This window comes from Lacerta agilis, chromosome 13 (assembly GCF_009819535.1).
Source record: "Lacerta agilis isolate rLacAgi1 chromosome 13, rLacAgi1.pri, whole genome shotgun sequence".
Taxonomy (NCBI): domain Eukaryota; kingdom Metazoa; phylum Chordata; class Lepidosauria; order Squamata; family Lacertidae; genus Lacerta; species Lacerta agilis.
The window spans coordinates 34,983,102-35,054,469 of NC_046324.1; the positions used below are offsets into that span (position 1 = coordinate 34,983,102).

At 45.0% G+C, this 71,368-nt stretch overlaps 3 protein-coding genes and 1 non-coding gene across 4 annotated transcripts in view; 3 read left to right on the top strand and 1 right to left on the bottom strand.

Moving 5' to 3' along the window:
* Nucleotides 1-6,299: 6,299 nt before the first annotated feature.
* Nucleotides 6,300-45,295, top strand: PRR35 (proline rich 35). Its single transcript, XM_033167717.1, has 3 exons — nucleotides 6,300-6,445; nucleotides 40,412-42,141; nucleotides 44,077-45,295. Exons 1-3 carry the CDS (start codon nucleotides 6,302-6,304, stop codon nucleotides 45,008-45,010), a joined length of 2,808 nt encoding a protein of 935 aa, XP_033023608.1. The 5' UTR covers nucleotides 6,300-6,301; the 3' UTR covers nucleotides 45,011-45,295.
* On the bottom strand, nucleotides 19,883-19,955 carry TRNAK-CUU. Its single transcript has one exon. It is a non-coding gene; the product is annotated as a tRNA-Lys (tRNA).
* A 10,877-nt stretch (nucleotides 45,296-56,172) lies between the features above and the next one.
* Nucleotides 56,173-59,249, top strand: NHLRC4 (NHL repeat containing 4). Its single transcript, XM_033166594.1, has 2 exons — nucleotides 56,173-56,436; nucleotides 57,242-59,249. The coding sequence occupies exon 2, from the start codon at nucleotides 57,251-57,253 to the stop codon at nucleotides 58,349-58,351; it is 1,101 nt and encodes a 366-aa protein (XP_033022485.1). The 5' UTR covers nucleotides 56,173-56,436; nucleotides 57,242-57,250; the 3' UTR covers nucleotides 58,352-59,249.
* A 1,502-nt stretch (nucleotides 59,250-60,751) lies between these two features.
* PIGQ (phosphatidylinositol glycan anchor biosynthesis class Q) overlaps nucleotides 60,752-71,368 on the top strand; it is a 29,455-nt gene continuing 18,838 nt past the window's right edge. The window contains 3 exon segments of the mRNA XM_033166593.1: nucleotides 60,752-60,864; nucleotides 66,832-67,275; nucleotides 67,278-67,531. Coding sequence (XP_033022484.1) covers nucleotides 66,859-67,275; nucleotides 67,278-67,531 — 671 coding nt within the window. The 5' untranslated portion in view covers nucleotides 60,752-60,864; nucleotides 66,832-66,858.

Genomic DNA, 71,368 nt, shown 5'->3' on the forward strand with positions numbered 1-71,368 from the left:
TAGGCCATGCACTCCTTGGAGAAGGGTCGTAGCACAGTGGCAGAGCACGTGATGTCCCTTAGTTCAATCCTCAGCATCTCCAAGTAGGGCTGGGAAGAATGTCCTCTGCCTAAAACCCTGGACGGCCACAGCCAGTCACTGTCAACAGTCCTGAGCTGTGTCTGGTCTGGTTCAGTATATAGCAGCTTCCAATGACATACAGAAGCCCTCATCCCCAGTGCTTCATGAGATTGAAAGAGTTCCCCTCCACACCCCTGAAAGAAGCCCATGCTGGCTTGGTGGGGGGAAACCCAAATGGTCCATTTGTCCAAAATGAAGCTCAAGTCAAATGACTTGGTTTCTTGAAGGTCTAGAATGCCCATACCTTTTAAAAACCTCCACACATCCTTGTCGTGGAATGGATGCCATCCACAACTGAGGGAAATGCGTGGACCCTCTCCAGTTAAAAACGGCAACTAAAAACCTGCAATCTTTTATCGAGTGTCTCTGAGCCTTGTCTTTGTGCCCTGCCTTCAAAGCGGCACATGGCCAGTTGGTCTGGAAATAGAATGCATGACTAGATAAAAAGCCAATTGTAACAAAATGTTGAGGTGTAGACTGTTCCTATTTAGTGCTCCAGTGAATCAACCAGCCCCTCCTCCAGGAAGATACACTTCCACCTCAACTCACTCCTAGTGAAAGGAGACAGCATTTGGTGCTCTCTCTCTCAGTCGTCATTGCCTTGTTTCAGGAGGTTCTCCCTCCCAAGTGGGTTCCCCCTATTTCTTTATTTCAACTTGTGCAAAACTGGAGGTGGATAAAAATGTACACACGAGTGATAAGAGTGTGCAGAAATGCACTACTGTATATTAGGGGGAAATGTGCTTTGCAAAAATGTACATTAGGGAAAATTGCATACGGAAGGTGCATATTAAGAGAAATTAGCAGCAAAATGCTGAAGAATTTTCATTTTCTCTTTAAAAGAAGCCTCCCAGTGTAAATGTTGAAGAACTGATATGAAGATTGGAAAAAGTTTGCTAGTGGTGGCTCATCTTTATTGGGCCAAGGGCTACAACACTGACCCACCGTCAACTCTCCAGGGGCTTCATGGGAAAGTGGGTGTCACCAAGTTGGGGAAGTAGGCGTGGCCAAAGTAGAAAATCAATACCTTTTAGTTTCTTTCTAGCTGAAATCAGTTTCCTTCCGCAAACTCACTCAGTTTGTATTTTCTTCTATTTTTTTTCCAAGTTTTTAAAACTTGATTGTTTCTATTTATTCTTCTTCTTTCCAAGTCAGTTAGTTTGTGTAACTTTTTGTATGCGAGGCTTGTGGAAAGGGTAAGCAAGACTGAGTCGGGGTAGTTTATGCCGCTGTGACCAGTCTTGCTTACAAATGTTAAAACTGGGGTGGGGGCAGCAACTTGTGTCCTTCCAGATGTTCTTGGGCTACAACTCCCATCCTCCTTGACCATTCTGGATGGGGTTGATGGGATCTGAAGTCCAATGGTATCTCAAGGGCCAAAGGTTTGCCCTTCCTGTGTTTTAAAGAACAAGGATCACAAGATTCCAGAAAGTATTTGGGACGTGAGTTCTATTCTGATTTTACCCCTTGTATTTGATTACGGTAGTGTGAGGGAAGAGTGGAATTGCTCTTCTTGGCCACACCCTGCCATGTCCTTTTTATTTATTATTGCTTTTATACCCCACCTTTACTCCAAGCTGGTATATATGGTTCTCCCCTCCGTTTTTTCTCCTCACACAAACCCTGTGTGGTAGGTTAGGCTGAAAAATATTAAGTTGCCCAAGCTTACGCAGCAAGTTTCATGGCTGAGTGGGGATTTGAACCCTGGTCTCCCAGGTCCTAGTCTAGCGCTCTACACTGTTGAATGGGTAATGGCCAGTGCTTTTTTCTGGAGGGGACGCAGGAGTACACATTTTGTGAATCTAAGTTTTTGTGAATCTAAACATTTTGTGAATCTAAGTTTGACCTCATTGAGGGGCAGCATTTCAATATGAGTAGGAAAATGAAAGTACCCATAAACATGTTTTTAGAAGAAGAAAAAAACCACTGGTAATGCTTGCTGTAAGAGGTCTGCTATAAGTAGGGATGAGAAAATCTTTCAGGTTCTCTCAGTGTCTCATTTTTCATTCTCAAGTTCAATGCTCCATATTTCCGCTTCAGTTTGCCAAAAAGAAAAAGTCCCAATAAAAATCCGTCAGCTTTTAACTACAAATTTCCCCTAATCTATGCAATTTGTATGCCTGATTTTGCATTGTATGTGAGCTTTCATGTGATATAAAAGCTACTTCCAAAAATCTAATGGAATATAGTGCAAGTTTAACGCTCTTTTCCGTGTTCTTTGATTCCAGGGGGGGGGGGGAATCTGTTTGGAACCCCATTAACCAAAAAACTTGTGCTAGTAAAGTGCCGAAACCTGAGGCAGTAGATTTGCTTACAGTTCTTTCCTGCCATTTCCAAGGTGACAACAGAACACATCTGGGGAAAGGGTGGGGGAGTAGCAACACTGTCCAAGGAGGTTCATTCTTGTGCCACACCCACCAGTATGCATGACATTTAGCAGGGCATACAAACAGATCATTCAAAAAGGCGCAGTTCCAAAACACACCAGATATTACAAGGTGAAAAGAACATTGGAAAATAGGACAGGAGCACTAGCATTATCAGGAAAATCAACAATTTCCCCTACATTTGAATGCACCCCAAGCTCCCTATGGTTCTGTGAACTGGAGAACCACAGAGAGCAAGGGGCTAACATTAAAGAACTTTTATGCATATACAAAACAACCTGTGAAACCCGGGTACCTGAAAGAGAAATCTCCACTCCACATCTGAGTTCTTGCTCAAAGTGCCTTCACTGATCTAGGAGCAGGGTCTTCTTGGTTGTGGTGGCGACACTGTGGAATACCCCTCCCCAGGGACAGACAGATATGGATTCAGGCACAAAACTATATCTTGTCTCTTCCTTTGGATTAAGTGGAATCTTCAATTCTTGTTCATTCTCATTGTTCTCTTTTTCTCTAAAGTGCAGGGATATCAATGGGCTTTACCGTTTTTGCCTGGATGAATCCCAAACAGGAATTAAGATTTTACCTTCTTGGGCTCCATGATCACTGCAGATGGTGACAGCAGTCACGAAATTAAAAGACGCTTGCTTCTTGGGAGAAAAGCAATGACAAACCTAAACAGCGTCTTAAAAAGCAGAGACATCACCTTGCCGACAAAGGTCTGTATAGTTAATGCTATGGTTTTCCCAGTAGTGATGTATGGAAGTGAGAGCTGGACCATAAAGAAGGCTAATCACCGAAGAATTGATGCTTTTGAATTATGGTGCTGGAGGAGACTCTTGAGAGTCCCATGGACTGGAAGAAGAAGAAGAAGAAGAAGAAGAAGAAGAAGAAGAAGAAGAGGAGGAGGAGGAGGAGGAGGAGGAGGAGGAGGAGGAGGAGGAGGAGGAGGAGATTGGATTTGATATCCCGCTTTATCACTACCCAAAGGAGTCTCAAAGCGGCTAACATTCTCCTTTCTCTTCCTCCCCCACAACAAACACTCTGTGAGGTGAGTGGGGCTGAGAGACTTCAAAGAAGTGTGACTAGCTCAAGGTCACCCAGCAGCTGCATGTGGAGGAGCGGAGACGCGAACCCGGTCCCCCAGATTGCGAGTCTACCACTCTTAACCACTACACCACATTGGCTCTCAAGAAGATCAAACCTATCCATTCTTAAGGAAATCAGCCCTGAGTGCTCACTGGAAGGTCAGATCCTGAAGCTGAGGCTCCAATACTTTGGCCACCTCATGAGAAGAGAAGACTCCCTGGAAAAGACCCTGATGTTGGGAAAGATGGAGGGCACAAGGAGAAGGGGACGACAGAGCACGAAATGGTTGGACAGTGTTCTCAAAGCTACTACCATGAGTTTGACCAAACTGCGGGAGGCAGTGGAAGACAGGAGTGCCTGGTGTACTCTGGTCCATGGGGTCACAAAGAGTCGGACACGACTAAATGACTAAATAACAACAACCGTTTTTGTGTTACTTTATGCTGATTTGCCCATGGGGGCAGGTGGGGCAGAAAGCAAAGATTCCACCAGTAAGTGGAGCCTAGACCAATGACAGGCAGAGCCAATGAAAGCTGGTCTTGTCCCTGTCCATCTTCTCTTCCCTGCTGAGTTCTACAAGAGCAGTGGTGAGACTAAGGAGAAGGGGCAGGAAGTGGACAGGCAGTGCCACCCCCTGGCACTGGAAGCATGGAAGCAAGAATATAACACTAGAACTCATGGACATCCAACGAGGTTGTAAGTTGGGAGATTCAGGACAGATGAAAGGAAGTCCTTCTGCACATGGCGCATGGTTGATCTATGGAACTCACTCCCACAGGGGGCAGTGATGGCCACCAAGTTTGATGGCTTTAAAAGAGAATGAGACAAATTCATGGAGCGTAAGCCTATCAATGGCTACTAGCCATGATGGTTATGCTCACCCTCCAGGAGGGGTTGAGTCCAACTTGCAGTCTTCCTTTTGAGGTATCTGGGTGGCCAATCTGAGAGCATGATGCTGGAGGAGATGGCCTATAGGCCTATTGCAGCAGGTCTCTTCTTGTAGTCTTATGTGATGTCGCCCCCCTCCACTTTTTTTGCCTTCCTCAATTTTTAAAGTGTAATCCGCTTGAGGGCAGAAGCCCCGTCTTTTTGCTTATGGAGTGCCATCGATGGCCCTGCTGGAGAAGAGACTGGCAGACCATTAGTGACCTGTTTCCCAACTCCATATTTAACCAAGCAAACAATGAATGCAATGTGGTGAGATAAGCTGTGCTTATAAATTGTTCTCAATAATACCCTTTTACAGTTATACAACATTCTACCTCTCTCCCCCAGCACTTTGAATCTAGGTGACCTTGGAACAGCCACAGGCTTTCAGCCTAACCTGCCTCACAGGGTTGTTGTGAAGGTAAAATGGAGAGTGGGAATTATGTACGCCACCTTAAGCTCCTTGGAGGAAAGTTGGGACATAAATAGAATAATAATAATAATAATAATAATAATAATAATTATTATTATTATTATTATTTATGGGGGGCGTGATTTCATTGTTTGTTGAAAAAGTTTTGGGATTTTATTTTATTTCAAGAAAAGAACCCACCTTCCCAACTCTAAAGTTGGGAACCCAGTGCATTTAACAATAACTTCCAATTGATCCCCCCCAACACCCCTCCCTACAGGTCACTGACACACGATGAAATTATGGGTCTTACATGTTAAGGAATGTGCAGTGATCACTTACACAGAGGCTGCTTCCAGGCCACGTGTTTATTGAGTGGGAATCCTGATCTGTTCTCAAGGAGGTGAGATGAGTTGCATCGACAGCATTTGTTCTCCAGCGCATTGCCCTCTCATTTTCCTTATCAAAAAAAAGTCCGTGCGGTGGGGGAGGTTTTTTTTTGGAGAAGCAGTGTTGTTGCAAAAAGCACCAGATAAACTTCACTGGTGCATTTTGGATGACAAGGATGTGACTGAATACCACCCTAAAATTTGTGGCAGTCTGTAAGCGCCCATATACTAACTTGCCTATTTCGCGGGGGGTGGGTGTGTGTGCGTGTGTAAATACATAGGCAGGCTGGCAGGCAGGAAGAGCAAGAGTTGAAGATTCCCCATGCAGAATACATGTGTGAGAATATATCTGAAGGAATTGAGATATTATTTCTTTCACTTTACGAGGGGAGGAGAGAGTATGGACCGGTTTGTTTCCTTTGAAAAGTGTGCATGAATAATAATGGGATGAATGGAATCTAGATCTGATTCCTTCTGCTTTCCAAGGGAGGAGGGTAAGGGCTGATGGTTTGTGTTTGCAAAGTGTGTGTGTGTGTGTGTGTTTGCGTCTACCATCCACACGCCAAACCGCCCCTCGAATCCCAGGGAAGCAGAGAGCCCAGTGCAGGTGGATCAAGGCAGACTTCCCTCCACATCCTCCAGGCCTCCAGTGCGACTTGAAAGACTCTGCCAGGAGCCACAGATACAAAAAGAAGCGAATCCAAAAACTTTGGGTCAGGCGGGGATTTTTCTCTTGTGGGGTTTGTGCTGGGAAATTTTCTCCACTTCTCCCATGATTAAAGATTCCCTCCTCTTCCCCCCCCCCGTCTTTTCTCTCTCTCCCCCCCCCCTTTTCTTCCTTCTTTCCTCTTTCTTTCTTTCTCTCTTTCTCTCTCCCTCCCTCCCTCCCCTTTCCCATTTTTGCCATACGAATAGCTGGGAGCTGCCAGGCATGTGACAAAATCTTCCTTATAGGGGCAGGAGTAAACTAAGGCCGTGTGATGGACGCCCTAAGGCCACACTTGCAGACAATATATACCTACCGCACAATCTCAAACGCTTCTCATTTTCACAGAGAGAACATCAGGCAGAGCACAGAGGGAGAGGGGGAGAGAGGCAGCAGAGACAGAAGGTCCTGCTTCAAGGTAAGACACTTTGTGCTGGTTCCCCCCCCCCCTTAAGAAGGAGGTTCCAGGAGGGCTGGAATGGAAGGCAACTTTTAGGAGCAAGTGTACAGTATTTTAAGTTCCAAATTCTATCTGGGTGGGTTTTCTGGGGGAAATCTCTCTTCTAGAAAAGTGTGTGGAACAGATTTTGGAACAATACTGGTCCTCTGCAGAAGTGAGATGAATGGACTTCGCAGAAGGCATAAATACAAAAACTTCCCTCCACCTTCCCTACCTTTTATGTAGTTTCTTAAGTTCTCGTGGCATTATAGAAAAATGTGGGAGATGCAAACAAACAGATCTAACTTTGGGCTCCTTCCTGGCACATCCTCTCAGCAGAGCTTTTCCCGAATGTGCAAAATGTGATTCCTCTTCTTGTAAATTAAGTTGCCTGCTTAAGAAACCTGATTGTCAATCCCTAATGAGATTCCCACCTTTCGAGGCAACCCCATTGTCAGGGCTATTGGTCACATCAAAATACTTTTTCTTTTTTTTCTTTTTACTTTTGCCTAAGTGTGGAATTTTCTGATTCGAGCACTTTTCTCTCTTTAAAAGCTTATTATTAGAGGTATTTGTTTGGGTGAAACTAAAAACTACTGAATTTGCCTGGTTGAGTCATTCTGAGAGCATTCTGCTCATTGCCATACTTGATGCCCAAGTTGTTGGGTGGTTTGCTTTGGCATCTGCTGCTTCGAGTTTCTGACTTTGGTTAGGCTGCACACTTAGCTTAAACATGGCTTCTTCACTCCCCCCCCCTTTAAAAACAGTATTCTCACAGATCCAGAATTGAAAGACTTATTTAGAATACAGGTTGTTTTAGATTCCTGGGTTGCGGTTGTGCATGGAGTTACACGGCTTAAATCCCACTGAAAAGTTAGCAGGATTTCGCTATGTACAGGATTGCAACTTTGGTCTTTAACTGCAGTTATTCCAAAGAGGATCTGCTGGTGCTTTCCTAGTCTGCTGTGTGTATAGGCTAAAAAAATATACATGCAATTAGAATTATAGAATTTTAGAGTTGGAATGGAACTTGGAGGACATCTCATCCAGCCAACTAACTGCTCAGTATTGGACCTTGGGAATATGGCATCTCGTCTAGCTTCTTCTTAGGAATATGCGAGTGGAAAGCTACTTTAAACTGAGTCAAACTATCGGTCTAGCTGGCTCAGTATTGTCTGCACTGACTGGCAGTGGCTCTCCGGGGTTTCAAACAGGGGTGTCAGTCAGCCTTACCTGGAGATGATGCCAGGAATTGAACCTGGGACCTTCAAAGCAGATGCTCTGGCACAAAACTGCAGCCCATCCCTAAATTCCTCCAGCTTAAATACCTCCAGTGATGGAGAATCTGCCACCTCTCCAAGGCAAAGCAACCCCTCTCGGGAGGTTTCTCCTAACATTTAACTGGAATAGGCTTCCTTATTTGCATATATAACATGCACATTTAGTCCTTCAGAGGCCAAATTGTTCCACAGGTGATATCCCAAGGCAGTTTGGGCAGCTTAGTAAACCTCTGCTGCAGCTGCTACAGAGAACACCCTTCCTGGAATTGCTGGCCCACTTAATGCCAAGCCAAACCAAGTCTTAGTGTGAAAAGGGAAAACACACGCATTCACGGACCAAATATCACAGCTGCCGTGGTTTCCCTTCACCCCGGTTGCTTCTGCACTACTCAGGGCTAAGCCATGGTTTGACTTAGTGTTGCATCCCAACCTGGGCTTTTGGTTTGTCTGGACTGAAACTTCAACCTCGATGGATGCTCCCCACGCTGGAACCAAGGGGACTTTGAAGGTAAAGGGAGGCAGTGGCTGTTACGGAATTGGAAGGGGGCTGTGTTTGGAAGGTTCCTGGAGTTGGTGAGCCCCACTCACAGTTCCAGCATGTTGATGGATGACTTTTGCATCACTTTTTATGGCAGCTGGGGGACCCCTGTGTTTTGGTGGGAACTGAGGGAGAAAGAGGCAGAAACTGTTGGGTTTTGAGCAGGAGGGGACGCAGCGCCAGTGCTTTTCTTCTAGAAGAAAAAAAATGTGCCGGTACTGCGTACCCCCCCCCCCCCCCAAGAAAGAAAGCACTGCATAGCACCTTCTTTGCATGCAGAAAGTTTAATCTCTGGCATCAGGTAGGGATGGGAATGCGACTTCCATGGAAACCCTGGAGAGCTGCTGCCTGTCTGTGCCAACAACACTGAGCTAGATGGAGCAGCTGTCTGACTTTGGTATAGAGCAGCTTCCTTTGTTAGCAAAAGACCACAGCTCAGTGGCAGAGAGCATCTGCCTTGCACGGGGAAGGTGCCCGGTTCAGTTCCCCTGCATCTCCAGGTAAGACACGGAATGATGTGCCTTACATGAAACCCCAAAGAGCTGCTGCCAGGCAGTGTGGACAATACTGATGGAGATGGACCCAGTGGTGCAAGGCAGCTTTCTTTGTGCTTGTGGGTATAGGTTTTGCAGAAAGGGAGAAGTCCAGGGATGACTACGAGGGGACCTTTACAAAGGGATTGCAAGCAATGTGCAGGGCTGGCTGTTTGACTCTGATTTCAAGTAAAGATTTTGAGATGTCAGTTTTGGCTCAGGGATGTTGCGTTCTGATCGGCAACAGGGCAAGGAACTTCCCTTCTCTCTCCCCCCCCCCCAATCCTCTGAAGTGATGAGTGTTTTCCCCCTTTATTTTATTTTTCAATAACTTTTTATTGGGTTTCAAAATAAAATAAACGATACAAATAAATAGACCGAGTCTACTCCTATCATTTGTATATAACAAAAAATGCATGCTAGATCTGCAGTAATATCTTAGACATACGCTTTGTTGCTAGTGGTCAATGTACAAGTTCTAGAGATCACCTTTATATATCATTTAGGTGTACCCAGGATGTCTAAAGTGTGTTTGCTTTCTCCCATGGCTCAATGGGGATTGTGTAGCCCCCGACAGGGAGATGGAAGCTTTTCAATTTGTGCAGGGACATCACTGCTGCACACCCTGAGGAATTTCAGCTAAGTCAAATGGTGTGAATATAAGCAGAAACAGGGCCTGTTTACTAATATAGTCGGTTGGGAAGACGTAGAGCCAGACAAGGATCACTGTTAGCCCATGATACAACCTGCTAGCCTCTATCACTGAATGGAACCTCCATGTGCAAGTGAAGTCTACCACGGAATGCCAGTTTCTTGAGGACAACAGCTAGGGAGGACGGTTGATATTGCCACCATGCTCTGCTTGTGGGCTTCTCAGAGAGGCTTCTGATTGGCTACTGTGGGAGTAGGATGCTGAATAGGCCTTTGCTCCAACCCAGCAGGTGTTCACCTTGCTCCTGCCCTTTCGTCAGGAGAAACATCATGAATCCAGCAAAGCTCTAGTGAAGCAATTCTGCTCCCCCTTTCTCTGCTTCTTCAGCCTGGGAGAATGAATTCTGAATTCTGGAGCCCTGCCGCATGAAGGCCACGTAACCTTTCTCCTTTTGCAGCGTTCCCCTGCAACCTCTCGCTTTCTCGCTGCTGTTTTACACCCGCACAAACCCCTGGTTCAGTTTTTGTCTATAAGCACAGGAGGGAATTGCACCGTGAACAGTTATCTCACGGCTATGAACCGAGTGATGGGTATGGCAAAATCTCTGGGAATCCCTGATTTTACAGGAAAACGAAGTGTCTGCACGATAGCCTACCAATGAACCTGCCGTGGTGCCAGCTTCGGTTTCGGTTATTTGAGAAATGTCATTTAAGGAATTTAATTAAGCAAGCAGCTTGGTTTTTAGACCCAGTGGAAAGGCAGCACGTGTGGGGTAAAGGAAAGAAGTACTACTAAGAACTCTTGACGGATTTCAGGGAGACAATGTCCTCTTTTGGCGCTTCTCCCGCCTGCTTAGTGTGCGGTTGCTTCCTGCTTGCAGAAATCAGCCTTTTGCAGTTTCTGTTGCCGCTGTTCAGTATTTCAGAGTGCTGGCAATGTGTCCCATGTTGCTGTACAAATAGAAGTCATATCCAAATCCAGTTTAGGCAGGCAAGTTTGCAAAGGAGATGCTGTACCACTGAGCTGCAGCCCTCCCCTTGGAGCGATTGCAAAGACCCAGCTTGGTTAGTGGGAAGGCAGGTGAGAGGTACAATGGCATTATTAGGATGGTAGGTGGAATACTATTCCGGGTACCAGAAGCAGTTGAAACATTAGTTTAGGGCTGTGTTTGCCCACCAGATAACACAGAGGTACTTGTTGAGACTGGTATTTGTCTGCTGCTGCTGTTTGTTTGTTTGTTTATTAAAAAGCTGTAACCACCAGAGTCCAGTTGCAGCGTTTGATGCTTATAATCCATAGTTCCACGAAACGATCTACGAACGTCCCCCATTTCCAATGGCAGAATTTCCTGCTTAGAATCCACGGCAATCTTAAATGCTCTAGGAATATCTGGGTCCCAGGGAATCTGGGTCTGTTCTGGTGACAAGTGGGCGATGTATAATCACACATCACATCAGTGCTCTTAGCAGCATAACCTTTTCCACGAAACCATTTGAGCCTACCCGGGCGTGGAGAGATTAAAACACTTAGCATATGCAGGCACAAGCAATCAAGCATCTTAAAACAAAACAAAATGGAACAGTACAAGGGCATCTACCGTCTTATGAACCTAAACAAAACCTCTCTTAGCATTTTCATAAAGGAATATGTCTGTGCGTAGCTTGTTCTTTCCAGTGGCTCAGAGTTCGGGTTGTTGCTGCTTATTTATTTGTGGTGAGGTGCAAATAAGAGGAACACACCATTGTTTCTTACCCGCAAACCCTTTGCTCTGTTCAGAGATGATGCATCCAGGTATGTTGCTAATAATTATAATTTAAATACTGCTGCATCCATGTAGATGGAGCCTTACGGAATTTCACAGGTTAAAAAAAAAGGTCTCTGCTCTCAGGAGCTTGCAGTCTAAAACAGTGAGGAATGCAAAGGAGGGAGAAAGAGACAAAGGGAGGGAGGCAAGAGAGTGGGCAAGGGCAGTTTCATGCGCACAACGCTTGATTCCAGTTGAGAAAGGGGGAGAAATTTGTTTCAGTTCACATTTATAGGTAAATCTACCTAATTCGCATTTTCCAAAGCAACATGCAAACTGAGGTTCACCCTTCTTAGAATTTTGCAATGCAGTTCTCCAGCCAAATAGTACCGGTATATGCATTTTTGAACACAATAACTTAAGTCTGCATAAAAATGCCTATGCTAGTGGAAAATAACCTAGGTAAATTATTATTATTATTATTATTATTATTATTATTATTATTATTATTATTATTTCTAACCCACCTTTTTCCCTGATGGGACTTAACGTGTTAACAGATAAAAATAAGAGCTGCAAAAAATAGAAAAATCTATCATTGAAAAACAATTAAACATGTAAACAATTAAACACTGATAGAATCAAAACACCATATATATATATAATCCTCCACAAAGAGGTTTTGGGAAAACAGGAGAGAGAAGTGTGGATAACAGGAATTGTAGTCCAAAACATTTGGAGGGCAGCTTGTTGGTGAAGACTGCCCTAAAATCCTTGTACTTTGCATACAGTATCTATGAGATATGTATTCCATATTTTAGATTTTCCTCTCGTGGCCACTTGCAGTAAAAATTACTCATCCTTTGTTTATTGGGAGATGTGCTGAATTTATGGGACGTGTAGAAGCAAACTTTGAGCCAGTGTGTTTTTAACAAAGCAAAACAAAAGCACACCTAACCCTTCTAATGAGCAGCTGATTACGGTAATTTGAAATAAAAGGCTTATTTGGTTCTGTTGATTACTGGCTCCATTACCGTCAACTGGTATCACGCCTTCAAACCGTGAACCCGGTGACCCCTTCCCAGTGAAAGCGGAGTTAAACGGGGCTGCTGTGAAACATGGGAAATATTGTAGGCTGAGGTTTGCACAACTGAAAAATGGAAACTCTTAAGCTCCTTGCTCCCAGCAGCCCTGTGAAATATGGGCATGCTCTGTGGACAGAGGGAGTCACAGAAAGTTGAATGTCAGCTGGAAAAGAAAAACAGAAAACCAAAGGACAGGTGGAGAATGATTTCCATGACAGCTTATAAGCAGTGCTTTTTTTTTTCTTAAAAAATGTTTAGTGGCACTTTTACTTTATCGTTCAAATCAGGGAAAATAAATACAGTAAATGGACAAAAGTACAAAGATTCACAAAATGTTTAGGGAGTATACCCCAAGAAGAAAAGCACTGCTTATAAGTATCCCAGAACATGTATTTGGCTGGAATCCGGATTAGGAGCACTACTCCTAATGTGCAGCCATCAGATGGGGACTGCAGCATTGAGAAAGTGGTACTTAACCCTCCCCCCGCCATGCCATTTCCCAGATGAAAACCCGCCCCCTCCTGCCCCAAACATCTCTGCAGAGCAAAACATAGAGGGGACCCATTTTTACCCCTCTCCCAATCCCAACCCCTCCTTCACAGTTGCTAGTGGCAGTAAGAGAGTTCAAATCTGCAGGAAATCCTGTCTGCGAGAAATCCTGGCTATGACCCATACCACCTCGACACAGGCAGATCCTAGTGCAAAGAATTGCTGCTCTTTCTCAGTGAGGTGTTAAGGTGGATCTTCCATGGCTGTTCCACAATTCTGGTGATATTGTGGTGTTCTTTCTACCTTCTCTGTCTTTTTGGTATATTCACCTTGCGGCACTACATCCACAGCAGTGGGCTGTGATGGTGCAGCTGCTGGGAGTGCAGAAGGGGAAGGCCCAATTCAGCCAACTGGCCATTTGGAGAGAGCAGAGAATCCTGAGCGATCCTTAATTTTTTTTTTTTTAAAAAAACCCCAATTCTTTATTTATCACTGGGTGCTTTATTCATTTGAAGCACTATTTCTCGCTGCTCCCCAGGAAATGCCGAAAAGCAAAAAGAGAAGTATGGGTTTCTCCAGATGACCTGTTTTGTAGAGCATTCATCCTCATTTGACTATGTGTGCTCTTTATAAAGCATTCATCCTGCAGGGAGGGGATGTGGCAATGGACATTCATCACGCAGCTGTCCAGATTTGCTTGTGTGGTGGTTAGCTGTCTTCCTGTTAATTGTTTGTTCATCCCACACTGTTCAGTGCATTCCCCACCCCCACCCCCACCCCCGGATCATTTTCCAGCAACAAACATCACTGTGGGGATTTATTTGAAGTGCATTTGTTGTGTTAGTCTTGTGTTAAATAGCAACAGAGCGTTTTAATCCACTTGAACTGCTCCAGACTGGATTTCCAGGATGCGATAGAATCCTCGCCACAAAATGCAGGCAATCTGGAGGCGACCTAAGCACTTATTCTGTTTTGGATCAAAAGTATAGATTGGAATTGCCTAATTAGGGGAGGCGGGGAATGTTGCTAAAAAGCATGGTGGCTGCAAAAAGATTTCCCGTGGATGGAGCAATGATGAGGAAAGGTTGCAGCATCTGGGACGTCCTTGTTGTTTAGTCGTGTCCAACTCTTCACGACCCCATGGACCAGAGCATGCCAGGCCCTCCTGTCTTCCACTGCCTCCCGCAGTTTGGTCAAACTCATGTTGGCAGCTTCGAGAACACTGTCCAACCATCTGGTCTTCTGTCGTCCCCTTCTCCTTCTGCCCTCCATCTTTCCCAACATCAGGGTCTTTTCCAGGGAGTCTTCTCTTCTCATGAGGTGGCCATAGTATTGGAGCCTCAGCTTCAGGATCTGTCCTTCAAGTCAGCACTCAGGGCTGATTTCCTTAAGAATGGATAGTTTTAGAGAAAAGGCAAGTCAGAGGTGCCAGGCTAGAAGTTTATAAAATGATGCATAACATGGAGATAGGGGATACAGTGGAACCTCGGGTTACGTACTATCCTCCTTATGAACGCTTCAGGTAATGAGCTCCATTAACCCGGAAGTAGGTGCTCCTGGTAGCGAACTTTGCCCCGGAATGGGAGTGGAAGTCGCGTGCTGGCGGCGCTGCGGCAGTGGGAGGCCCCATTAGCGAAAGCGCACCTCAGGTTAAGAACGGCTTTGGGTTAAGAACGGACCTCTGGAATGAATTAAGTTCATAACTGGAGGTAGCACTGTAGAGGAAAGATTTTTTTTTCTCCCTCTCTCGTAACACTAGAACTTGTGGGCACGTGAAAGTAAGGGCTTCTACACGTGACACGTAGATACACTATGCAACTCCCTCCTTCTCCACCAACTTGGATGGCTTTAAAAGAGGATTGGACAAATTCACGGAGGTAAAGGCTATCCATGGCTACCATCCCATGATAGCTAAGCTCTGCCTCCACAGTTGGAGGAAATGCTTCTGAATTCCAGTTGCTGGAAACCACAGAAGCAGAGAGTCCTCTTGTGTTTAGGTTCTGCTTGCAGGTTTTGGATAGGCATCTGGTTGGCCCATGTGAGAATGGGATGCTGGACCAGCTGGGCCATTGGCCTGATCCAGCAACACTCTTCTTATGTCCTCATTGCCGCATTGCCCACCATTATTTTTTTTTAAAGTGTTATAGTGCTATAACATTCTTTTCTTTTCTTTTTTACAAGTTAAAAATAAATTTTATTGAGATAATCTTAAAAATATAGTCCAAAGTATAGTCAAATAATCATACACACATTGATACATTGTTACAGATGAAATTAAGAAATTACAAAAAAACCCACAAAAACAGAAAAAGGTTGTTGTTGTTGTTCAGTCGTTCAGTCGTGTCCGACTCTTCGTGACCCCATGGACCAGAGCACGCCAGGCACGCCTATCCTCCACTGCCTCCCGCAGTTTGGCCAAAAACTCATGTTAGTAGCAGAAAAAGGTTACAGAAGTGCAAAAGAGAAATCACAAAAATACAAAAGCAAAAGTAGGTTACACTACTTCATCACACAGCTCACATCCATTTACCCAGACTAGAAATAAGATAGAAATAAAAGTAAAAGCTACAAATTAAAAGACTTCCTAAAGTTCTACTTCGTGTTCCTTACTTATACTTATGTCAATGCTGTTTTATACATATATTTCCTCAAAAAAAAATTCTTATTTATAACTATATTTACCTTGTTCCTGTGCGTGAGTCACTCCAGACAGACCACCAGTGCTATACACATTCTTTTAGGATGCTTCCAGGTTGGTGTTTATTGTGGGCCCAGTCCTTCTCATGCATTCCAGCTCCGTAGAAAACAGAACCACACCCTATTGCTAGCAACCTGCTTGCATTAACTCAGTGACCCATTTATTGGAAGCATCCTTAAGCAATATTTTTATTTTTATTTTTTAATTTTTGAAAAGAATAACCAGAAAAGAATTTTTTAATAGTAATTAGAAGCTTGGTTAAGAAAACCAAGAGGGCAATAAAAATGGAGCCCACAGCAAAGGTTGTAGTGCGGGGATCATCAGTGTGGATGGCATGCAATGCGCCCAAAGAAATCTTCCTTGGTGCCCACTTGGTGCCCATTAGACTTCAGAGAACACAGTCATGTGACATGGCACCGGTGATAGCTGGTGCCCATTGGGACATGTAGGGCAGAAGGCAGGGGGATCGGGGGGAGGGATCTGCTTTGCATTCAGAAGGTCTCAAGTTCAATACCTGGCATCTCCAGTTAGAACAGGTGTCATGGAGGAAAATCTGGCTTAATGCAAAGCAGGATTATCAGTATCGAAGTTGGCACACGATGCAGAGAGAGATCCGGGGGGGGGGGCTTAGGGAGGAGAGTGTGGTCATGGAGTTGTGGGCGAATGCCTGAACATGGCCGATGTGGGTGGCTTATGGGTGGGTGGAGATCCCAAATTACGGTCTGAATTTAGTAGAAGTTCCGTCACATCCTTTAACAGGGTGCTGCCGAAAAGCATATACTGTCTCCGCCAAGAAGAGTAGTGGAGAGGGTTGACAAAATGATGAGAAAGTCGAAGTGTGACGCTAGAGTTGAGGTCTTCAAAATGGTTCCTGGAGGCACCACAATGCCCTCAGTCACCCCCTTGGCTCCCACCAAGCCACTCTACCCATTCACAGTTTTTCGAGTTGTTTGGCTTGTTTATACTGGTTGCCTTTTGAGGGGCGATTCTTGTTCTTTGCCTGTGTGTTCTTTGTTTGGTGGGAGTGTTTTGCCTGTTGTGGGCGCGCATTGCTGCCGTTTCTTTCATGAAATGGGTAGTTTGTTTACTTACTTACTTACTGCTTGCATTTATACTGATTGCAGGGAAGACTGTGGTATCTTTATACGGCTTATTTACGCATATAGGCAACCTGAGCATACGATGGAGGGGTTCAGAGCATCAGTACCCTAAGAGGGTCTTGTTTCTCCCATAGCTGCATCCTCGGATTCAAACGGAGATCAACCCATTGCTCTGCCTCTCTAGCTTTTCAGCTAAACGCATAACAATACTGTCTTTCTGCCGAGGTATCCGAGGCACGGTTTGCAATGTTAAAATATTAATACAAACAAACAGTACAAAATATTCTTCACTAGCCCCCCTGGCCTGGGCTTCTCCTCTCCTGCCTTCCCCCAGGGTGTGCAAGTCTTGGGTAGCCCCAGGTAGGTATGGGTGAATCTGTCATTTTCAATTTCTCTTTGTTTCTCGCTTTCCCCATCTTCAGCTCAGTTCTCCATGTTTCCATATCGGTTTGCATTAAACAATAATAAAAAGCCTTCCTAAAAATTCATCACCATTTGAGCATGAATTTATCATTATACGCATATTTTTATATGCAGTTTTGCCTTCTATGCAAGTTTTCACCAGCTCTTTCCCCCAGTATAATGCATTTTCATGAACAGGTGCATTGTTATGCAGGCTATACCTAATAGATTCATTTTTTAAAATATATATATATATTTTTACGAACAATGCAAATACACAGAGAAGAATGTTACATGGAAAAGGAAGTGATTAATTAATCATTCACCAAAAAGAAAACCCGTGGTTTGAAACCGAAGAAAATAATGAATAAGGTCTTACATCTCCCTCAAACTTTTCATTCCAAGAGGGTATAAAAATTGCCAATTTCTCTACAAAGTATGTGCATGCTTGTACATGTTCTGTGGCAGGATAACTTGCGCTCCTGCGAGGTAAGCCAGGCTGGGAGGTCTTGACTGGCCCAAACTCATCCAGTGAGCTGCATAGCTGAGTGGGGATTTGAACTCTAGCCTCTCAAGTCCCAATCTAACCACTATACCACATTATGAACTATTTTTCTCCCCCATTCCTAGCCCCAGAGAAGTGGACTCAGGGGTGCCCCAAGATTTTTTTCAGACCTTTGATGGATCCTCCAGGACCTGGTGGGTATTTATTCATTCATTCATTCAATTTAGCAAGATTTATGTACTGCTTTCTTATAATGGTGTGAAATAGACATCAAAAAATCATAAAACAGCCTTTAAAACAACAGACATAATAAAATCCTCAAACTTTACATAAAATCAAGGAATTTTAAAAACGAATGTAGGTGATGAAATTTCTGGGGAGTCTTGCCTAAACAAATATTTTTTTCTAGCTGGTGCAAAAAACAGCAGTACAACAAAAGAGCCCGCTTAATATTAATTGGCAGGGGGTTTCAGAGAGTAGGTGCCGACACCCTAATTGATTGATTTATTGCAAGTGGCAGAACAAACATGGTGTGAAACTGACAAAACCTTCAGACCAGGTTATGAGCTTCCCTCTGAGCACACGGGTTGCATTTTTACCCCAATGTCCAGAATGGAGTTCAGTCCAGCAAATCTGATCAGCATTCACTGCTGTTGTTGCTTTCAGTTCGCAAATAATTTGCACATTTGCATTCTGTTTCACCGAATCACTGAATTGTAGAGTTGGAAGGCACCCCGAGGACCATCTAGTCCAACCCCCTGCACTGCAGGAACATTTTGTGCAACATAGGGCTTGAACCCACAACTCTGAGATTTCGTGCCCTATCTCCGGAGCTATGCATCTGTAAATGAATGGGGTGGAATAACGTAACGACAATGTAACTTAAGTCATTGATTCTGTGAACCGCAAAATTTAATCGCAGTGGACCCTGAGACAAAGCAAGTAGCTTTTGGCGGAAGACAAACTGCAGTGGAACGGGGACGTTGGTGCATGCGGAAAATCCAGGGTGGGGTGGAAAGCAATGCCTTCTCCCATCCCTAGGTGTGACTCTGTCCTTGGCTGGCATTATCCCTCCTTGCATGAAACAGATCTGTGGAGCGAACCCATGGTCCACCTCTCCCCGAGACGGATGATAGCAGGCGAGGTACGAGTACAAGGAAACCAGCACAGCTGTGTGGCTTTCGGAGCTGCATGATCGATTGCCTCTGTTCAGCATCTTCCCCTTCTCTGGATCCTCACATACATTTTTCATGTTTGCCCCTCCTGGGCAAAGGCTGTCTGTCTAAGAATTTTTTTAAAAAATAAAAAAATAAAAAGAGAATCAACCATCAACCAAAGTGTACTTTGTTTCTCTGGGCCCTGGAGGTTGTTTTAGTTAAAGGGGCCAATCTATAAATTCCAAGCTGGGAATTGTTTTGCTATATATACGAACAAAGAAGTCACATCACCACCACCCCCTGCGTGTGTGTTTTAAAAGCTTCTTCTGGTCGGCCTGGGGCTACAGGCTGCTTTATAAATCGGGAGCAGGAGGGCCATATTAATATAATATCACAGAGACAGGTGCAAGGAGAGCACGAAGCAGTAAAGGAGTGGCCCACGGGTGGCCTGATCCTGCTGCAATTGTCAGTTCTTTCCTAATTTCAAAGGGCTGAAAATCCACGCGAGGTTTTGAATCGCCTTGGAGATTTCTTTCTTGCCACTTTTTTTTTTTTAAGTGAACCGTAGGATCAGGCTTTAATGCAGAAATGGAAGAAGAGGCATTTGTGATGCAAATGAACATTCTGACCAACATTGATGTGTGTCTCTCTCCCCCCCCCGCCACCCCCAAAAGCAGGTGAAGTAGCTCAAAATGACTCTCTTTACTAATTCTAGGACTTGGGCTCAAATGAGACATGATGCTAAACAATTGTGCTAATAGCTTTCTACAAAGTAAATAACAGGTTCAGGGACCCTGATTTGGACTGAGAGCCTGATGTTTGTGGGTTTTTTAACTGTTTGGTCCCTGTTGCTGCCCAAACCCATCCCTCCTTTCTTGCCATTTGCATGGGGGGAGATTCTCACTGGAGCAAATGGGATATTCCCCCCCCCATGTAAATAGCAACCTCAGGGGGACCGATCCAGACTGTAGTGAGAGGCAAATGATTCTTGTTCCCCCCCCTTGGCAATATCATTATTAAAAGCTGTTTGTGCAACCGCTAATGATGTCAATGACATCTTTATTCTGAACGCAGATTGCATCCAGGTTCCCTGTTTGTTGAGCATCCATCCTGGTTTGTCAGCGCAGAGTTGGTGGGGAGGTCAGACGACATTGGCTATTTATCATGGAATTGTAGAATTGGAAGGGACCACGAGGGTCATCTAGTCCAACCCCCTGCAATGCAGGAATCTTTCACCCAATGTGGGGCTTGAACCCACGAACCTGAGATTAAGAGTCTCATGCTCTACCAACTGAGCTAATTGAGCATTTGTCCTGATTTTTTTGCTGGGAGGTGATAATTACCTTGTGCCAAGCAAGCATTTACCCCAGGCTTTACAGTGTTTCTCTCCATCACTTTCCTTACTGCAAGAAGTCCATTGCTTTTCAGTTTTTGTTTTTCTGGAATCAGGTTTGTTGTGCAGGAGTGTCAAATCCACTTTAATTGTGCAACTGAAATTTGCCTGTACCCATTAGAATAGAGACAGACTGGAAACACCCACAAATGCTGTGACCCGAGAGAAAGCCGCTGCTTGAGAAAGAACCATGGCTCAGTGGCCTTGATCCCTGACCTCTCCAGGTAGGGCTGGGAAAGATTCACTGTCTGAAATGCTGGGGAGCAGCTGCCAGTCAGGGTAAACAATATTGAGCTACTGCAGGGTTTGGCTTTATTTCCTATGCAACAGCAAAAAAAAGCATGACTATAGATCACCAGCAATTCACAGGGACATACGGAAAGATACTTTTATTTGAATGCGAAATATTTGGGTGCATTTGAATGAGGCTGGGACTGTACTCGGAGAAGCAGGTCAGGAAGGCGTTTGCTATTTTCATTATGTTCATTAAAAAGACAATACTGAGCCAATACCAATGGCCTGGCTCATTATAAGGCAGCTTCCGATGACCCTGTGCTTAGTCATCTCTGGTGTCTAGCCATACGCTGAGGTTCCCTTTTGAGTCCTTTCCAACTCTACAATTCTGTGGTACCGAGTGGTGTAGGACAAGCACAGTGCAATAAAAATGAAAATTGTGTAAAATTACTGTACAACTATAACTCAGAATTCAGTTACGGTGCCTGCTGGATTAGTCTTCCTTAGACACTTAAGTTCAACAGGGAGGGGGCTTGTCTGTTCTCAGCTGGAAAGGAGTTCCATAAAATTGGACCCAAGTAGTGAGTGCATAGCTCCCCACAGATGCAAAAGCTGAGCATCTGAGCCAGGGGTGACCACCTGAAGACCTCAGTGATCAGGGAGGGTTATAAGGGATCAGGCAGTCCTTGAGGTATCCTGGGCCCAAGTGGTTCAGGGCATTTAAAATCGACAGAAGCACCTGCACCCTGGGCATTGGCTGTGCCGGTTGGGGCTAAAGGGAGTTGGAGTCCATGAACATATGGAGGGCCACAGCTTCCCCTGCCCTTGATTTATTCCTTCTCCTGGCCCCACTCTTCCTCCGCCCCTCCCTGGTTTTATTCCAAACAGCAGCCGTCAGGGTGAGTTCACCTTTTCCCTAGCCCCAAAAGCCCCTTGCAGGGTGAGCCAGGCTGGCAAGGCCCGTCAGTTACATCAGAGCTTGGCCATTACGGAGCCTTCGGAACAGAACATGTCTCCTATCAAAGCACAAAGGGCAAAAACCAGAGGAGAGAGAAGCAGGCAGGACGCCCTGACCTTTCAGCCGGGAGGAGAGAGAGGAATAAAACTTTCAAGCTACCTGTTGTTGTTTTTTAAAAAAATAATAATAACGTGCGGAGCAAGTTTTCTGTTATCATCTTATCAAAGGACAGCTTCCCCTTGGAGACCGCAGGCCTCTCTGAACTGCGAGCCGTGGTGATGAGTTATGAATTAACCTGACATTGCTCCAAATAGAGGCAGCTGCCAAACGCAAGATTAAATATATAAGGCCATTAAGAAACGGGCAGGGGGAGCGGAAGGCAGGAGGGTAATCAAGCCTGGGAACTGGTAGAAAGGAATGGCGCCCAAGGGCGGTGCAGTATTGCGGGGAGATAAGGATATCTCTGGGGCAGCTTGTGGAACAGCTAAAGAAGAGTCACGGGAGCCGCTCATCGTTTCGTTCCAAATGGCCTGGAGTGAACCAAGGAGCCAGCAGTCAATGCGCACACCCCAAACAAGGATGGGCTTCTATCCTGAACAGAGTGCGCCATGTGATCTTGGGAACATAGGAAGCTGGCTTATCCTGAGTCAGACCCTTGGCTCATCTAGCTCAGTATTGTAGACACTGGCCGGCAGCAGCTCTCCAGGGTTCCAGACATGTACCAGGACATGGTGGGAATGGAACCAGGGACCTTCTGCAGGCAAAGCAGATGGCCTGCTCCTTGGCTATGTCTCAACACAGTTTGAAAGCACAATCTTTCAGTGATGTTGGTGGTTTCAAACTTTGTTGGCAGGTGTGCAGATGGGTGCAGATTGTGAACTGAGCTCATTCGCACTCAGGACTTATCCACACTTAACTTTTGCCCTGAGCTTTCAAGGCATAGGTGCATGCTTCCCATGGTCCATTCAGGTTTTCAATGCTCTGATTCAGCAGTAAAGAGTGAATTTTCATGGGGAAAGTGTGTGTGGGGGGGGAGCACATAGACATGAGCCTGGAAAGTCCAGACCTGTGCTTCGCAGTGCAGATGAAAGGTAATTGCAGACGAGCCTTTCCTGAACTAAAAGGCAGGTGCCTTTGTCAATTCTGATGTCTTTGAATTTTAAGAACATGGGAAGAGTCAGCTGGATGAGGCCAGTGGCCCATCTAGTCCCACATCCTGTTCTCACAGTGGCCAACCAGATGCCTGTGGAAGTTGGTTGCAAAAATCCATCTATTTGGAGGATGCATATGAATGCATATGGATTTCAATGCAAACTTCTTCTTTTTTAAGTTTTCAAGGTGATGGGGAAATTGGTCAAGCTGAAGAATGGGAAAATAAGAAAATGAGAGAAACCAAAACTGGCAGATTTGTTCATCGTTACCATCCAAAACTGACCGGGGCCTACATGCGGTTACAAGGTTATACACAGGAATCTGCCATGTACCAAGTCAGACCATTAGTCCATCTAGCTTAATATTGTGCACACTGACTGGCAGCAGCTGTCCAGGGTTGTGGATGGTAGTTTCTCCCAGTCCCACCTGGAGATGCCAGGGATTGAACCTGTGACCTTCTGCATGCAAAGCAGATGCTCTGCCACTGACAATCTCCCCTCAGTGTGCAGCTAGATGGTTTTACATTCTGGATTGGGGGGACATGAACTCTTTAGATGGTAATGTGTACTACTTCACTTACTTAAAAATGTGGCGAGAAGCTTCTGCTGTATTTGGGGGACCTCCTGTTCATTCTGGTTTCTGGGTGCCCTGACATCTGCCCATAAGTCATACCCTGGTGGGACCACACTGACTGCCCCAAAGATAGCCTCTCTGTCATTACCAATCTTTCTCTGAAAGACATGGCTTCAGAAGAGTGTTGGGATATACTGAGCTGTGCATAGGAGCAGATGGGTGTGGTACTTTGTGTAAACTGAGAATGTGTTCCTAGCTTGTTCCACCCACCCCATGTCCTATGCACTAGGCATATCTTGTAGCAGTGAGTTCCACAAGTTGATTTTTGCTGTGTTAAGAAGTATTTCCTAGACAGGCTGCTTTTTGTTATCAAGTGGACAGGGATAGCTTGAAGGGTTGTATCCAATTCTAGTCCTTCTCAGAGCTGACTCACTATGGGCCAGGTTCATCAATTTCAATGGGTCTATTCATGAGTCTGACCAAACTGCGGGAGGCAGTGGAAGACAGGAGTGCCTGGCGTGCTTTGGTCCATGGGGTCACAAAGAGTCGGACACGACTAAACGACTAAACAACAACAACAATTCTGAGCAGGACTTAGCCCTCAAAAATCTCCTGGTTTTTTCACAAGACCTTAAACGGGGGAGAGGCAGGCCCTTGAAATTCTGAGGTCTGTGATTAAAAATAATAATAAATCACATGTTTCGGCAACAAGATCTCTTGGCACAGGTTCCCACCATGCATAACTTGAGTCTTGAAGGGTTGAGGAATGTAAATACTGATTGTTTCAGAGAGATAAGCACCTTGACCTTGGAGGAAAAAGCTGCCCTGGGGAAGGACAGGAAAAATACTTCTTGAAATGACAGGGAGATTAGCATGGCTTCCCATCAGAAATCAATGAGAAGTAGATGTACCTAATCAAGGAGAAAGGGATTGGGGGGGGGGGGTTAGTGCTGGCTTGGTGCTACAACATCCTGGACACTCACTGTTCTCCTATTGGCAGGATGGAAGAAGGGCCATCGCAGCTCAGTGGTAGAGCACCTGCTTTGCATACAAAAGGTCCCAGGTTCAATCCCTGGCATCTCCAGGTACAGCTGGAGAAAGTAGAGTCAGTCTGAAATCATGGAGAGCTGCTGGCAGTCAGTGTAGACAATACTGAGCTAGCATTTTCCTAAAAAAAAATAGCAAGCTGCCTTATACCACATCAGACCCTTGGTCCATCTAGTTCAGAATTGTATGACAATTCTTTGTCACTGAGCTACAGCCATTTCCCAGCCCCCTGTAGACAATCCAGGAGCAGATGAACAAATACAAGTTCAAGGTCATTTCCAGGTGACAGCTTCCCAGGTGGATTGATGTGTCCATGGGTCAGATCTACCTGTTTCCCATGAGCTGCCCTTCACAACAACCACCTTTTTTAATGACCTCTTTGGTCAAGCCCATTTCTGGGCAGGCAGTGAACAATACTTCCGCTTGCAGCACTTCTAGTCCTGATGGCGTTTCCTGGCTGCTGCCTCGCTTTGTTTCTTCCTTGGGCATCCTTTCATGCAAGCTGTTCCGAGGGAGGTAAGTCTCGGCAAGAGCTCCTTCCCGGACTGCACAGAAGCCACTCACTTTGCCAAGCTGTTGCCATCCGGACAGCCACCTGTGCAGGCTTAAGCTGTGCCATCTGGGAGGGTGAAGGTCAGTGGGAAATGCCTCCCCTTCCTTACGATGCCGACTGAAAGGCCCTTGACAGCTCCTAAGCCCTTGTGGATGGCTTTGGAAAAAAGCCCAAAGCAAATTCATAGACTTTTAGAAACAGATGAAGACAGGAGGTCATAGAATCACAGAATTACAGAGTTTTAGAGTTGGAAGGGACCTCCAAGAGTCATCTAGTCCCACCCCCTGCAATACAGGAATCTCAGCTGAAAGCATCCGTGACAGATGGTCACCCAACCAGCCTTTTTGCTCAGGGTAGGATTGCCAGATCCAGTGTAGGATTCCCCCCAGCGTAGGGTCTCATAATGCCAGGGTGCAAATCTATCATGCGAATACCACATACAGTTTGGGTCGCCTCACCTCAAAAAGGTTATTGTAGAGTCAGAAAAGGGCTGATCAATGAGGTGGAGCAACTTCCCTATAATGAAAAGTTTGCAGAGCTTGGGGTTTTTTTTAATTTAGAGAGAAGGAAAGTAGGTGACATGACAGAAGTTCATAAATGGATGCATGGCATAGAGAAATGGATAGAGAAATAACTTTTCTCTGCCTCTCATGGCACTAGACCTCATGGACTTATTCAAACAGAGCATAAACTGTGGAACTCACTTCCCAGTTTCTGCTTTGATGCCGGAATGTCCCACTTTTCCTTAGGACATCCCTATTTTCATCAGAGAAATGTTGGAGGATATGGAGTTGTGCGACCCCCTAAGCCAAAGAGATAAGTAACATTTAGAAGACATTTTTTCTTTATTTTTTTCTGTGTATTTGTGTTTTTATTGTTTCTTTTTGTAATTTGCAAAATAAATTTAATAAAGATTGTTTTAAAAAAAAGACATCTAAAGGCAGCCCTGAAGGTACAGGGATTTTTTTAAATGTTTAATGTTTTATTATGTTTTTATATATGTTGGAAGCCACCCAGGGTGATTAGGGCAACCCAGTCAGATGGCTGGGGTATAAATGCAGCAGCAACAACAACAACAACAACAACAACAACAACAACAACAACAACAACTGAATAGGCTGTCCCTATTTTCATTGAAGAAATGTTGGAGGCTATGATCATCAGGGGCAAGTGGGGAACCACCAGAAGTGCCTCCATCATAGAATCTCAGCAATTGAACATAGAGAATCACAAGGTCCTTTGGGCCAAATTTGCTTAGGGCTTTGTGAATTATCACAAGACTCTTGAACCTGGCCTGGCAGCAAAAGGACGTAGGGCAGAGCTATTGATGGGTGAGGCCTGGAGGAGAGTTTCAAGAGTCATGCTGGAGTTCTCCACCCGCTGCTTTTAGGTGTTGTATGCAGCAATTTAGATGTTGTCACGGCTGATCTGGAGCCTAAGCCGAGGAGCCCAGCAACTTGCCCAGTCAACTTCAAACCAGCCTGGCTGGCAGTACTTGCCTACTCTTCTCCTCCCCTCCTGCCAGCTGGGTTTGTGTGCACTGATCCTGCTCGTTCTGTGCCTGTTGAGGTGCTTGGCTGGGTTTGACCTGCTTTCGATGAGCCAGGGTTTGTCTTTGCTGAGACCTCACCCCCCTCACTGCCTGCTGTGTCCTCCTCCTCCTCCTCCCCACTCTAAATCTTGCCAGGGCCACTGCAAATCACAAACAAGCCTGGAGGGCAAATGGGTGGAAATGGGTGCTGGCTGGGGAGGAAGAAGAGGGCAGAGCAGTTGGCTGTGCTGTTTTCCGCAACCTGGGCTTGGATGCCATTCTGCCCACAGCCGTATCAGTGTGACGGAAGGATTGCTCTCTGAGACACTTCTACCTGGCTCACCTGCTCAGGTGAGTGCAATGGAAAGGGAAGGAGCCACCAGCCCACCCTGCTCCACCTGTAACTTTTGAAAGTGGGAGCTTACAGCCCAGAGGAGCTGCCAGCAAGTTGGATTTCAGACTCATCCTTAACTGTAAGGCATGACAATTGGCTTTCTTTCCCTCCTTCTGTCCTTCCCTCACCCTCCAGGAGTTGGCAGGTGAAAATGCTGGGTGGGGGTCTATTTGAAAATATGCCAGCAGGGCCCTTGTTACAGAGGCAACACAACAAAGACTGACCATCCCTTCGTGGTAGAGCATCTGCTTCACATGCAGAAGGTTCCCAGGTTTGATTACCTGACGTTTACAGGTAGAGCTAGGGAAGACCTTAGGTCTGAAACCCTGGGGACCTGCTGCTAGTTTGTGTAGACAATACTGGGCTAGATGGGCACCTTCCTGTGTTTATGGTTTCCTTTTGCTTTTTTATTTTCGGGTTCAGCTCCTGTGCCCGCAAGAGAGGCTGTGAGATTCATCAGGCGAAGCTCACCACCATTGGTCACTTGATCTCCATCCCAGGAAAAAAAAAAAGCTGAACCCACTTAAAACCTGCACATCAGAAGACTTTGAAAGGCACAGGGTTCCCCTAAGCACAGTTTGGGAGCTTGAAGTCACTTGGGCATGGTGGCAACATACAAATGAGAGTCTGGAAGGGGTGTGTGGCTGGGAGAGGGCTTCAATAGACGACAAAGCTCTGGGACCTTCTGTAGGAGAGGAAATGAAGATCAGGAGTGGTTTTTTTAAACTCTGCTCCACCATAGTCTCATTCAGGCTGCATTCAGGTGGTAATTTATTCCGTTTCTCTGACATTGTTAATTTCCTATTCCTATTTGAGATTTCACACGATGCAGAAGCCACTTCTGGGAATGTAGCGGAATATAGTCTGGTGGGAATGTAGCAGAATATAGTTTAGTGCTCCTTTCCATGTTAATTGGTTCTATCTGCAACCACATTAACCCAGAAATTAGGGGGAATCACGTGCAAAATTTTGGGCAGCATATTGGCATAAAGTTCTTTTCTGCTATTTTCATGGGGGAATCATGAGAGAACAGCAGCACATGTTGTAGAAAAGGTGGGGGAGTAGCAACATTGTCCAATGACCTTCATTGTTCACAACACACCCACTGGTAGCAATGAAATTTAGCACAACATACAGCTACCATATAGCTGTATCAAATAATGGGAGCCAACCCTTGTGTGTTCAGTGGCTATTTGTAAGGATAGTACATTTATGCTGAGTTTTGCTGGTTCATGCTCCTCTTATGCTGGTTTATTATGTGTTTTGCTCTTTACTTTTGGATTGGCTGCGAGTGCCTAGCACTGCCCAGGAATTTGTAGAAACCAAGAAAAAAGAAAGAAAAAAAGAGGCGTTTCTCTTAAATGGATAGTGTAATTAGTGAGCCACACCAAGAAATCAGGCAAAGCCATACCAAAGTTGGATTTTGGTCTGCCATCTTGATTCAAAATGGCGCCTGGAACATAAATGAAGATGGCTGCCCCCATCTTGGGAACCCTTGTGCAGAGTATGGTGATGATAGATTGAGAGGCAGGTGAACCTATGACAAAAAAATGGGGAAATCATCTCAAAGTCACGTTTCAGTCCAGCATCTTGCATCAAAATGATGTCTGACATACAAACATTGTTGAAGACCACTGCCCCCACCTCAGGTACCCTCATGTGGAGCTTGATGATGATATACTGAGTGGTGTCCTAACTCATACTTAAAAGATCACACCAAAGTTGTGTTTTGGTCTGCCATCTTGATTCAAAATGGCTGCTAGTGTCCAAATGTTGACAACGACCACTGACCCCAGTTTGGGAGCCCTTGTGTCAAGTTTTGTGACGGCATCTTGAGAGGTGGCAAAACCTTTAGAGAACAGATGTACAGGCAGGCAGGCAGGCAGCCTACTTTCCAGAATATATAGTTGATTCCTTTGTTCTTACGCTGGTCGCTGTGACAGTTTTAATACATGTGCTGCTATTTATTTATGGATTTTATGATTTTGTAAGCCACCCAGAGGACTTTTTGTTGAATTGGTATAGAAAAGTTGTTAACAACGAACAGCGGCGGTAATAAAACAATAGTAGTTGTTTCTGTTTGGGCATTTGGGGAAGATCCAGACTGTATCAACAGGAGCGCCACAAGTATTTCCCCAATTACAATGCCTTGTTCCATACAACTGAATGGAGTGAATGAGGGTGATCCTATTGATTTCACACAATGCCCCAGAGTGATGCTGCTTCAGTGTCATTGTGAGAAATTGAAATGGTGGCCAGAGCTAGGCTCCTGGTGCTACTCAGAGCTGACAATAAGTAAATAAAGGGCCAGTTTAACCAGTGGGGATTGGCAGCTATCCCGGGATCCCAGATGCTGACACCAGCCCTTGATTTTATTAATTATCCTGAAGCCCTTGGAAGGGGAAAGTCTGTAGCTGAGTTGCAGCACACCTGTTTTACATGCAGAAGATCCCTGGTTCCATCTTCATCAACTCCAGGCTGGGCCAGGGAAAAGTCCCTTCTTGAAACCCATGCAGAGCTGCTGCCAGTCAGTGTAGGTGATACTGAGCTGCGTGCACCAATGGTCAGACTCAGTATAAGGCAGCTTGCTATGGGCTGTATCCAATAGGAGTCCTGCTCAGAGGAGACCCGTTGAAATGAATGGGCATGGTGAACGTTGTTCCGGTCATGTCAATGGGTCTACTTTGAGTAGGACTTGGTTGGCTTGCTACAACCCAATGTTCCTAAGCCACCTGTGTGGTTGACTGGGTTGGTCCTGCTCCAGGTTTGGTGCATCTGAAGGAGCTGTCCTCCCTGACCTAATAGCTGCCAGCCGCTTCCTGGAGATTTTAACTCCTGGCCGTTTAGAGATTCTGGCACACGGGAAGGTCAGCTGTGGTCCTTCTGCTTGAATACACCCCCTAATGAGCTGTCCAATTGTTTTAGCTGATCATTTGCTCCTAGGCGAGCTTTCAACAGAAAGTTCCTTTCTGAGATGCTCCCCCTGCCCCTCCCTGGGTGATTTCCATGAGATGGGGAAAAGAGCAACCTTTTCATTCATCTGGAAGCGGGCGTGTTTATATAATCTCGTTTGTTTGTTTGTTTTATACTGAGTGTGCACCCCAGAGTTGCTGCAATCAACGGGCCTCGTGCCATTGATTGCAGCCGGAAGCCGGTGGCACACTTTGACCCAACCGCTTACTCAGGAGCGTGTGCTGATGTTGCCATGGGGATAAAGTTGTAAATGTATATTCCCTGGTGCGAGGGATCCTCATCCATGTTGGATGGAAGGACCTATCATTTTTGGTCTTCTCAGTTTCTCATTAGTCCAATCTTGAACTCTCCCTGGGCCATAAACACCCTCTTTTGGCCACAACCCACCTCCCTAGGCCACACACCTCACAGACCCTCTGCCCTTGAATTCCAGGAATGCCTCTCTCTTGTCTGGATGAAGGAGAGTAAGAAGAGTGTGTAGAAATACCCTACTGCACAGAGGTAACATTTACATTCATTGCTCCATCCACTTTTTATTTATTTATTTTTTTGCCTCTGACCCTACTGGCATGTGGCCCTTAAAGGTTGCTGAGAAAGGAATGCGGCCCTCAGGTTGAAAAGCATTCCCACCCATGTTTTAAGGCAAGCGACAATCTCGCAGGACCAAACATTTAAGTCATTTATAAATACATTTAAAGAATTAAATATTGATAAGTAAGGTTCGTTGCTGCAGAATTAAAACTGGAGCCCCACATTGAACTCTTGTTCTTATTTATTCATTTGCCTCTGCTGTTGATAGGATTTGGGGTGCGTAGATTTACATGTTTAATATTTTGATCACACATGATATACTTAAATATGTATTTTATCTCAGTGTGTCTATTTCACAATGTATTTTTTTTTAATCCTAAAACACACATTTCCAACATTTTTGGTTGCATTCTTTGCTCAGAACTGTTATCACGAAATTTGGAGAGAAGTGCAAAGTCTGAAAGGCATCTACATTCTGATTCACACATTCATAGAATCATAGAAATGTAGAATTGGAAGGAACCAAAGAGTCATTTAGCGGCCAAAGATGGGAGACCATGGAAAGTAGGAGGAGTGTCCATTTTCAGGCCAGCGCATTGGCCCTTTAAGAATCTAGATGCTCCACAAGGGGGCGGAGCCTGAGAGGCTCAGTCTGCTGTCAGAGCAAGTGGCTTACTTGGAGCTCTCCATGGTTCTGCAAGTCCTAACTAGTCTTACTCTGTGGGCTCCTTCACTGGATCAGAACGCGACACTGCAATTCACATTGCCCTGATTATTTGCCATGCTGCTGGGAGATATTTTGAGTGAACAACCGTCTCCCAACCTCATTGCTTGATGGGTAGGAAATGGGTAAATCTGTTCAATTTGATTTCTTTCAGTTTCATGTTTTCCAGTCTTAAATTCAGTTCTCAGTATTTTTCCATAACAATTGGTGATTTTTTAAAAAGTCCTCATGAAAATTCATCAGCGAATATACACATTTAAATGCAAAATTTGAAAAAACGCAAATTTTGATGGGTGGCTGCCTTTCACTTTGCATTTTGTAAAGTGCAAAACCAGGTAGCCTCACCTTTAAGTGCAAACTGAATTAAATTTCTCCCCGCAAATCTCTATTTGTGGGTTCATCACCTCTTTCATTTTCATGTCAAAAGTGAAAGGTTCAAGCAGAGGATGGGAAAAGCAGGCTGGTTTTCCCCCAGCTGAAACACCACAGACATAAACACCGATCAATACCAGCCATTTATCCCAATGACTTGTGGGATTATTGGCTCCCAGGCCTTCCTTGGCTATTAGCAAAAGCTTTGCCCTTGCTGTTTTTTGTAGCCTGGGGTAGAAACAGATCAAGCTTTTAAGTGTTTATTGTGGAAAGCAGTGAAGAGTTAATGGTCTTAACAAAGTGCTGGTTATTAACAAAGCATGGAAATGAGCGGGGGACTGGAGGCATAGCTTGTCCTGTGGTGGTGGTTCAATTAGGGTTTCTTACCTGCCTTTCACCATGAGGTCACAGGATGGTCATAAAACCATCACACACACACACACACACACAGAGAGAGAGAGAGAGCGCTAAAACAATTTAATTGACTCTGTATACCGCTCTTCATTCGAAGATCACAGGGAGGTTCACAGCATAAAAAATACAGGATAAAAACACAAAATACATAAACCAAAACAATACCCTGCCTCCCACAACCAGCATTTACAACCAGAAGAATAGGCTGGGTTCTAGTAATGTGCACCTTGGGTGTCAAAGGCCAGGATAAAAAAGTACACCTTCAGCACACAGCAAAAGCAGTACAATGACAGTGCCAGGTGCACTTTTGTGGGGAGGGAATTGCACAGCTTAGGGGCTGCCACAGAGAAGGCCGTCTTCTGGGCCACCCCCACCTAGGTGTGGTAGGGGGGAAGGAGGAGAAAAACAGCTCTGACTGAAATTCCACTACCACACAATTCTTTAAGCTGCAGAAGACTTGTATTCTATGGTACAGTGGGGTGATTTTAGAATACTCTGGATTTAATACTCTTGGAGGAAGATGGTGTGTGTTTATTGTATTATTGTGTTGTGCTGAACCCCACCCTTAAGCCTGCATCCTTCTCCATGATGATGAGATGTTTTTCTGTTTAAATTGGTGAGCTTTTTTTAAAAAAAGAATGCTCCCATACATATAAATTAGCACATGTCATTTTTAGGCAGAGGAGCACCTTCTTTTTTAGCACATGCAACTTTTATGGAAAGCTGTGTCCACTTTTGGAGGGTGGTGATGCTTTCCCCCCTTTTTTTGGTGATGCAGAAGTGCCCACTCCACATGCATTATGTACTGGGGCGTGCTTTTGTGAGGAACAGAATTAGCGTGCCAACTTCTCACTGAGCTTTTTGTACAGTTGTTAGTTAAAGAAGTTTCCTTACTATGTGCTGATGGCTTAAATCAGCACTGGTGGTTGGTAGTTGATGACTATTAGATGCCCCTCACCTGCTTTGTTCAGGCTGGAGAGAGACTGTTTGGCCTTTTGGAAAGAAGGCCTGTGGAAAGATAAAGTTTGTATCTTTGCAAATGGCTGACGAGAAGGGCCCGGAAGGAGGTAGGGAAGCTTTGGGGTAGCTTTGAGGGGGGACTGACTTCTACTGCCTGCTGAATCCGGCATGCCCCAACCCCATGCTCCACTTAAGCAGCTTTTACAAAAGCACCCACAAGCTTCTAGGGACCACCTCTCCTTAAGGTCCTCAAATAATAACTTTTTGGAGGTCCCGAGCCACAAGGATGCTAGGTTGGCTTCAACTAGGGCCAGGGCCTTCTCAGTACTGGCCCCGACTTGGTGGAACGGTCTATCACAAGAGACCTGGGCCCTGCGGGATTTGGCATCTTTCCGCAGGGACTGCAAGATGGAGCTGTTCCTCCTGGCCTTTGGGTTAGTTTCAGTTTAACCCTGATGTTTCATTCTTTTGGTGTGATTGGTGGGCTACTTAAAAATGAGGCTGCAGTCTAAATTAAATTTTAAATTGTATTTTAATCTGTATTTTAATGAATTGTTTTATGTTTTTGTTGTGATTTTATTGGTGTTAGCCGCCCTGAGCCTGGGGAAGGGCGGGGTATAAATAAAACATTACTATTATTATTATTATTATTATTATTATTATTATTATTATTATTAAAATTTAAAAAATCTGGAAGGCTTCGAAGGAAACAAATAGCATTAATGATTGGTTTCAGTGGTTGAGGAATAAACCCTTAAATCTTTGGCCCATCTCTGCAGTGCTTCCCATCAGTGAGCTAAAGATCCTGCTTGAATTGTTGGTGTTGCGAGTTCAGCATCTTTGCTGCCGCCACCCCTGCCTCCACAGCTGTCTGATCTCATTACTGCACTTTCCCTCTCAGTCCCTGGGGGTGGCCGTTTCAGTTTCGCAAGAACTAGAACATCCCAAGTGAAGTTGGTCACCTGGAGAAGGGTAATGGTAACAAATACCTGGAACTGACAGCTTCCCTTGTGGGTAGTCTATGAGTCCATTTCACCTCATCCCTTTTCCTGATGCAGAGATAGGGCAATGTGAGCCTGGGTAGGGTTGCGGTGCTCAAACATGGCAAACCAGAACACAGACATGAGAATCTGCAAAACAGTCCCGATCTCATGTCATGTTTTCCATCCAACGTTTATGAGCTAGAAATAAAGGACACACTTGTAAACCCACCAAACACATTCTCTAGGTCACTGCGCCTCACTCTTAGGTCCCAAACAGATGCAACTACTCATTCTTCAATTTATTATGTTTTAAAAAAATTAAAAAGAGTAGCTTTGGGAAATCCTGATCCATTTAGAACTGGGAACATTTGATGTGTTGCTGGTCTGCGAGGTTAACTGTCAGAAATGCACTTTGGAATCATCTCTTTGCTTGGTTTGGGGGGAATGAAGTGCATTGGTGATACTTTATTTTTGCTTCTGTGGTCTGTTTCGTTTTCTATTATTATTATTATTATTATTATTATTATTATTATTATTATTATTATTTTATCCTCACAACAACCATGTGAGGTAGGCTAGGCTGAGAGGCAGTGTCTGGCCCAAGGTCACCCAGTGAGTTTCATGGGTAAGTGGGGATTGGAACTCTGGTCTCTTAGGTCCTTGTGATATTGTTTTATTTCCTTTCCTTTTACATTTTTATGATTCATTGTGGTTTTAATGCTACTGGGCGCTGCCCAGGAATCCTTGAGTGGAAGGTGGATTTCGGATGTCTCAGTTAAACAGGCATCTTCCAAGCAGTTGATTTGGGGTTTCATAAAATGGAGCAAATTGTTACTCAGTTTATTAATCCACTAAGAAACAAGATGGGGATAAGTCCTTGTGGAGTTTTCTGTCCTGGGTGCTGAAGTGCTGAAGCTCAGACTTAAAATATGAAATACATACATGAATTGGTTTTGGGGGAAGCGCTCTGACCAAAGCATTCGCTGCTCTGACCATTCGCTGCTCTGACCAAAGCAATGTCTGCCCCATTTCCTACAGCTCAGGCTTGATGCCTGCCTCCTTGATTGACAAAAGCGACTCTGATTATCTTGGGATGGTGTTGTAACAGCCTCTGCCAGCTTCCAAGTGGGTTGGATTTCAACTCCTATCAGCTGGCCTGGTGAAGAGTGCTTTATAACCATACATTGTGCAAAAGCTGTGGGGCAGATTCTGAACCTTATAAAAGAAGATAATTTTCACCCCTTGAGAAGCAGCTGCCTCAGCTGAAGCACTAGTGACGCCTGGTGGCCAAGTGAGGCTGCACACTACCCAGATTCCTGCAGAACAGGTTTCCCCCGGAGACATACATCCCCTTCAGCTATTTCTGCCTAATAGCTACAGAACCTTCCCTTTTGCACGGGTTGCAGGCGTACCTTTCTAGCTGCCAGGAATATCAGCACTCTTGGAACACATTTTCTGCTGTCTAACAACCTTTGCTGGATTAGCAGATTTCAGAGGGGTCGCCATGTCACTCTGTTGCAGAGAGAACAATAAAAGGGAGGCTGAGATGAGCACGGATGCTGGCCCCTGCTGAGCTAGACCACTGGTCCACCTAGCTCAGTACTGTCCACACTGAATGGCAGCAGCTCTCCGGGGTTTCATGCAGGGTTCCCTCCCAAGAGATGCCTGGGGTTGAACCCGGGACCTTCTGCAAGCAAAGCAGGTGTTCTATCACTGAGCCACACCCCTTCCTCCACGGTGCTCCAACCCCCTACCCTGCGCTCCAATTTCTGAAGGTTGAGTTTCTGAATCTCAACTTCCCCCCGCCCACTGGTTTTGTCAGAGCATACACAAATCCTGATTTCTAAATGTACATTTGAATGAAGTTGTGTTTTAAGTTCTATTTGAATTTATCATGACCTTTGTCACTCCCCTCCCTCAGTTGCTGCCCCATGTAGAATTTTAGATTGCAACCCCTTCGGGCAGGGAATTGTCTTCTTGTGCTATGGGGAACCTCCAATCCACAGGCCTCATTGGGTCTGCCAGGTCTCCCTGTTTGGCCCACAAGGAAAAGCTACACCCACCTCCTTCTACAGTTGGCATCATGTATGACATCAGGTCTGGGGTAGATGAAGGCGTGGCTTCGTCAAAAGGGGGTTTGCAGGCGCTACTGATCAGGCGGTCAGTGGTGCCTGCAAAGCGCTTTGCAGGCTCCAACAATCTGCTTACAGAGTAGGACTTGCAGGGATGGCTTGACACATTTTGAAGTACGTGAAGTAATACATATTATCATCTAAAGCAGACGTGGGGAACTGCAGGCCCAGGGTCAAATGCAGCCCTTCAAGCCTCTGTATGTGGCCTTGGGACCTCTCCCCAGGCCACACATCCCATCTCCCTCGGCCATAACCTTCACTCACCCTGCTTCAGACTCCAGCTGTTTTTGCCTGGCTGGGATGTGTCCCTTAAGCTCTGATTGTGCCTCTTGCTTGTCTGGATGGAGGATAGTGAGGGGTGTGTGGCACTATGTGCATAAACCAGCCTACTGTACAGGTAACGTTTGCATTGATTTCCCCTCCCACTTTTGCCTCTGGCATGTGGCCCTTGGAAGGTTGCTAAGGAGGGAATGAGACCCTCGGGCTGATAGAGATTCCTTACCCTGTACCCCATGAGACCATTTGAAGTAATAGACATTGCCATCTCTCTCTCTCTCTCTCTCTCTCTCTCTCTCTCTCTGTGTGTGTGTGTGAGAGAGAGAGAGAGAGAGAGAGAGAGACTATTAAATCCAGAGTTTCAAATTACCTAACTGCACCAGTGTTCTCAGGTAGAGATGGATGAAACTCACTGTTTCAGTTTCTCCCAGTTTCTCATTTTCCTAATAAAAGTTCGATTCTTTATATTTCCACATCAGTTTTCAGATTTTTTTTTTTTAAAAAATGAAAATTCATCAGCTTTTTAGCCTAATATACACTTCCCTCCCCCCAAGCGATTTACCCTAATATCAGGCACTTTTGTATGTTATTTTTTACTAACATCTACATTTGAACACACACTTTATGTGCATTTTTGTATGCATTACTTGGTTGGAGAACTGCCTTGCAAAATTCAGAGATGTTTGAATTTCAAAGGATGGCTGCATTCCGTTTCAAGTACTGAAATAAGTTTGCCTTTAAATGCAAACAGAACCAAATGTCTCCTCCATCCTTATACTCAGACCAGCTGGGCTTGAGTGTCCAATGTTCCAGAAAATACAATCCCCTCTTTTGCTGCTTCGTTCCTTATTTCCTTCCTCCTCCCCTTTTGGTTTCTCTGTTCTCGGGTGCTCTTGTTCCTTTGCTTCCACACACTAGCCCCCCCCCCAAAAAAACCTCTCTCCACTTTGCTTGGCCTTCCTTGCTCCCTGCCCTGTGTCTAGCTCCTTTTCTCAAGGCTTCTCGTGGCAAAGGGATCCGGCAATTCCCATGCACAGGTGCAAAATCTCTTGACGTGGCGCTGGCCCCCGGGCAAATCCCCATAATGCTGTGTCTCCTCAGCCCAGCGGAAATAACGCGTTGTGGCAGGTAGTGGAATTCAACAGACCAAGAATATCTGCTAGTGCGGGAAAGGCTCTGCCAAGCAGGCTTCCAAACACCTGTCTCTCAGAGCCCCAGAGCCTTGTTCCCAAAGCTACAGGTAGCAGTAGAAAGACCCCTGCAGACAGCAAGCCTGCCCAAATGCCCCTGGCCCCTCCCTTGTTCATCTTCACTCAGTGCTCCCAGTCTATGTGATCAAAGTGACACTCTCCGATGTGCAAACCCTCCAAAGTTTTGCAAGTGAAAAATCAAGACACCAGGGGTCAGGATTGGGGCTAGGGGTCACTCCCCAGAACCTCCCTGTTGCAGCTTGCTAAAATGGTTCTACTTAAGATAAAGGTAAAGGGACCCCTGACCATTAGGTCCAATCGCAGACGACTCTGGGGTTGCGGCGCTCATCTCGCTTTATTGGCCAAGGGAGCCAGCATACAGCTTCCGGGTCATGTGGCCAGCATGACTAAGCCGCTTCTGGCAAACCACAGCAGCGCACAGAAACGCCGCTTGCCTTCTCACCACGGCGGTACCTATTTATCTACTTGCACTTTGACGTGCTTTCTAACTGCTAGTTGGCAGGAGCAGGGACCGAGCAACAGGAGCTCACCCTGTCGCGGGGATTCAAACCGCCGACCTTCTGATCGGCAAGCCCTAGGCTCTGTGGTTTAACCCACAGCGCCACCCGTGTCCTACTTTGTACTACAATGTACTATGCATCAATTTACTCTGCAAAACCTTGTCCAACGATGAGAGGCCACAGATAGCCTTGAAAAGAGGCTGTGAACTATTACTGAGAGTTCAAAATCAGCCTAGGCAGCACACTACCCCATGAATGTGTAGAAACTAGCCTACTGTATAAAGGTAACATTTATATTGATTGCACCACCCGTTTTAGTGGGCTTCAGGCTGAAAAATCAGTCCCATGCTTCTTTTAGGGAAAGCTGCAATTTCTGGCGACCAAACTTGAGGAGATCTATCATCTCCCCGCTTTCTGTTTTGGGGTTGTTGTTTTTTTGTAAATAGCAACTGGGGTGGGGTGGATTCAGATTAGGACCACAGCACTGATGGAAGAAGGCATTTAACAATTTCCCTCCAGTGCCACTTTCCCAATATAACTTCCCTTCCCAAACAGCTGCTTGCCCATTAGGAAAAGTTGTGTTGGTGCCTGCAAGTTTTTCCAAAACAGATTTTTTTAAAAAACCTTGCAGCTTTTTAGTCAGAGGTACAGACAGAAGGGCAAATTTTAACTCCCCACAAACCCAGAATGGCAGCTCAAATTTCTCTCATATACACATCCAAACACACAAATAATTTCATCTGCTATGCGCTAATAACATTCTCCTACTTTTAGAGAGGGGCAAATGTGCCAATTTTGGTTTCTTTCAAGCTCTCCCTCCCTATCCTTCTCTCTTTCACACACTGTATAATAAAAACACAATGCTGTCCACGTTTTCACATCAGTTTGCAGGGGGGTTTTTTACGGCATGAAAATTCATCAGCATCTTACTCAGATCTCTCACAACATGCATGAGTTTGTATGCAATTCTTCCCAAATATGCACATTCTTGCAAAGCATCCCCCCTCCCATTTTTGCTGGTTATTCTCAATAAGTGCATTTTAATGCATATTTTACCCACGAAAGTGCATTTTTGTACACGCTGTGTGGCTGGAGAACTGCATTGCAAAGTTCAGTAAAGTGTGAATTTCGAAAGGTGGCTGTGCTTTGGTTTTCATATTATTTCAGAAAATATCAATCGGACCTTCAGAGGACAACTAAATCTAATTTATTCCCCTACCTTACAAGACTGTTATAAGGGTAACAGGCAGCGAATACGAAGCGCTTCAAACATTTCAGTTTAGCATAGAAGGGAGAGGACAGTGGCAGTGTGCCAAAATGGAGCAAGCAGCCCCAGTCAATGCTAACTACGATTCATTAGAAGTCTCTCCAGGCGCAGTTCCTCTCTGATAAGTATGGCTCTGCTGGTTGAGACCAAAGGCTGATCTAGTCCAATATTCTGTTCTCTCCATGGTGGTTGTGCTTCAGCACAAATTCCTGCTGCCTCCCCCCCTTTCTTGCCAGGGAGAGTGCACTGAGGGACTTTTCAGTCTAGCACAGAAGGGGAACAGCAGAAGTGTGCCAAAACTGAATAACCAGTCCTGGTCTGCCTGTGAATATTTCTGAGGCTGCCTCAGGCACATGAAGAGCAAATGTTTCTGAGCATCTGACCTGCAAACTGTGTTTGCAGAGGAGAGAGGAGTCCAGTTTCCCAGCTACGATTTCAGGCTGTGCATGAATCAATCTCTGAGGAACAGGAAATAGGACTGAGTTGGATATGGCTCTCTCTCTCTCTCTCTCTCTCTCTCTCTCTCTCTCTATATATATATATATATATATATATATATATATATATATCTTTTTAAATGAAATAAATAAGAAAAGTGAGGTGATGTGATGCCACTGTACTCCGTACACACAGATGTCATATCATGCACCTTTTAAAGTGAAACATTACTGGGGTGTGTGAGATGACAGGAACACAGGAAGGTGTCTTATACAGAGTCAGACCATTGGTCCATCTAGGTCAGTTTTGTCTACACAGACTGGCAGTGGCTCTCCGGGGTTTCATACTGGGAACATTCCCAGCCCTACTGGGAGATGCTGGGGACTGGACCTGGACCTTCTGTGTGCAATACAAATGTTCTGCTGCTGAGCTAAAGCCCATATTTTCCAGTGAGGCACAATATGAATGCCTACTTTTGCAGTACAGAGTCTATTAATGCATCTTTTTTCCAGTTTTTCAAATTTCATTTATACTTTTCAAGTTTATACATTTCACTAATTTTGCAATCATTTTAACATTTCAAAACTTAACTTCCTTCCCACTCTTTCTGTGGTTCCTTAAATTTATTTATTTATTTATTTATTTATTTATTTATTTATTTATTTATTTAAATCTTTATTGAGGATTGTAACATTCATACATTAAAAACAATGCACAACAAAACAAACCTCACACACACACACATAACCATAATACATCAAAAAGAAATTTGAACAAAACAAATCATACATATTCATTCATTGAATCATGCTATCTATTAATAAAATATCAAAATTCACTACTTAAATAAATAAATCATAACCGATCCAAGTTAATCATAAATCATAATACCTAGTTGTAAACTTGATTTAGGCTTCCGCCTGCCCTCCTCCCTTAAATTTATTTTTAATATCCACTGCATATCCAAATTAACTTAATTTGCTCATTTATTCACCTACTTCAAATATATACTCTTATAAAACTGCAGGTTATTACAATAATCGTGCCAATGATCTTATCCGTTTACAATTTATCTGTAAATATTCAATAAACCAATAAATTCAATAATTGTATTTTAATGCATCTTTGTGCTCTCTCTCTTTCCAGATTGTGCTGTGGTTCCAGCAAGGTGAGCTGTCGGGAGTGGATGCCTCGAGCCCCACACCCCGTAACTTGACATTCAGGTCGTCGGGGGCAGCCATGTCGAAGGAAGAAGCGGGCTGTAAGCTGGCCTCGGTCTACAAGCACAAAGAACGCAAACCCAAGAAGCCCCACTACATCCCCAGGCCATGGGGGAAGCCCTATAACTACAAGTGCTTCCAGTGCCCTTTCACCTGCATGGAGAAATCTCACCTTTACAACCACATGAAGTACAGCCTGTGCAAAAACTCCCTCTCGCTGCTCATCGAGTCGGACTGGCCCTATAAGAAGGGCAACCTCCTCCACCCAGATCTCCGACTCCTGCATGCCACAGAGGCTTCGCGGACTCGCGGGAGGCCTGATGAGCCCGAGGTGCGTGCCTCGGGGGCCACTGGAACCACAAACCACAAGCAGGCAGCGGACAGGGAGAGCGGCGGAGACAAACTTGCAGGCACTGAAGACGTGGCCTCGGAAAGGATGAGTGATGAAACCAACCAGTTCCAAGAGGAGGAGGAAGAGGAAGAGGAGGAGCTGTCCGGGCTGCTGCAGGACATGGACTCCGGGGAGAAGAAGGAGAAGGCGAAAGAGGTCAGCCCTGCTGGGGAGGACTCAGCAGAGCCTGACATGAACACCTTGCTCTTCCGGTTTAAAAATAAGAGGGATAAGCCTTGCAAAGACCCCACGCCGGACTTCATCATCACGGATGTCTTCTCCTTGAAGAAGCATGTGGTGAAGGGGAAAGAGCCACCTTCCCCTCTGGAGTTAGAAGCCAAACCAAAGCATTGCAAAATACCCAAAAAGTGCCCCGGGGCTGGCGGGGTCCTGATGGAACAATGGAAGCTAGTAGCCAATGGGCAAAGGAGAGGTGCCAGTGAGGTCCCAACCTTGTCTCCCGATGGCAACATCATTCCCTGTTACCCTCCTCCAGCATACGGTGAATACCATGAACCCCAGAGCCTCAACCTCTCTTTGCTGGGGATCAACTATCCATTGAACCCCAACCTCTTCTCTTATCTCAGCCCTTCTGTGACCAGCAGCACCACACCACACTCCCACCTGACCCAGCTGCCTTTCCTGGCCTCCACTGCCCAGCTGATGCACCCCCATTCTGCTCATTTCCAGCCCCTGCAGAACCCTGAGAGGTCGGCCTTCCTGCCCCGCTTCTACTACCCGCTCCTCTTTGAGCATTCTTTTGGTTCAGCGGAAAACAAGATGGCCGCCACCAAGCCTGAGGCCCAGCAACAACCCGCAGCCGCCATGCCCGCTCCTCCCCAGGCCAAAACCCCCACAGAGCCCCCAAAAGCTGGCCTGCTGAAGGTGCCAGTGCTGAAGACTGGCCATCCTTGGGTGAAAGGGTTTCGGGAAGAGCCACCTCCTCCTGAAACAAGCCACAAAGCGTTGCTGCTCCAAGCTGAAGAGGAGAAATGGCTGCTCCGCGAGAAGGAGAGCGGTTCTTTCCTGGGTGTCAACAGCCTGTGCAGAAAGCCAGTCCCTGATGCCTACCGGAGCATCGCGGGTTTAAAAGAGGGAGCCGCCCTTCTCCCCAATAGCGTCAGGAAGGCAGAACTATCCACGGCCACTTGCTTGGATAGTGGAGGGAACAACCACAGCAACCTGAAGAGGAAATTTGCAGGGAACAGCCTTGATTTTGTAGGCGCTGATGTACTGACTCCTGCAAAAGTCACATACCAAGCCAGGTATAATGTGCTACGTGGCCTCCATCCCTAATACATGCTTCGTAATTTATCCTGTGTGGCAGGAATGGGGAATCTCAGACTCAGGGGCCAAATGCAGCCCACCAAGCCTCTCTATATGGCTCTGGGGATTTTCCCCAATCACACACCCTCTCTCCAGGCCACACTCCTCAGCAGCCCTGCTTCAGACCATTCCTTGAGCCTTTTTGCCTGGCTGGGATGTTTCCTTGAATTCTGATTGCACAGATGGAGGAGAGGCAGGGGGTGTGTATATGTAAAAGTAGCCCACTGTGCAAAGATAACATTCACTTCCATTGCTCCACTCACTTTTATCTCTGGCCGCAAATGGGCATGTGGCCTCTGGAAAGTTGCTTGGAAGTGAATGTGGCCCCTGAGCTGAATTAGGTTCCCATTCCTGCTCTATAGCAATTTTTCTTTTCTTTTTTTAAAATGAATTTTCCTCAATATGTATACATACAAATACAAAGTGGGGAATGAGATTAGGGTTACATCCAGGGTTATCAAACTAGGGACCTCTATTTTAACAGGCTGCTGCAGAGTCCGGGCCAGTACAGAGTGATGGGCACACAGACCAGAGACTTGTTAAAGGAAAGCTTAGAGTTGTTTGGAACACATGATGCAGTCAGACCATTTTGGCCATTCAAGCTATTGCTGCCTACTCTGTTTTGCAGTGGGCAACCATGTATCCACCCACCCACCAGGCACACTGGTTACTTCCAGACAGCCTGTTCCTTGAGCATTCATCTCGATTTGTTTGCACAGGGTCTGATGGGATGTTAGATGGCACCAGCTATTTATTGAGCATTCATCTCAATTTATTTCTGAGGATGTTAGATGAAGTTGAGCCATTTTTATCTCCCTGCTGTCCGGTACATTTTTCTGTCACTTTCCTTATCACAAAAAGTCTGTGGGCATGTCTTCGGGCTGCTGTGGTATTTGGCTAGGAATCAATCACATACTGTCAAATGAAGGTGATGCCAGTTGCTTGGGAGCTCTTGCAGAACAAACCCACTTCCCCGAAGATTACAATAAGGAAAGTGGGTGGGAAGCTGCACTGGTAGGTGTGGGGTGACACTTGCTTTGATGCAATGTAATCTAATCTCCCTGCACACAAATCAGAAAGATTGCTCGTTAAATAGCCAACATCGTGTAATCTTATATGATGTTCCTCTTGCTGCCCTTATCAGAAAAGTTCATTGCAATGGTGGTGGTAGGGTTGTTGAAGAATACATGAAAATGAATGGCTGCAGTGCCCTGTGGTTAAGCCACTGTACAAAACAACATCTGCTACTAGGGAGCTGTCATTGAAAAATATTACCAAAGTGGTATCTGGCATCAAGGAAGTTATCTAAGAAACCTAATGCTTCTCCTATATGTTGGAGAGGGTGAAGTTTGGTCAGTACATACCTCCACATGTGGTAGGATTGCCCCAGGTGCAAGAGTTTGGGATGGTGGTGTGCCAGGATACCAATGTGATTCCTGGTCAATGGATACATTGACCAATGCTGGTCAACACTGGACCAACATCCATCTCCAACACCGTATTTCTGGATAGAAATTTAGACATTAATCATAAAGAGCTGTTGAGTCCATTTACTCTCAGTTGCAGAAGCAATTGTAGCTCAGAATTTGAAGACACTTCAGAATGTAAATATTGTACAAAAAAATGGCAATGGTACAAAAAAATGTGCTCTTTCAGAGAAAATCAATTTAAATTTTGCAACGTGAATTTGTTGATGTGACTGATTCCCACCCAAGAATAGTTACAATCTGGAAGCACCCCTTGCAAACTCATTCAACCAAACCAGAGAGGTCTTATTTTACTTTAGATGTTGTTCTGTTTTTTTTGCCCTGCTTCATTAACAGTTCTCTTCCACCCTGTCTGTTTTTTTGTTTTTTTTGTCCCTCTACCTTTAGCAGTTTAAGAGCTGCCCCTATGCAACCCTCAAAGTCTCTGGATCATTGGCACGTAGAACTCCATGCCTGCCCACCTGAAGACCAGGAAAAGATTGGCGGCTCTGACATTTTATCCCCCATAATTACACCTTCGGACCACCTACTTTTCAAGCCAAGCAAAGCAGAAGCTGTAACTGTTGACCCGAGAGACCCAGAGGCAACAACAGTGCTCATTGGTGACTTGTCCAAAACTTTAGAGGAGTATCAGGATGTGGAGAAGAAGCTCTCAGACCTGGCCAAAGAGGACAGCCCAGCGCAGAAGCAGCTAAGGGACCAGCTAATCAAAATCCGGCAGGAATTGTTCCATATCCACCAAGCACTGGAGAAGGCAGCCAAGCCCAGCGAGGGCCCTTTGGATCTCTCGGTGAAAAGGTCCTCAAGAGGTTTGGAGAAAGGATACCAGGACAAGAAGGAACCCAAGGATGCGCTTGGTGTTGGGAAGGTCTATGACAAGGATCCAGGTTCCATCAATAGATGCTTGGTGGTGGGTGAAGCTAGCGAAGAGGATGAGGCATCTGATCGTCTTGTTGAGACAGAGAACAAAACCATTGACCTGTTGATCAAAATGAGTCGTTCAGAGGCTCTCCGGAGAAGCTCCTCTTCAGACACCCACCTGGGAGCCGTAATCAAAGCCGAGGTGCTCCCACTCACTGTCCCACTAGAACTCAGGCACGTGATGGAGCCCTATTACAGCCGTACCACCAAGTGTGAGGCAGACTCCAGTGTCCTGCTGTGCACAGATGGGAGACCCAACCCCAACCAAGGCCCACCACTTCCTGTGACCGAAGACATCCCGGCAATGGGGTGTCGAGCCATCCCACGCTCCCTGTCATGTGGTCTGCCAAATGAGACAGACAGGGTGTGCATCCACAGTCCTATAAACACAGACCCGTGATCCTCTCTGTTTGCACTTGCCCAGAGTGCTTCGACATATCCCCTGCCCACAAAACTCCCTTTCCACACTCTTCCTGCAAACTCCAACAAACAGTCAAAAAAGGCTTTGAGGTCTGGAAGGTGCCCTACCCATCACAATGGCCTCTTGAACTTTGTGACATGAAATCCAGGTGGATCATATAGCATCCCCTTTTCAGATATTTATGAAATGGAGCTGCATTTGAAAAGTCCCATCCACACCTGTACGTCCTCCTCTCATTATGTCCCCAATCTGCAGACCTGGAGATGGTTGGGGAGCAAATTGTATCAACGCCTTTTGAAAGGACATGTGTAAGAAGGGGATCTGCCCATTTCCTTCCTTATCAGCTAAGCAAGATACATTTTCTGATAAGGCTAGCTTCCAGATTACCTGTTTATTAAGCAGTCATATGGATTGGGTTCCACAGAGTTTGTAGAGAGCTTAGATGACATTGCATCAGGCAAATGTTACCCCACACTTTTCAGGTAATATCCCCATCACTTGTCTTGTTGCAAAAGGTCTGGGTTTTTATGGGGGGCAGCTTTGTTGTGCAAGAGTGCCATGTCATCTGTTAAGTGTGCAACCTGAATTTGCCAGTATGCGGTTAAATTCCACCCAAAATAGTGACAGTTTCTGGAAGCTCCCATGGTCTCTTTTGAAGATGGATTAAAGAGGCTGATGGATCTCATCCCCTAAGAAATCAGCATCATTGAGCACCCAAAAAGTAAAAATGAGGCAGAACCACTGCAGGACTTTCAGACAAATTGTGGATTAGCTATGTAGTCCACTATTATACCATTTTAAACAGTCAAGGCTTCCCCCAAATAATCATAGGAAGTGTAGTTTCTTAAAGTTCCGGAGAGTTTTTAGGAGACCCCTATCCCCCTCACAGAGCTACAACTCCCATAGTTCCTTGGGAAGAGGGATTGACTGTTAAACCACTCTGGGAAATGTAACCCTGTGAAGGGAATAGGGATCTCTTGGCAATTCTCAGCACCCTTAACAACCTACAGTTTCCAGGAATCTTTGGGGGGAAGCTGTGACTGTTTAACGTGGTACAGCACTGCTTTGTGTGTACTTACTTACTGGTTTAGTACTGGAAAATGTTGGGGAAGCACAATTCTTTCCTTCATGTCAATTTTAAAAGCTTCCCTTTCCTGACAATATTCAGATAAGTGGTTATCTTTCTACACCACAGCTTCAATTGTTAAACTGGTTTAAACATCATTCCATGTCCTGTCCCTGTAGTTTTACGATAGGGGTTACACGGGAATGGGAAATTTGTGTTCCTCCAATGTTGTTGGACACCAGCTCTCATCAACCCCAGCCAGCATGGCTGATGGGTAGGGATGATGGAAAGGGTAGCCCAAAAATATCCGGAGAGTTATAGATTCAGCATCCCTGAACTTTAGCTCCAATAGAATTCACACCAAGCAACACTTTCCAAGGATTCTTTGCTGGAAACCAAGCCACTGAAACTGGTATAGAACTGACACAAGCTTGGAGTTTAGACAGGGCGCAAGGAAGCAAAGGATCCCATCGCAATTCCCCGGCCCTCCCATCTGCTTAAAGAAGTGACAGTGTTCAAAATTACCGCTTGTCTTTATGCAGTCCTATGACAGGGATGGGGGATGGGGGCTTGTGGCCTTCCATTGTTATTAGAATCATAAGAGTTGGAAGGGACTCCCAAGGGTCATCGAGTCCAACCCCCTGCAATGCATCCATGACATATGGCCATCCAACCTCTGCTTAAAAACCTCCAATGAAGGAGAATCCACAACCTCCTGAAGGAGTCCAGGACTCTGATTGTTGGGGGTCCAGCAACAACTGGAAGGTCACAGCTTTTCTATCTCTGCACAGTGCACTGGGAGATGGCAGCATTTTGAGATTTCATGAGGGAAGGGAGTTTTCTCGGCCTAGCGGCCTATGGTTCTGAGGAGGCAGTAAACACCTGAAGATCAGCATAGTGTCTTATTCCTTAAAGGATTCTGTACACATTGCAGTTATTCTACCCACAGAAGAATATGAATAAAAAAATTAAAAAATTGTCCAGTAGCACCATTGAGACCAACTAAGTTTGTTCTGGGTATAAGTTTTTGTGTGCATGCACAAGAAAGCTTATACCCAGAACAAACTTAGTTGGACTCTGTAAGGTGCTACTGGACAATTTTTTAATTTTTTTATTTATTTCAACTGCGGCAGACCAACACGGCTACCTACCTGAATACAGAAGAATATGAGTTTACTATAATGTGTAAGTTTGCCGGAAGTGTTGTTTACATCACTAGAATGGCAGAAGCTGTTTGGTAGTTTTACTTTTGTTTCTTTTCTTTAAAACAAACAACCAAAAAACCATACTTACACAACACAGGCTAACGATGTGGTTCAATTGTCAGCAGAGACTGTTATGGAACAGAACTGTATTCAAGGCTGTATCCACAGTAGATATTTCCAGATGACCTGTTTATTGAATATTCATCCTGATTTGTTTACAGGGAGGTTAGATGACATTGTAACAAAAGCAAGTATCATTTCATACTTTCTGGTCACTTTCCTTATTACACATAAGTTTGATTCTTTGAGGAAGCAGGTTTGTTGCGCCTGAGCTCCCAATCAGCTATAATGGCACATCCTGAATATGCTGGCATGTGATTGAATCCCACCCTAAAATAGCAACAGTCTGGATGCACTCTGCTTTCAACTGCATTCAAGGTAGGCAACAGGGATGGATTTGTTGTTGTTGTTCTTTTGTTTCTAGAGAGCTGGAAGCAGCATGAGGGAGATGACATTATGCACATCATATCAGGGATACACAAATACACAAAAAGTGGCCTTACATCAAGCTGGACCATTATCCCATCTGACCAAGCACTATCTGCTTTGATTGACAGCAGCTCTCCAAGATCTCAGTCCATTGTCTTTTCGAGACGTGTCAAAGTAATGAATTTAATGAATTTATGTTTCGCTGCCTTCACCATTCAAAGATTCACCAAGCCAGCTTAACATTCATCAGAACCATAAATACAGTATGGTAAAGGCAGGCACTAAAAATAAAAATGCTTTTGCTGCACCACAGAAGCAGGAAGGTCAGGGAAAACTCACAGATAAAACTCAAAAGCCTCATCGTCAAATTAACCATGGGAAAAGGTTACTTACTACTTGTGGCTTCCAGGGACTGAACCTGCTGACTTCCATATGCCAAGCAGACGCTTTGCTACAGGGCTGTGTCCTCCACTTCTGGGCACGAAAAATGATGTTTGCAGGTTTTGGAGAGTGATAAAAACATGTGCACCATGGGCAACTTTCTCAAACAGCTTTCAACTCCTAGCTCCATGGTGGCTACACAGAACCTCTGGACTCTGGAGTCAGTGGTAGTATACCACTGAATGCCCACTGTGAGGGAGCAATAACTATTAAGTCCTGCTTTTAGGTTTTCCAGAGGCATTTGGTTGTCCACTGTAAGACATGGATGCTGGACAATAGGAACCATTCTTCCATTACAGCAGGGCTCTGTGTGTGTGTGTGTGTGTGTCCCCAACCATTTGTTAGGAATGCCTTTCCAAAGGCAGGACCTGCTATATTCTCTTACCTAATGCACAGGAATAAGGGATTGCAACTGCAGGAAAGGGGGTCAAGCTGAGCCCAAAATTGTGTGCTAAATGTTATCACATGGACCAGGGTTGGGGAACCTGTGGCCAGCTTCCAGCATCCTGGGTGTAGTCCAGGAATGAGAAGCTACATCCAGCCTGTGGGCTAGATCCTTAGGTCTACAGACACAGAGGCTAAATTTGACAGGCAGGTAGGGTTGCCCACCTGCCAATCACCTGGTGTCAAAATGACACCGGGTAACCTATTTTTGATGGTGTGCTTTGCAAAAAAAAAAAGCACTCCCCAATCAGATGATAGCTGGTGCTTCAGAAACGCTTGCAAGGGGCTTTGCAGGCACTTGTTCATCCAAGCTGAACCTTTACCTACTTCACAGCAGACATAATATGTGACATCAGGTGCAGGCCAAATGAACGTGGTTTGGCCGAAACAGCCTTGCGGGCTACATGGGAAGGCTTGATGATGCTCAAAGGCTGGAGGTCCCTCACCCAATTGCCCTCCAACAAAATCTGGAAGCTGACAGTATATGACATAGGCCTCATCTGCACTTTACATTTAAAGCAGGACCACTTCCCTCTAATAATCCCGGGAACTGTAGTTTGTTAAAGGTGCTGAGAGTTGTTAGGCGATTCCATATCCCCTCAAAGAGCTACAATTCCCATTGTTTATTGGGAAAGTGCTCTACTAGCGATGTTAATGTAGGAGGACATTTCCGCAATTTGAAAAGCTAAGCTGTGAACATCCAAATGCTGGGGTGAGAGGAGGCACACCCAGAGTTTGCCACAACGTTGTCTTGTTTGCCCACACTTCCTATCACAGCATCCACCACCACCACAATCACCCATGAAATGCAATAGTCACTCAAACACCAATGCCGGGGCAACACCCCACTGCACTTCGTGCATCAGTCAATGGCAAAACACTGGTGAATAAATGATACATGCTATATTTATTTATTTATAGTGTATGGTGCTGTGGGGAGGGATGTCACTGGGGTGGGGGGTGGGGTGGGATAAAGAGTATTACGTGTTATTTATTGTCCACAGGTCTAAAGAATGTAAAAAAAAAAATTAAATTAAATTTTAAAAAATGAGTGGAAGTGAATAGCCTGATCTCTTTGCAAGGTTATTACTGCTTTTGTTGCAGAGGCAGCCTCTGCAATGAAGTAACATGGATCATTCCCTCTCCTTCTGATGTTTATGTCTTGCTTGGGTTGCCTAAACAGCATCACTCAAGAGAGAGGTATTAGCAGCCTATATATATAATTTATTTAGAGCGTTTGTACCCAGCTTGTACCTGAACAGCTTAGAACCAGTCAATTAAAACAAGATGGGCAGTCACTGTCTGCAGATTTCCCACCTGAACAGCATGACATAAACCGGGGGGGGGGGGGAGAGAGAGAGAGAGAGAGAGAGAGAGAGAGAGAGAGAGAGAGAGAGAGAGAGAACCTGGGCACCAATTCTTAAAAGTTCAGTAGTAGTCCTTGTAATGAGAAGTTCAAGTGTGACTGATGGAACTGGTCTCTGTTACTTAAGGGGGAACCCTGAAAACAGCTGAATGAAGACCAGGTGTGACTAGTGGGCACAAAATTGCTAACTGACTGTTCAGGGAGAATGGACAACTGGGGAATGGAATGGAGTCTCCCGAAAGAGAATTGGCTGGGTGGAACCCTGATCGAGCGCACCTTCCAATAGCTCCCACTTGCACTCCCAACACACTGAAATGTTTGGACGTTCCCTCACTACAGTAGCCATTTAGCTGTTAAAGCTTTGGTAATAGACTTGTCTAATATTTGGCTAAGCCTGATTATTAGAAACACATTCTCATCCAACTGCTAAGCCCTGCAGAACACTGGCTAAGATTGATTTCACTGTCTTAGTTGGTCTCTAAGGTGCTACTGGAAGTAATTTTTTTATTCTGTTTCGACTACGGCAGACCAACACAGCTTGTTGTTCAGTCATGTCCGACTCTTCGTGACCCCATGGACCAGAGCACGCCAGGCACGCCTATCTTTCACTGCCTCCTGCAGTTTGGCCAAACACAGCTACCTACCTGTAACTATTTCCTAAAGTGGTGATGGCAATCGCCTCTTTTCTCTGAATCATTGGCCTTTCGTTGGTTTACTGCAAAGAGCCTGGATTCACTCCAAGTCCAAATAGCAGCAGCACCTGACTGATCCACTGATCATTGTCTTAAGATCACATGGTGCTTAAAGGTGATAATCGGGCCAGAAAATCTACCTTGCCCTGACTGCATGTGACTAGTAAGGCTACACATGCTGCATTTGTCGGATCTCGTTCTTTTGTTGTTCTTGAAGGGCATAAGCACGTTACATGTGGGATGGAGAACCTCAGGTTTGGGGCCAGCTGAGACCCTCCAGGTCTCTCTGTCTGGTCCTCAGGACTCTCACTCTTCCTGCTTTGAGTATTTTTGCCCAGGTGGTGTCCTTGAACCCTGTTGATGCCTCTTCCTACTGAACAAAAGTAGCAGAGTGGGGGGCATGGTTCAGCTTTCCCTCCTTGGCCACAATCTTGGCGAAAAAAGTATCCTCCTGTCACAGAAATTAAAAACATCCCATTAGATCTGATGGCAGTCCCCCCCCCCCAACACTAATTGAAGCACAGGGCAGTGGGGGCAGGAGAGGATTTTTATCAAGATGGTGGTTGGGAATGCTTAAGCCCCCCCCCACCTTGGCCAGCACACTGTGGCGTTGATGATAACAAAGTCAGACCCCTGAAGAGAAGAGAAGAAGAAGTGTTTGGATTTGATATCCCGCTTTTCACTACCCGAAGGAGTCTCAAAGCGGCTAACATTCTCCTTTCCCTTCCTCCCCCACAACAAACACTCTGTGAGGTGAGTGGGGCTGAGAGACTTCAAAGAAGTGAGACTAGCCCAAGGTCACCCAGCAGCTGCATGTGGAGGAGCGGAGACACGAACCCGGTTCCCCAGATTACGAGTCCCCCGCTCTTAACCACTACACCACACTGGCTCTCCCTGGTCCATCTCAGTACTGTTGACAGTGACTGGCAGCAGCTCTCCAGGGTTTCAGAGAAGGAACATTCCCAGCCCTACCTGGAGATGCCAGGGGTTGAACCTGGGAAGTTTTGCATGCAAAGCAGATGTTCTGCTCTATTGCCTCCATGCAATTCATGGCAGGGCAAATACCCCCCTTGGCTTTAAAAAATAATAATCGCTCTATAAGGTGGCCATCAACAAATGGTGAAATTGATCACACAATGGCGTTTGCAGAATACACACACAAAAAGAATCTGGAGGAGAGGCCCACAGGCTCCAACACAAGACAACTTTACCAAGGTCACCAGGTAAGTAAGAAGACATGGAACAGCAAAGCACCTCCATGCCTTTACTCCTTGCTCTTAACTAGTAGCAATAGTAATACTGATATGAATACTAAGAAAAAAAGGTTTTCTGAGAACAGCAACAACATAGCTGCCGGGCAAATGAAACAATGGAGAAGGAAGAACCTTTCCTGCTTATGAACTGGAGGAGAGAGTGTGGAGCGAGGCAATCAGATTTCAAGTTCAAAAAGCAAAAGTGTTTACCTTTGTGATTAGATAATTGGATAGGAGTTGAGCGACTTGCAAGACTTATCGTGGCTCAGATCACACCCTGAGGACACCCAGCTTGCTCCAGTGCCAGCCACATTACATGGTTATTTGGTCAACCTAAGGAAATCTGATAGTCAGCCATTACTTCTCGTTTATGGTACAGCACAGCTGATAGGCATCTGAGTTGGTCTCAGGTGAACGAAGAAAGCTTGCCTTGTCCCAGTCTCCCATACCAACAAGAGCACCTGTCTCATGTTTGCATTTGGGGTCTCTGGGGTGGACAAATGGGTCAAATGAGAAGGGCAAAGGCAGAAGAAAACCTTGGGCTCCCCCAGACCATTGTTTATTGAGCATTCATCCTGAACTGCTTGCTCAAAGTTTATGTGGAGGTTATACAATGTCTGTTCTTTATTCAGCATTTGTTCTGATCCATTGGGGGCGGGTTATAAGACAAGGAGTGTGCATCCTGAATTTGTGTAGAGGTTATACATCTTTCCATCAATTTACTTGTTATTCCACACTTTCTTCAGCACTTTCCTAACCACAAAACAACCTTTTAAAAGTGGATTTGTTGCAACAGAGTGCTTTAATCCACTTTAATTTCACAAACCTAAATTTACAGTATGTGACTGAATCCCTCTCACAAAAAAACTGATTATCTGGAGGCACCCCAGAGTAGGTGCAGGAGGGAGGAAAAAACCAAAGCTGGATTAACCTCTCTCCCCCCCCCTTGAGATATACAGGGACGCGGGTGGCGCTGTGGGTCAAACCACAGAGCCTAGAGCTTGCTGATCAGAAGGTCAGTGGTTCGAATCCCCGCAATGGGGTGAGGTCCCGTTGCTTGGTCCCTGCTCCTGTCAACCTAGCAGTTCGAAAGCACACCCAAAAGTGCAAGTAGATAAATAGGTACTGCTCCAGCAGGAAGGTAAATGGCATTTCTGTGCGCTGCTCTGGTTTCGCCAGAAGGGGCTTAGTCATGCTGGCCACATGACCCGGAAGCTGTACGCCAGCTCCCTCAGCCAGTAAAGTGAGATGAGCGCTTCAACCCCAGAGTCATCTGCGACTGGACCTAACAGTCAGGGGTCCCTTTACCTTTACCTTGAGATACAGAACTCATTTTTTTTTTTACACTTCTCTCCTACACTTCTTCCAAGCAGCTTAAGGTGCCATACATGGTTCTCACCACCACCACCCATTTTATCTTCACAGCAACCTCATAAGGTAGGTTTAATCTGGCCAAAGTCACCTAGGAAGCTTGATGGCTGCATGGGGATATGAACCACCCTGGCTGTTGGGATGAAAGATGTTCTCTAGGCTGTATACAAAGTACTGTATACATTTAAAGCCTGTTTGAAGTACATTCTTTGCCTCAAAGAGATGGTGGGCCATTTGCTGGACAGGGGTCCCCAGCCCTGAGTAAACATTACTGAAGACTCATGGCCACAGGGGTGGGACAAAGGTGGATAATATTGCACTATAATACGTGCAGTGCAAAACATCCATATTAATTCTGCTCCCGGCTGGTTGTGAAGTCATGCCTCAAGCAGTGCTAACAGAATCTAGTTTGGAAACAATCCTGTTCCTAAAATGTCAGGATTTTTATTTTTATTTTTGAACCACCACAAAGCCCTATGATGCTCAAATGAGGGAGAACTGAAAAATCTATTTAAAAATGATTTAGGAAAATCACTCATAAATTTATTCCACTTTTTAAAAATAATCCATTCTTTGCTCCATGGATTACCCTGTGATGACTATTCCAAATACCATTCCTCAGATAGTGATAGGCTTTCTCCTTATCTCCAAATTAAATGCATTAATGCATAACCTAATTTATGTCTACCCTCTTTGTATATCCCCATTTTGCTTTGTGCTGGATTTCTCATTTTAAAATATGCATTGCAATGAAGGTGTGCAAGTTCCCTTACCAACACCCCCATCCAGCACTCAATACTGTACACTCAATAGTTTTTACATTACATTCTCTCATTTATTAGTTGGACTGATGGATCCTTCTAGTGGTCATCATTGAAACTGCAACAAAACCTTTGCTGGATTTAGAAATTAAGAGGTGCTTCCAGGCCTGTGTTTATAATGGAATGATGTTTCTCAAGCACATATTCTCTTCTCCTTTCCACATCCACATGACCTCAGTGACATAAAAGTGTCAGCCTTCTCCCCACCCCATTTAATCCAGATTTACCCTTAGTCATGCTGGCCACATGACCTGGAAGCTGTACGCCAGCTCCCTCGGCCAGTAAAGCGAGATGAGCGCCACAACCCCAGAGTCGTCCGCAACTGGACCTAATGGTCAGGGGTCCCTTTACCTTTTTATATAAACAGTTTAAAACATCAACAGTGCATACATAAAATCAATTCATATCCAATACCTACTGGGACAATTCATATTCCACATTTAAATGCAAATGAGTATTGCTTTAAAATGTGGCAAGCATTTGGGTGCCCTCTTGCTCACTTGCCTGAGAGGGACGCTGAATTTCAGCTCCGTCCTGCCCTGCCCTGAAGGCACCACAGGAGCTTTTCCATACACCTCCTTCATTCTCCATGCCTCAGCTTCTCAGGGCCGTCTCGTCATAGGGGCTGGGTGGCGTGGTGCACCAGGGCGCCAGGCCCCCCAGGGGCGCCCCCGCGAGCCCGCCGGCATACCGGGTGCCCCCTCCCCAACCCGCGCCCGCCCCCATGGGCGGACGGGCAGGTGCTCGCTCGCCGGCGGGCGAGCTACAAGCCGGCTGCCCTGCGGAGCCCCAGCTGGAGCACTGGGAAGGGCGCGCAAAGCCCCGCGCCGCTCCAGCGCCACGCCCCTCATCCCCCGCGAGCCCACCTCCCTCCCGCTCTGGCCGCCCCTCGGGGGATGAGGGGCATGGTGCTGGAGCGGCGCGGGGCTATGCGCGCCCTTCCCAGTGCTCCAGCTGGGGCTCCGGAGGGCGGCCTGCTTGCAGCGCCACGCCCCTCATCCCCCGCTCGCCCACCCCCCTCCCGAGGGGCAGCCAGAGCGGGAGGGAGGTGGGCGGAGAGGTGGCCCACCGGGGGCGCCGAGGGATCGTCGCACCAGGGCGGCCGATCCCTTTAAGACGGCCCTGGCTCCCATCTTGGATGGCTTTAAAAGCAGATTAGGAAAATTCATGTAGAATAAGGCTATCAGTGGCTACTAGCCCAATGGCTGTGTCTCCTTCTGCTCTCAAAGGCAATATAGACTAGGGTCCAGATGGCCTGGGTTCAAAGCTCCAACACAGCAACAACAAAGCTCACTGGGTGATCGGATGGCAATCATTTCTCTCTCAGCCTAAGCAACCTCACAAGGCTGTTGTGAGAGTGAAGCTGGCACAAAAATATAATTAAAAAATGGATTCGCACACACCCTGCCTTACAGGCGGTAGATAAGAAATGGAGGTGACAGTGGACCATTTTGTGCTTCCCACTGGAGGCAAGGAGAGCCTAAGCACGAACAAACCCATGGCTGAGGTGTCGCTAGAGGCTTGGGGGTGGCTTTCAAACATGCCTTGACAGGCCTTCAGCCTCAGAAAGGTGAATGGGTGCCAGAGGCCTAGTTCGTATGTTTGTTTATCTCAGCGTTTAAAGCAACAAAAGGTCAGAGTCCGTTGCCGTGGGAGATGCTTTTTTTTTTTAAGCCTCCCACAGCCTTCCCACTGTCCAGCTGAGACAGGCCTATTTACTTGTCAACTTCAGTTATTTAATTCATTTCACCACTGTTGAAGAAATAGGCCCAACTCAAAACGTGCAGACCCAGCAACTCGGGGGATGCTGAACTGAGAGGAAAGGAGATGCATTTGCAACTCTTGCTTGAGCAAAATGCACATTGGGTCATGGTGGGTGGCTTCCGGGTTCCAGCGAGATCTCCTAGACCTCTTGCAAGATCTTACCAGAAGCCAGAAGCCACAGCCCCACAACAAAGTAAGGCTTTGGTTGCAAGGCAGAGGCAGCACCTTCCTGTTTTGCCTTAGGCGGCAAAACAGGATGGGCTGCCCCTGGGCTCTTGTCTATTTTAACTTGAGCGCCTTTGTGTTTACCCTGGCAAAACAATCCTATTGACACAAGCATTGAGCAGCAAATTCCTGTCACTAACAACAGAGCCCTGGGAAACTTATCTCAGTGGTATATTTGAAGGGAAACAAGATAATGCTCTAGGTCTCTCTATAGAGCAGTTTGCAAACCAGGGGGAAAAGAGAACAGCCCGGGCAACTTTGATCACAGGTAAGTAGTCCTAAACTTTCTTCCCTGCTTCAGCAAAGAGCTGATTATTTACTATTTGAGTCTGTAGTCCGGCAGTTTGGGCTAATGGTCCAGGCACCTGAGTGACAGATAATACACTGCACTGCTTAGCAAGTCCATCACCCCAGGATTGCTCAAAACTGTTTTCCCCAGAGTAGAAGTACCATAGCTCAAAAGGTGGTATTAGACAGAGTTGGATCCATTGGAAGATGGATGGTGATTAGCAGTAGATCCAAAAGTGTTTCTTATGTCACCTCCAGTCTACCATTATTCTGTGGGAGGGATTTAATCACATACTGGAAATTTGCCTTTAAAATCCATTCAAAGTCCTTCTTTCCCTCAAATAATTTTGGGCACTGTAGTTTCCCCCTTGCAGAGTTGCAATTCCCAGCAAACCCTTAACAAACTATGGTGTCCAGAATTATTTGAGGGAAATAATGAGCTTCAAAGGTGATTATTCATATACTGTATACAAAAATAAAAAGAATCCTGGACTTTTTGCAGTTTGGGGGAGTGGCAGGGTTAAAAGTATGCAAAGGGTAGGGGCATGGGGGAGAAATATGATTCAGTTCACATTTAAAGGTAAACCACACTTAAACAATAAACAGACTGAAACAGCACCATCCTTTGAGATTTGCACTTCTTCAAATTTTGCAATGCTGTTCTCCAGCCAAGCACTAGGGTAGGGCTACTGTGTGCATAAAAATGTATACAGTATATTCATAATAGCAACATACAAAACTGCATTACATTTTTGAAAACTGCTTGTGGTTTGTCTTTTTGAAAGGGGGAAAGGATGGACTATACCTTGGAGGACACACAACGGAAGGAGAAACTTCTGAGGACTGTTTATGCCCTCCAAGTTAAATCAGATGCCACATTTCAGAAAGCTAGCCCTCTCCTGAACAGCCACCCTGGTACAGGCATGGTGACAGAACACCAAGTGCACCAGCTGGCCGAGAAAGCCAAGGTTATCTGCCATGACCTGGACAATATAAAAAACTCCCTTTACTACCGGCAAGATGAACTGGTGCAGCAGATCCCAAACCCCAACGGCAACCATTATGGAGGTGTGTGTGGAATTCACTGCTCACTCGATGGGCTTATCTACATGACTAGTGAAAATGCACCAAGAGTCCACTTCCTCAACCGCTCAGGCCAAACTTTTCAGTCCATACCATGTGTGGAATGGAAGAAGAATGAAACTTTTTTGCCAGAGGATGTGACCGTCACCAGAGCAGGGATGGTGGCAATTACAGACATGGTCAATGGGACTGTCCGCATCTTCAACAACCACTCCAAGTTCTCCAAGGGAGAATGGCTAAGAATTGGGAAGTTTTGTTCCCCCAGGGGAATTGGAGTGGATACATCTGGAAAGATTCTGGTGGCCGACTACACAGAAGGAAAAGTTCATAGCTTTGCCCTTGACCGTGCTTTCAAGGTGCAAAGCACCCACTCTGTCTCCAACCTGCGTGGGCCACGCTACGTGTGCTTGGCCCCGGAAGGAGGGTTTGTGGTGAGTGAAGAATGTGGTGATGTCAAGCTCTTCAGTAGCAACCACAAACTGGTCTCTTCCATCAGCAGCAAATATGGCCACTGCTTTGGCAATCCTTCCGGGGTCTGCGCTGATAGAGAAGGCAACATCATTGTGGCTGATGAACAGCACCAGAAAGTCCACTTGTTTCCCAGGAGTGGGTCTCCCATCTGCCTGGTATCTAAAGGTCTGCAGAGACCAATGGGAATAGCTTGTTCCACCCAGGGGTTGCTGTTAGTTGCTGATAGTGGAGATAACTATGTCAAAGTCTTCAAGTACCGTGTGAGACCCCATTACAGTTCTGACAATCTTTGTATACCCAGTAACAGTCCAAACCTAACACCTAGAGGGAGAGCAGAGTAGGATTATTCCATCATTCACCTTCAGGCATCATCTGCATTGACCTCTACCGCACTACCTCATCTGACAGTACAGTCAGTTATCCAAGTTTATCTAGCACTCAAAAGGACTTGCTGCAGCAAACTTCACCTTTGTCACATGGTGGACTTGAGCTAAACAACTTAGATCCCAATATCTGACCCACTCCTCTTGGATGTTATGACTGGCAGAGGGGGCCCTTTTGGTAGTTCCAGTGCCCTCAGAAGTTTAAGATGGCCTGGAGAGGGCATTCTCTGTGGCAGCCCCTACATTGTGGAATTTCCTCCCCACAGAGATGTGACTGGCACTTTCAGTATGCCAAAGGCACACCTTCTTCCTGGCCTTTGACACGTGATATATATAGTTTTAGGGCCTGTGCTATTCTCTTGACTGCAATTTGTTTTAAAAATATTTTAAATCGCCCACCTGCAATTCCCAACAAGTGGTATTCAGAGGCATACTGCCACTGACAGCAGAGGTAGAACATAGCCATTGTGGCTATCCCTAGCTGGCATGGGAGTTGTAGTCCAAAGCAGCTGGAGGACACTTGGTTGGTGAAGGCTGTACTACCACATCTGAAGCTAGCTTAGGGGCTACAGGGCAGCCCATATAGTTCTGTCCTCCAACACCAGCCATTGGCCCTGGCATCTAACAGTGACTGTCACACCCTGCCCAATGGTAGCCAGAGCCTTTTAGGAGCAACAGACATGCCATTATTATTAAAGAGAAAGTTTTCTCTAATGTATGTTTTCATGAAAAGTAAGATTACCTGAATTATATTTGTCACTGGTAATGTTAAAAACAAGAGTAAATTATAATAAAATTATATTATCACAGACCATAGCAGGATATTCAGAAGGTCAAAGTAATAAAAGAGGTCAAAACTCCCCCCTGTTTCTTGTCTTATTTATTTTGTTTTTATTCATAACGTTTAGAAATGGATGCCACATATTGCACCATATTAACTGGGAGGCAATTTGGGGTTTACTTTCAGAGCAAAAATATATGCTGTCTACATTTCATATTTTAAATTGTGACTAACTTCATTTGCGAGGAATGTAAAGGGACACATTGATAAATGCAATTACGATGAAGCAATAGGGAAATGGGCAGAAAATGTTTACATGATCCATGCATGTGTTGCTTTGTCAGCATTTTACTTATTAACATCTTCCTCTATTTCAATAGAGAATGCCTGCAAATAGAGGGCTCTAAAGTGCACACATGACCACCCTGTATTATTCCTAATGCACTAACCTAAAATCCAGCCTTTTCTCCTTAATTTAGTATATCCAGTTGTTGACTGCCAGTTGCTGGGAGAACCCAGCAGAAGAGCTACATGGCCCTTGAGTCCTGTTTGTGAGCTTTCCACAGGCATATGGCTGGCCACTGGGCCTTTGGATTAACGACCTGGTAGGAATTTGTTTTCAAAAACAGGTAACAAAAACAATACAATGAATGTGATAAACACCCACATCCCTCACTCACATGGGTGAAGTTGCTTATTATGGATGGTTGCAAATAAGACATATAGGAAGGCACAGAACAAATTTCTAGTGCTATCAGCTTGCAACAGAAGTGTGAAGGCACAAGCTAGTTCTCAGAATTAATAGAAGAGACGAAGCTTATCAAAAAGAAGGGAGATGCAGACATTGAATTGGAGGGAAAGAATGGGTTCCACCCAGGGGTGTGGTATACAACGGCTGAATTTTGCATGCCTTCCCCAGTTTTGTAGCGGGAATTACTGATAGTTACTCTTGGGAGCAGCAAAGAGTATTCTGTTTAGAAACCTGCTCTACCTTCTGGGGTACTTTAGGCTTGATCAGGTCAGTATGACACCATAGGCCAAATTCATGTCAGATATAAAATACCTTGTTTTTGCTCTGCTAGCTTGGGGTGTACTGCCTTAGTACCAGAATCTGCTTGCATTTTGGCATCACCTGATATCTTTAAGTGGATTTCTTTTATTGTTCTGCTATTTTATTGTAAGCAGCTCTGAAAGCGTGTGGCTTGTAAATTCTTCAGATTAATTAGTAAATATAAATAAATCAAAGGTACATTAGCTCTCTCATACTGTATTTCTTTTTTTTTTAAAAAAACCTGTCAGTCTTAGAGAGAGAGCCTTAGAAAAAAATTCCCTCCTCAACAGCTGGGGATACTGAAAATGTTCGTAGGGGGGAAAAGAGCTGGCAAAATAAACCCCAAGCCGCTGAATGGAACGAAAGAAATTGTTTTAAAATGAGTTGGCACAGTTTCTTACCGGAAACCTCAGGAATCTGCTGCCCTTTTTAAAACAATGAACTCAAACAAACAGAACGCCACTTCAGGAGACCGGGGGTCCGTCCGGAACGCAATTGGGCAAGGACTTTACGGAGCGCTCTTAGGAACGGACTGCGTCTCCTAGCAACCGGCCTGTAGCACCCGGAAGTGGCTTGAATGTCAAGAGGAGCGGGCTCTTTCTTTTCTTTTATGCCTGCTAGAAGGAGTAGCGGGAGGAAGTAAGTGTTGTCGGCGAGCGGCGGGGAGTTCTGACGGCTTGGGAGAGAAAAGGGTGCAAAAGGGGGAGGGGGAACCGCGGCGTGCCATGGTGGGATGGAATTGGAACCTGGGTTGCCAGCTGTTGAACTGACCCAATGACTGGGTTGCTCTGCGGCCATTAGCGGGTGCTAGTATGTTATCTCCAGGCCTCTCCCAAAATTTCACCTGCTAATTCCTGCAGAATAAGTCGCTGTTAAAGACATAAGAGCCGGACAGGCAGGTTCCCCCCTCCTGGCTAGTTGCTCACCGTAATTGGGCTACTAAGGCTTGTGTGGGTTGTGCGTGGCTAGCTGAGTTATACTGTGAATGTTGCTGCGTTTCCCAAACCCGAGGTGACTGAGAATTGTGGCTTCTGTATAGTGGAGTAGTAGTGGAAGGGTGGGGGTGGGAATCCTACAGGCTGGAGAAAGGCACATAGGCTTATTTATTTATTAATTATACGTTTATTGTGCGCTTCTCCCACAAGGTTCAGAGTGGTATCGTTCCCTTTCTTCCCCTTATCCTCATGACAGTCTTGTGAGGCAGGCCAGGTGGAGAGAGTAGTGACTGGCTCAAGGTCACCCAGTGAGCTTTGTGGCTGAGAGAGTATTGGAACCTGAATCTCTCTGTTTAATAATACGCATAGTTCCCTATATTCCATCCATACTGGCTCTAGCATCTGGTTTGAGGCATAAGATGCTTAGCCTTGCTGAGGCTATGTAACTCTGGTATTGATTGGTGTCTGAGTAGGATACTGCCTGAAAACCCTGTGCATGCCACTTTAGGTTTTCTCTTGGGAGAAAGGCAAGATTACACCATGCAAACTTTGTATGCTGAAATTTCCTATTTAATTGCAAATCAAGGTGCATATGCTATCCTCTATATTAAGCCTTTTTTATTTTTAAAATTATATTTTGGGGTTTTTAGTGTAGAGAAAAGGTGAGTCAGAGGAGACATGATAGAGATGTATAAAATTCTGCATGGTGTACAAAAAATTGATGGAATGAATGTTGTGCTCTCTCTCGTAACATTCAGGACAGAAAAAAGAAAGAACTTCACATCATAGTGCATAAACTACAGAATTTGTTCTGACAAGAATTAGTTATGCCCACTAATCTGAGTTGCTTTAAAAGAGGGTTAGACAAATTCATGGAGGAGAAGGCTATATCAATGGCAACTAGCCTTGTTGATAATGTTATACCTCCTCTGTCAGAGGCAATATGCCTGTGAAAGCCAGTTGCTGGCAATCACAAATGGAAAGAGTGCTGTTGCCTTCACCTCCTGCTTTTGGGTTTCTTATAGGCATCTGGTTGGCCACTGTGAGAACAGGATGCTGGGCTAGATGGGCTTTTGGCCTGATCCATCAGACTCTTTTATTGTTTTCTGAAACAAGTACACATACAACCAAATAACACTGAACAAAACTCAAATGTAGAACAGAGCCTTGGAAACACATTTACATCCCTTAAGCCTTTTTGCAACTTTGGGATCCCTTCCTTTTTTCTAGGTACTGGTAGTTCATTAGAATCTGGTGTTCTTTTCTGGGGATAAACACAACAGGGTTTTTTTCCTGCTCTGCATCATGCTTCTGATTTTATCTTCCCTTATACTCCAGCAGCTTGAACCTACAGGTGAAACTCGAAAAATTAGAATATCGTGGAAAAGTCCATTTATGTAAGCAATTGTTTTCATTAGCTACTGGAATTTAATATATGAGATAGACTCATGACATGCAAAGCGAGATATGTCAAGCCTTTATTGGTTATAATTGTGATGATTATGGCATACAGCTGCTGAAAACCCCAAAGTTGAAATTGTTAATTTGGGGTTCTCATCAGCTGTACACCATAATCATCACAATTATAACAAATAAAGGCTTGACATATCTCGCTTTGCATGTCATGAGTCTATCTCATATATTAGTTTCACCTTTTAAATTGAATTACTGAAAGAAATGAACCTTTCCACGATATTCTAATTTTTCGAGTTTCACCTGTATAAATGCCAGATTCTGATTTTACCAACTTGATTGTGGCATTACCTGACCCTGCTATGTTTAGACTGCTAGAGTGAGAGAAAGGAAGATACCTGTTTTCTGTCTTTAAGTCAGTGTATATCAGTGTCAGGCAGCTTTTTTATGTAGTCTGGGTTTCATGTGACAGAAAAGCACTTGGGCCCAATGTCACATTACAGTGAAATGTGGCCAGTTCTCCACATCTCCTATAGCTGCGTACCTTTGCAACACTTGTAAACTGTAGCCCTCTCTTATTTGAATTTTGTATCAGTGCTTATGTGAGCTACAAATCTCTGCCACAAACTCACTAAAATGCCTTATGTGAACCATTCTCTCTTTCAATCCAAGCAACACATTGGCAAAAGGGTATAGTGATTGACTTACATTACAGGCTTGCTGTAATAATTACAAGATAATGTATATGAAGTGTCTTGAACACTCTAAAGTGTTCGTGATGGGGTAATGCTGCACTTGGATGGCCTCTGTTTCTGTTTGATACTGCTGAGTTATTTAAAGCGACAGTGTCAGTTAGTTCCATTGGTCCATTTTGCTCTCTCGGGAATATTCTCAACCCTATCTGCCAAGGGTTGAACCAGGATCTTCTGCAAGTAAAGCAGGTGTTCTACCCCTGAGCCCTTCCCCTAATCATTAGAATCACCTTGGTTGTGGGGTGATGATGATGATAATTAATAATAAAAATAATTTATTACATTATTTATACCCTGTCCATCTGGCTGGGCTTCCTCGGAATTATGAAATTCTATCCTGAGGAAGGCCCAACAAAACTTGCCCTTCTACTCATGGGGTGCTTTTTTGTATTGTGGGGCATTGATCAACGGTGGGGGGGGGGGACAATCAGGGTCAACACACAAGTAAAAAGCACCTCTCCTGCTTGTGGAGAGCTTTCAAAGTATGGATTGGGCCAGTTGACAGCCAGCTCTATCCACATATTCACTGTTGAAGGCAAGGGCCAGGTTGCCTGAGAAGGGAGAGTTTTGAAGTGTCTCAAGTTGGAGCATTTGTAGGACAGGTGACAAATCCTTACCATTCCCTCACCCACTGATTCCCCGCTCCCCACACACAAATTCTCCAAGACTAACAGCTTTTAAACCCCCCCCCCCACTGGTCCTTTCTGATGGAAAATATGGGAAGAGAAAGGGCTTTTATAGTGAAGTACTGTTGTTGTTTAGTCGTTTAGTCGTGTCCGACTCTTTGTGACCCCATGGACCAGTGCACGCCAGGCACTCCTGTCTTCCACTGCCTCCCACAGCTTGGTCAAACTCATGTTGGTAGCTTTGAGAACACTGTCCAACCATCTCGTCCTCTGTCGTCCCCTTCTCCTTGTGCCCTCCATCTTTCCCAACATCAGAGTCTTTTCCAGGGAGTCTTCTCTTCTCATGAGGTGGCCAAAGTATTGGAGCCTCAGCTTCAGGATCTCTCCTTCCAGTGAGCACTCAGGGCTGATTTCCTTAAGGATGGATAGGTTTGATCTTCTTGCAGTCCATGGGACTCTCAAGAGTCTAGTGAAGAACTAGTGGTGTGGAAAAGATTAAGCCTGCCTGCTTGCCTTTTATTTTCTACAAATACCCTCTCTGCCCCTGTGATCTGCCAAACTTTTGTTTGCCAATATAATGTGTAGTTCTTCCCCACCCCCAAGGTCCTGCTTTCTTGGAAGCTCCAGCTTGTCCCTCCAGCCAAAGTATGTTTGTGAACACTCACACACAAGTATTTCAGAGGCCACTGAATGCTTCTTTTACAGTCCACTGGAGGGGAATTGCACCACTATGCATCTTGTTGCTTATTCTTGTTGCAAGGTGCACTCTCTGCCTGCAGCTGTGCACCCAAGATCTTCCGGGCTGCACACATCTTTTAGTGGTTCCTCAACCCTTATATAAGTGAAAGGACTGGAGAGGAATTGGCCCTTAATACCAGTAACAGTGGTCCTCTCCACATTACAAGTAACGGGACATGTACCAAGCAGACATCCCTTTTCTGCCTCAAGGGGTTGGGAATTCATCCATGAACAGACATTGCCTCCTGCATCATCATTTGATAGGCTGGTAGCGGTGGTGGTGTCTCCGAGTAGATCAGCCAGGGTGAATAGAAGCATTCAGAATGCAAACAAATTGCATTTTTTTTCCAGAGCAAAATGTCAGAATCACAGATATTACCATAGATCAATTGGAAAGTTTTAGCAGGGACATCTATTTTCTGTATGTCTCCCTTTCAGTGTATATTCCATAAACAGACAGTAAGGTTTCCTTTCCAATCACTGGACCCATCACAGAGCATACTGCCCGAGGGGTGGTTGGAGTTTTTTGCTTTGCTGAAGGACAGAGAAGGGCAATGTTTTCCGGATGTTGTTAACTCTGGGCTCCCCCCCCCCCCGCCTTTGCTGCTAATGGTGTTTCTGTTTGATACTGCTGAGTTATTTAAAGCGACAGTGTCAGTTAGTTCCAGGGTCAATTTTTCATTTCTGTGTATAAAAACTGAGACATTGATGTCACCTTAGATTTCAGAGTGATTTTAAAAAACCAAATAATGCATTATATGCCTGCCTTAGTGCCTTCCATTTGAAGAGTCTGCACTACTTTATATAGAGTCTCACATAGGATAAACGTAGACTCACTCCCCTTGTTACTGGCCTGGTTCTTGTGCCTTTAAGGTAGAATTGAACCAATTAGCAGCATGAAACGTAAGTGGTAGGAAAACCTTCACATTTTAAATGTGTATGCATCAAGCTGCTGTTCGAAACACAGGAGAAGGGTGAGTGGCAAAACCTATATACAATAGGAGGCACAATTAATAGCTGTGCCTGATAATGCGGAAAGTTAGCAGGTGAAACATTTTCCTGGCATGGATGTAAGTGGTGAGAACAGCTTTACTGGCTAAGTTTTTGTGTTGCGCTGCTGCTAAAGGCATAGCAACTCTGCCCAAGAACATGCTGACAACCTTAGCCACAAATTGTCCATAGGTTTGTCAGTACTGACCTAATGAAGTTTAATAACATGAGCATGGATGCATAGGAACATAGGAAACTGCCTTACACCAAGCCAGATCATTGGGCGACCAAGCTGAGTGTTGTCTACTCTGACCAGCAACAGCTCTCTGGAGTTACAGCATGGGCGTTCCCAGCCCTACTTGGAGACACCAAGGATTGAATCTGGGACCTGCGTGCAAGGTAGATGCTCTAGCACTGTGTTATGATGAGCACGGTGCATCAGGAATGGGGCTTAGAGTAGATCCTCATTGTTCTCATTCTGAGGATGTCCATGAGAATATAAATACAGTGGTACCTCTGGTTACGAACTTCGTTCCAGAGGTCCATCCTTAACCTGAAACCGTTCTTAACCTGAGGTACCACTTTAGCTAATGGGGCCTCCCGCTGCTGCCGTGCCGCTGCTGCGCGATTTTTGTTCTCATCTTGGGGCAAAGTTCTTAACCTGAGGTATTATTTCCGGGTTAGCGGAGTCTGTAACCCGAAGTGTTTGTAACCCGAGGTACCACTGTACATACATTTTTGGAGTGAAGCCAGTGTTTGACTAGACATATCAAATGAAATGTTTTTCTTTATGTAAAACACTTCTTATTTTGAAGTATAACTCACAACTGGATTTTAAATTTGGATGATTAATCTGATACACTGTGGCAGTTCTTATGATGGTTAGCATAAATTTCGGTGGGGGAGGGGGGAATTCCCATGCTGGCTATAGAGTTTCATTTGGTTGCTCTGACTACATTTTTAGAGTTGTTTTTAAACCTTTTGGTTTTTACAAAACCTGGCCAGGTACCTGCCATTCTTCTGCCATCTTCAAACGACACTAGCACTGTTTCTTAACTTTAGTTAACATTACCACTCTCTTGGTTTGCCCCATGTGCTTGGACCCATAAATAAGTATTAAGCATTATTTGGGTGTGTGCTTTTTATTTCCAGGCTTTCTGATTTCCAAGCTTCCATATCATGGTGCTTAAGATATTCTTCCCCATTTGCTGCTCGGCAGCTGAAAGTGGCCTGCTGGTTGGACGATGGATCCCAGAACAGAACTCCGCTGTTATCCTGGCTGTGATCCACTTCCCTTTCATTCCTGGTCAGGTAAAGCAGTATCTCTCCGAAATGCAACATGCAACACAAGTCAAGCTGTCTGTGCTGGGCTCATGGACTAAAACCAAGCAAGCAAAGGAAGAGAGTCTGGACAGGTTCCTTGAAGACCTTGGCACCATTTTTTCACATGACCCCTGGATCCAACTCAGCAAGGAGAAAGGAAGCAAGTTTTGGAGCTGTTCCGCCTCTTGGAAAGACTCCAATGGCAATGAGGAAGATGAAAATATCTTGGTTTATTACGACCAGCGCAAAGTGATGCTGTCGCAGCTTCACCCGCACAGGATCCGGTTGTTTCTTCTGATCAGAAGACAGTGGAGGCTTCCAAATTAGTTGCCGTGTTTGATACAGTTGCAAAGAGCAAGTTACTATTCATGAAGGACAGGTATGATGAGGGGCCTGTCAAGCTCACCCACTGGCAGTCAGAAGGAGTAGAAGCCAGTATTATTGTGGAGTTGCTGAAACAGGCTTCTGTTCCTGCATGTATGCTGATAACTTTCCTACTTTCACTTGTGTGTGGAGTCTGCAAAAGCAGGTATGTCATGTGGGATGAATAGGAATAAAATCAAACACAGTTTATGCATAGCTTAAATCAGAAAGTTGGGTTTTTAAAAATGTCTGTGTAATATTTTGATATGCAAAATTATGTTTTTCTGGTCAGTTTCCTAGTGCAGTGGTTTTCAGACTTCATATTGTCAGAAAAGTCATATGTGCACAAATTTATTAAGGAAAGAAAAAGGGGGGCATCAATTCACATTAACAATACAATAAACATCAATACATCCATCTTAATTTACACATACAGATCAATACATGCCACCCACACTAAAGGCTCCACCCCTGGTAAGTACCAACCAAAGCCCAGGGGCATGTGGGACCACAAAAAGTGTCCCATCAGAAGGCCTCAGTGATCAAAGTGGAGCATAAGGAATCAGGCTATCCTTAAGGTACTTTGGACCCAAGTTATTTAGAAATTACACATGCATAACAGTAAAGTTGTTTAGGGTTTAGAAATGTATAGCAGTTAAATTGCTTTAAAAACCAAAACTAATCTACAATGTTTAGTTATTTATTTCAACAATACATTTATTTCAACACAAAGTGCCAATTCTGCCACTTGAAGCAGTTGAGTGGGCACATATGGGGTAAGGCAATCTCGCAGGTAAACTGGTCCCAAGTTGTTAAGGGCTATATATACTAATAGTAACACCTTGAACTCGTCCTGGTAGCAGATCACCAAGCAGAGCAGACCTCTGAGCACAGGTGTCATATGCTGACAAGGCCTTGCTCCCGTCAGCAATCGTGCTGCAGCATTCTGCACTAACTGCAGCTTCCGGATCAAGTGCAAGGGAAGCCACACATGGAGCACACTGCAGTAATCTTGAAGTAACCAGTACATGAACAACTGTGGCCAGGCTCTCCTGGTCCAGGGATGGCCATAGCTGTCAAACCAGTCGCAGCTGGTAAACGGCATTTCTAGCCACTGAGGCTACCTGAGCCTGCAGTGACAGAGCTGGATCCAGTAGCACTGGGAAACTGCTGTGAAATACTGTTTCATGATTACTGATTTGCTGGCAACAACACCTGCATTTCATGCCACATGTCAGAACTGTCAATGAAAGAAGTGTGTCGTTAACACCAGTGTACATTCCCCAGGTAGACTTGATTGGGCTGGAGCTCCCTGGCTTCTGAACATGGACACATTTGACATGTTTTCTGTAGATGGCCCTACTGTGAAAGGGGTTGTTGTGTAAAGTGTAGACTCCAGTGGCGGCTGGTGCCTGTTAGAACTAGAAGATCGGAAGGCAGGGAGGCCAACAGGAGGTGAAGGTAGGCAGAGCTAACTAGTTCTACATTTGTCCCTTCTCTTGCTGAGTTCAACAAGGGGCAACACAGAGGCTAAGGAGGGGGAAGATGGCTGCCCCATTCCCTGGCCCTGTTGAAATGCCATTGATGTTAGATTCTTCCCCTGTTTTCAATGGGAAGGCCTCTGGAGGATGGCCAAGGACTAGCTCCCAAGGGTAATTCTGAATGGATGTGAAGTTTAAAAGCTCTCCCCTGTAGAGCTCAGCAGGCCTTCAAGTGAGATCAGGTTGTGCTGCCAAAACCGGGGGATTGAAGTATTGTTTCCAAGCTGGCAAACGGCAGCTTTGATTAATTCCATTTGGATACTAGTTACCTAAAGCATTCATGAGCAAACCATTGCAGCAAGTGTTGCCTCAGGCTATAGAGAGTAGAACTCCTCAACAGGTTTCCAACCGACTAATACTGTCATGAAATATTACAGCCAGCTTTTTCATACTTTCTGCCTGATGTGTAAAACTTGTAGCTTTCAGCATGTCTTCAAACGCCTGGGGGGAACAGCGGGGCAGGAATGGAGGTTTTGTGTCAAACTCTTGTGCATGCAGATGAATCTCTGCTACCAGAGGTAATAGGTAGAACCAGTGCTTTTTTCTGGGGCTAAGCACAAATATGCATACCCCTAAACATTTTGTGAATCTTTTTACTTTTGTCCATTTACTTTATTTATTTTCCCAGATTTGAACTATAAAATGGTGATTTTCTTGAGTCAAAATGAGAATGCTCCTAAACATCTTGTGTGTGTGTGTGTGTGTGTGTGTGTGTGTGTGTGTGTTTTAAGAAAAAAAGCACTGGGTAGAGCTAAAGCAGTTACAGCAGTTCTGGATGTGACCAGTTTCTAGCAGCTCAGTGGAGCATTAGTTGAATGTCAAATCATGAAGCTGCAGTGAATCAAGTGGTCTGTAATTTGCTGGGACCCCTTGGATCCCTGCTGACTCTCTGGGGGCCCTCCTGTCTACCTTATTTGGGTAAACGGGAACACCCTTCCCTACCCAAGAGGTTGGAGAGCAGGCTGCAAGTCACAAGAGAGCATATTGGACTGCACACACAGCTTTGCTGGCCTATTATTTATTTATTTCATGACCTACCCTTCGCCAGCATGTCCCAGGGTAGATTACAACAATTTAAAATTAAAAACAGTTTAAAACAATATAGTCACTGGAATAGGGTGTGCCATAAATAGTATGGACACCATTCCTATATGATACTTGTAATGCAGCTTTTCAACTGAAGCGGAAAATTTCAGCTTAGGCTTGGAAAATTAAATGAAACCACACTATAAATGGATGCCAATATAAGTACAGTATAGAAATCTATCTCGCAGTAGTTTTCCCACAATAAATACTACATTGAACTATATCCTGCTCTTTAGCACCACCTTGTGGCATATTCTGGGTATGACTGACATTGGATAAAATTCAAAGAACAGATCAATGGGCATTCATTATTTTATAGTGTCAGAGAGAAGGGCGAGGGGGTAGCTCTCCACCCCTAAACTGCAAATGTGGTTCTCCATCAGTTTCCCACCAAATTTCAAAATCCATGTTGGGGCAATACCTTTATTAAGTCAACCAAAATATAACAAAATAGTATACATTTTTTTTATAAAAAAGTTTTCCAGAACCTTCCATCAGGCTAGTTATAATGAAGATAGATAGATAGTTAAGAGTTCGGGAGAACTGAAATGCTTGCACACTATTTTGTGATACTTTGGCTGGCTAAATAAACATATTGCTCTTATACAGAATTTACTCTTTTTTTCTTTTTGCATTACCACAGAATTTTCTGGAATAATATCCAGGCCAAATAAGCCTTTTTTGGTCACTGAAACATAAAGGAGAATTCTACGAGCTATCATATTTATTTAATGTGTTGCAGGATGTGAACTGGTTTTAGATAAATGTTGCAGAAACTAATCCCGATAAGGAATAAAACAGAATAAATATATTATCACAAGCCTTAAATGGGAAGCTGTTTGATAAGGAGATATGTTTTTTACAAATGTAATCACATTCTCCATTAAAAGCAACATGGGTTGAAGAGTTTCTAGGTAAATCCTGCTGGTCTTTCTGCTCTCGTTTAAAATATTGAACAGAAATCTTAATCCTGGATTAAATAATTCAGAAGGCCTACTTGTGTTCTCAGGTGGAAATGGGTTGGTTTTTTTTCTCCAAAAAGGGACACTTAGGGTTTTTCTGCAGTGCAGCATGCCACAAGCAAAAACATTCTCTGAAAAGCACTTTAGAGCTCCTCATAGTCTGTTTAGGATTATACCATCCTGAATAATCCGGTGTCATATTCAAATGGTTGCTAATTCCAGATTATTCATCATTAAGTTTAACAGTGTCCTATATAATTAAGTAAACTGATTGAAGGTTGCAACCCTAGATATTAGATTTTAAAATGTAAAACAAAACAAAAAACCCATGCACAACATTTTCCATACTTCTGTTTCCACTTTGTGGTTTGGAATTCTCTTGTGGTATAATAAGGTCCTGCAGACTGTAATTCT

Excerpts from the sequence above, each read along its gene's own strand:
- PRR35 (XM_033167717.1), top strand. The coding sequence starts at position 6,302 with ATGGACGCCCTAAGGCCACACTTGCAGACAATATATACCTACCGCACA. Across the intron at positions 6,446-40,411 it reads ACAGAAGGTCCTGCTTCAAG|ATTGTGCTGTGGTTCCAGCA; the intron begins GTAAGACACTTT and ends CTCTCTTTCCAG. Across the intron at positions 42,142-44,076 it reads AAAGTCACATACCAAGCCAG|CAGTTTAAGAGCTGCCCCTA; the intron begins GTATAATGTGCT and ends CTCTACCTTTAG.
- NHLRC4 (XM_033166594.1), top strand. The coding sequence starts at position 57,251 with ATGGACTATACCTTGGAGGACACACAACGGAAGGAGAAACTTCTGAGG.